This window comes from Pseudopodoces humilis, chromosome 22 (assembly GCF_049639895.1).
Source record: "Pseudopodoces humilis isolate 2021_Gansu_Grassland_sample_001 chromosome 22, ASM4963989v1, whole genome shotgun sequence".
In the NCBI taxonomy this organism is placed as follows: domain Eukaryota; kingdom Metazoa; phylum Chordata; class Aves; order Passeriformes; family Paridae; genus Pseudopodoces; species Pseudopodoces humilis.
Window position 1 is genome coordinate 1,205,303 of NC_142221.1, and position 72,089 is coordinate 1,277,391.

The 72,089-nt window shown below is 41.4% G+C and overlaps 2 protein-coding genes across 7 annotated transcripts in view; one reads left to right on the forward strand and one right to left on the reverse strand.

Annotated features, from left to right (window-relative positions):
• Positions 1-4,017: 4,017 nt before the first annotated feature.
• Positions 4,018-24,880, reverse strand: LHX2 (LIM homeobox 2). 2 transcript variants are annotated; one of them, XM_005529170.3, is made up of 5 exons: positions 24,025-24,880; positions 21,078-21,280; positions 20,059-20,441; positions 11,357-11,562; positions 4,018-4,816 (listed from the first exon to the last, which is right to left on the reverse strand). In XM_005529170.3, the coding sequence occupies exons 1-5, from the start codon at positions 24,250-24,252 to the stop codon at positions 4,529-4,531; spliced, it is 1,308 nt and encodes a 435-aa protein (XP_005529227.2). In that variant the 5' UTR covers positions 24,253-24,880; the 3' UTR covers positions 4,018-4,528. The 2 variants fall into 2 exon arrangements, with proteins under 2 accessions (XP_005529227.2, XP_005529226.3); XM_005529169.3 differs by having other exon boundaries at positions 21,078-21,283.
• A 27,677-nt stretch (positions 24,881-52,557) lies between these two features.
• Positions 52,558-72,089, forward strand: part of DENND1A (DENN domain containing 1A) — a 153,587-nt gene continuing 134,055 nt past the window's right edge. For all 5 annotated transcript variants that reach the window (XM_005529246.3, XM_088065948.1, XM_014257980.2 and 2 more), the window contains exons 1-2: positions 52,558-52,691; positions 58,475-58,545. In XM_005529246.3, the coding sequence (XP_005529303.2) occupies positions 52,675-52,691; positions 58,475-58,545 (88 nt within the window). In that variant the 5' untranslated portion in view covers positions 52,558-52,674. The remainder of the gene's footprint in view (positions 52,692-58,474; positions 58,546-72,089) is intronic.

Below are 72,089 nucleotides of genomic sequence, written 5' to 3' on the forward strand. Positions count from 1 at the left end.
TTTTAAGTACTATGTTTTGCTCAAATTAAAACACCAAAAATATTTACTGGCTTTAGTTGCTACAAAAATCCAGTTATTAGGCCAGAAAGAGCCGCTAACATCATACTAATCTGAGCAGAAATCCATTAAATGCCCAGTGAATCTTTTCATCCAGTCCTTGAGAAAAGGAATTGTCAAATTGATGAATGCCACTCATGGCCCTGGTCCAGCTCAGCTCTGATTTTCCTGGGTGGAATGGTGGTATGGAGCACTTCTTTAATGAGTCTGAAAGGTTGTGGGGAGAGCACAATTGCAGCAAAAATGGCAGTAATATAAATTTCTATCTATTAGGTCTGTCAGTATTTGCTGCTTCAGTGGAAATAATTTTGGGGCTGGGCTCTGTCTCTGGGCAGCTCTGCTGCTGGCAGGGATTTGTTCAGCGTGTGCTCCCCCGCTGTTTCACCTGCAGCCCGTGCAAAAGCAGGTGAGAGGGACCTCAGAAAGGCACAGACCACTCCATCTACAGACTGCTCTCAGCTGAGCACAGATCAGTTGCTAGCAGGGACGGTACAAATCCTCCTTGCTCAGAAGGGTGAGTCCCTGTGGGAGCAGGAGAAGCTGCACCCGAGTGTTGGGGTGAGGAGGGTGATGGTGCTGCCGTGGGAGGCACGAAGGGCTGGCCCGTGGCAGTGTGGAGGGAGCAGGGGACACCAGCTCAGCTGCTGCCTGCAGCCCTTGGCACAGCCTGAGAAGAACCAGGGTTAAAGACATGGGAAGCAGAGAAAAGCAGAAAAAAGTCCTCCCAAACTCTGGGCTTACCTCTTCACACTGATGTTATGGCCCTTCCTAATCGTAATTTACGTCGAATTGCTTGGTTTCAAAAAGCAGTGACAGAGTGATGTAATTAGCTCTGGCTTGCTGAGTTTAGAAACAAAAGAAACCATGAATCACCTACTTTCAATTAAAAGCCCTCTTTCCAAGTATTATTGAGTCCCTGAAGACCACAAGCATGTACACACACAACTTTTCCGTCACCTGGGCGTTGTTGCCATCATCACACCCAAGTACAAAACCTGATTCTTGTTTTGTGTCTTTTTCTCCTTTTCCTTTAGATGAAGATTGTTCTTACAGGTGCCTAAGCTTCCTTCCAACGGACAAAAAATAGCAAACACTTATAGTAAAGCAGCCTAATTACGTGGGGTTTTTAAACAGCCAGGAGGAAAAGATAGTCTGAAAACCAAAATATCTTGGAGGCCCCTTCTGCATCCACAGTATATTTGATAAATTGACTTTAGCTTCCAGGGCACACATTCAGCTTCTTCATTAGTATAATGATCCCCAGTCTTCCCAAATTTAGGTAATTTGAATAAAAAATAAGTTTTATGAAATGTAGTCATTAATAGAGTCAATACATTTTAAGCTGTGATTACATATCACTTGCAGCAATCTCACCCCTCTCTGCTGTAGATCAAAATATATTCAGCATTCTTAAAATTCATTGTCCTTTCTCTGTCTGACAAGAATAATCCAGTGTGCTGGTGAGTACCAAGGTGACCTGAAAGTTTTTCTAGTACATAATCCCCTCTTACATTCTGTATTATGTATGAACTCAGAGTCAGAATATCTGCATTATCTTAAATAAACTAGGTAAAATGTATTTCAAAAAGCTTCTTGAGTCAAAAAGTAGCAAATCATTGTATGTATTTCCATATTTGTATAGTTTCATTATATTCTTGTTCTAAGTTACTATTAAGTCTCTTTCATATTTAAAAAATGAACTACACACCTATCATGCAAAATGTAAAGAAGTATGTTCAACTAGTTCAACTTAGATATACAGTAAAAATACACTTCCAAAGAAATATCATTTCCATTTTTGTTCATGTTTTTAACAGAATTTCAGACTAATACATCAAATGTGGAACTGTACAAGAATGTGAAGAAACATCAGGATTGCAGTAGTAAAAAAATGTACAGCATTCAAAACCAACAAGCTCTAAACAACCAAACAATACCACAGGATTGAAACAGTCATGGGGACAACATAGGTCATTGGAGCCAGAGTGAATCCTAATGCACCTACATAAAGACCCTACATAGAATATTGTCTCTTATTTATATGCAAAATCCCTGATTTGATTAAACCAGACAATTTCTCTAATTGTCTCGTATAAGTTTCAGATAAGTTTAACATGAGAGTATTCCCCTCCATGAAGGTCAGGTGTTTGAAAAGGCAATATTGAGAATTGATTTGAAAGGTATTTCCATCCACATGGATTCAGGTAGTTAAGATACAAGATCACAAATAATAGCAGTACAATTTTAAAGAACCGTTGGAATTGTTCTCCGCTACATTTGCCGTAACACTTCAGATTTCAGGATTCAGAATCTTTAAACTGTTCACAGGTTAATACACAGAGTTTTAATTATGGGCTGTAACCATTTAACAGTGGACCAGAATTGCCTTTTAAGTCAAGAAAAGATCCAGCTTAGCATGTAAAAAAAAAATAAAATCTCCAAAGTGATTGACAATGAACAAAATGTTACAAACAGCAGAATCTCAGTGTCAAAACAGCTTTGAAAGGCAGATATGTATCTGTTACAGTCCACCAACCAGCACAACATCCTTATCAGACATTTGGATTACGAGGAAAAATGTCCTGGAAAAACCTGTAATGTTTATAAATTCAACACAAATTATCTTTTTTAATGTCTCATCACTCAATGGACCCTGCCACCCCTGGGTTCGGTGACCAGACCCCAATCCCTCTCACAGATCTCACCTAGTTCCCATCTTGGATGACTGTCTTGCTTTACTCATAGCTCACCTGTGGGTTTTTTTAAGCTGAAGTGTAAAAATGGTTAATAAATGACCTAATTATGTCAGCCTTTCTATCCCATAGTCCTCATGCTCTGAAATCTCTCCCTGATCTCGATAGGAATTTGGCTTGCACAAGAATAGTGAATTTGTAGCTCAGAAAGCTGAATAAATGCAGCACTTGTAAAACCAAAACACTGTTAGGAAAGAGTCCAACCTACAGAATCATCTTCAATGCCCTGAGAAGGGCAGAGAACACAAATCTTGGCATCTATCTTGCTGTTTATTTGGAATAATCTTTTAGTAATTCTGATCAAATGGGAATGAGGGATTAATTTTATGGAGCTGGCCAGTACAACCTAACATCTGACTGAAAGAACTGATTGGAACAGGTTTGAAAAGGAGCAACCATCTGCATCTTATGTAGCACTCCAAACTCTAAACCTACTGGGCAAACAGCATAGTGTAGACTCGTTCTTATACATATTTAAACTTTGCTGAGGTATTTCTTTTATTACAGAAAAGCAACTTTAAAAACAATAGGAAAAGACCTCAAAATATGAGTTATATTCTGCAGAGATTTTTGGGGAGAAGGAATTCCATTGTATTGAAAGGTCCATAATCATTAAAGGAATAACCACTTTCAGTGCCAATAATATATTCTTCCTTGGCTTTTTATTCCTTCAAAGCATTACAAAAAATTTAAGACTTTAAGTTTATAAAACATAATTTTGCCTTAACTTTGCCCACCAGTGTTCTAAAATAGCCTGAAATACTTCTGCCTTTTTTCTAGGGCAAGCCTTTTGCAGTGTCCACCTCTGTGATGGACCAACTGTGGCCACCCAACTGTGGGAGCCCCACTGGCCTCCTCCAGGACATGGGACAAGCCACACCTTGCACAAAAGCAAGATTCTGACCAAAGTCAGGTTTCCTTCACGCAGCAAAATGAAATGTAGTTCTTCTATTTGAGTTTTAACATTATCTGATAACTTCTACCTGCAACTAACATTATTTCTCTACAATGAAGATACCTAGACTGTTGTACAAGCTGGATTTCTCACCCATATATGCTTTGGGAACCAGAGGAATGTGTACATCATATTTAGGGTTTTTCCTAGGCAGACACTGTGTTGGAAGTGCATTTTTCTAACCCTTTTAGATCCAGTCAGCCTACCTCGATTGTGACACTAATGTTAAATGTAACTGCAGCCATTACCAAGTAGTTTCCATAAGTGGTTTTATTACTGGTTAGATTTTACAAATTCTGGTATTCGAACAGACTTCGACCTTAAAATTCTAAAACAACAAAGCAACCAATGAAAGGCTTAGGACTATTCAAAGTAACAAACTCTTTAACATTTTTGCCCTGGTCATAAATATACAGAGAGAAAAAGAGAGAAGTGGACATGGAATCCAAAGAATGTAGATAAAACAGTATATAAGGCACATGGCAGTCTTTGAAAATACAGAAGCTTTAGCCAACTTAAATTAATTGCTGTTTCCCTTGCTCAGTCCACAAAACTGTACAGTTACACAAATGTTGTGTTGCAATAGATCTTCCAAGTTATTCTTCAGTCCATACTCCGTAATACCAGAACACTACATTTCCTTCTGTTTTTTAGGAGAGATCCTAATTGTGGTTAGTCAGTTGCTCAAAGCCTCTATTAAAATACACTTGGAATTTCAGCTAAGAATAATTTCTTTTTTAAAGAAATTATTAAGAAAGAGTCATCAGAAAAGATTTGTAAGAGTTGTCTGTGAAGGACTTCGAGATTCATGAACCTCAAGACTTCCGGGCACTGATGTCAAGACCGACGTCACAGTTGGCATAGTGGGATTAGTCAAGTCTGTTAAAGTAGTGGGAGTGCTGGATGGACTCATGGAGGCATTGGATATTTCTGAGGCAGGACCTGAAGGGGTCCCTGCTTGGAGTGTTGAGTCTGAAGTCTTATCCACCCCTGTGTTTTCTTGACGTAAGAGGTTCCGTCTGAATTTGGCTCGAGCATTTTGAAACCAAACCTGAAATAGTTTAATATAACAGGGTAGCATTTAAAGACCTGCAGTGTTTAAAAATGCAAAAGCATATTCACAAATTCATCAATGCTGGAATTGGGAAAGATGTTTTTACTGGTAACATTAGAAAATAGTCCTAGCCATAAGAAGCAGACTCTGCCTGCAAAATATTCCTTCTTCCCTCTCCTTCGATCCCTGCAAACAGCCTGCCCGGGCCAGGAGCGGACTAGGGATGGAGGCTGGCAGTCTGGCTGCACAGGGAATGTAAAATGATGCTTGGAAATTTGGCAGCGTGCAGAATCCTCAACAGCCCTCGATCCCAGCAGCATTGGTCTGAGTGTGGCAAACACCATGCACCTGATGAGCACAAAATCAGGAGCTTCCCCCCATGGACCTCATGTCCCTCTCCCACCAAAGCTCTCCTGGCACAGCCCAGGGCACCCTGCCCTCCCACGGGCTCCTGCTCCCCCTGGAGCTCCCTCACATGCCAGTGCCTGCAGCGCTCCCCTCTTTGGAAGGGACTGCCCATCTTTCTTGCTCTTCTTTTATTCTTTCTCAAATGCTTCAGCTTGCTTCATCTATTCCTGATTTTCTTTATCAAATGTTTTCAGTACTGGAATAACACTGGGAAAAGGGTTTGGAAAGGTATTAAAGACCTACTTTACATCAGAAACTGTGATTTCAGTAGGAATAGCATCCACACAGATTTTTTTCCCAGGGTTTCTACTTCTTGCGTTCTTTGCTTCTCCGAGTGAGGGACAGGGAAGGTGAGTGTGTGGGACTCCTGAGGACACAGCAGCCCATGTAGAAGTTCTGCTCTTGGCTCTGGAGCTGCCTGGACCTGTGCGGGATGGGCTCTGAGGGGAGGAGGGAGAGGAGGGAGGGGAGGGAGGGGAGGAGGGAGAGGAGGGAGGGGAGGGAGGGGAGGCGGGCAGAGCTGGGGGTTCTCCCACTGCAGTCCCCGCTGATGGACCTGCCTCGGCTGCTTCACCCTTCTCCACCCTCCTTCACATCTAGGGATGCTCCAGCTGCATATTCCCCCTGTTGAACACTCTTCCTTCCCTGGAAAGCTTTCTGCCCCAGCCAAAGGTCTTTAATGTGCACACCCTGTCTCTCACACACTCTCCAGGGAATGCCACAAGGAAATAATCCTCAAGCACAAATTCCAGGGCCATGCATAAATCACATCCCTACAGGTCCTTCCTTCTGAAAGCTCCGAATTTTAAACCAGTTTATACTGGCATTCATTTCATTAAAATACTTCATTTAAAGGCTATTTATCGGTTTCATATACAAAAGTTCTCTTAAACCAGCACAGGTAAAAATATTCCCATGACTTTATAAGAGCCCAGTATGTCAGTGACCCCGCTACAGACCAGCAATGTGGTCAAAAAGGTGCAAACCCCAAAGTGATGTTTTTGCTGACATGTTCCCAAGCGGTGTCCTCTGGTGGGACTGCTCAGAGCCCCTTGTGTGCAGGGGCTGGGAGTGAAGCCAATCACTTTGTTCTGCTCATTTAAACCACAAAGGCTCAAGCGCCAACTGCTCAGGAACAGCAAAAACAGCAATTGGAACTTTTATAGGATTTTTTTATCTTTCAGGTAGAGATCATTTCTATTTGTTCCATAAAATAATTTAATAATTTAATAAAATAAAATAATGTATGAAGGATAACAGCCATGAAATGGACTTTGGAGCTGGCCGCTGTCACTATGTGTGTTCATGTAGCCATGGCATAATTAAAACAGAACAGACAAACCAGTTGGCCAGCTGTAGATACACCTACTTCTGCACAATTTCACATTTATGTTCATTAAAATATCTATATTTTTATATTCAGTAGTCCCAAATATGAGAAACACGACACTGTTCCTAAATGTCCAGCTGCTCCTAACCTTACCAGGGCAAGAGGCTCCATGGTATTTTTTTTGAAACATGTAATATGTAAAGTGAGCAAGATTCCTGGTGTTTATGGATTTCCCTTCATCTTCCACTAATACAAAAACCTGAGCACAGCTGCCCTTACCAATGACTACCCACACTGCTTTCAGGAGCTGCACATGTAACATGGTTCATCGTCTCTTTATTAGTGGTAATTCATGTTAGACATTGAAAATATCATATAATCCTGCAAGTATTATCTGAAAATAGAGATTATATGACTGCTTTCCTTCCTTCCTTATTGGAATATTGTCAAGGTTAATCAGTTAATGGTTACAAGGCCCTTTAAAATTGTGTAATAATAAATATTCATATTATTACTGAAAATACATCTAATTATTTGCCTTCTGAAAACAGCTTGTCTTATGATAGAAGGGATAACATTCTTTCCACCATAGTGACATTCTGGCATGTACTTTAGATCTGACATCCTCAGCAAGGTGTTTGTGTTAGAAAGTGGTGAGAGAGGAGTAGTGCTGTTCTCTGGGGCTGTTCCCTGTCCCTGGGGGCTGTTCCCTGTCCCTGGGGGCTGTTCCCTGTCCCTGGGGGCTGTTCCCATTATCCCAGAAGGGACAGTGGCTTGCAGGGCTGGAGCTGGGGCTGCCCTGCCGCTCCCATGGGCAGCTCAGGCCGTGCACCTGGAAGGGCATGGCAGAAATAACCACCCAGACACACGGAACTGAAAGAATCCTTCCAGAAGGACTTTGCTCACATCAATTACACAATTCCTTCAGGACTGAGCAATAAACAAAATCACTGGGAAGTATTTAGTGGGTTTCTGTCCAACTGTATCAGTACAAGGCTGAGCTATTTCAAATCAAAGGGGAAAATGCAGACCAAAACTCCCAGTGAAAAATAAGAAGCAGCTGCGAGACCCAGCACTGCTGCTCCCACACTCCGGTGAGCGGGGCTGCATGCGTGGAGCTGGGCACTCAGCAGTTAGGCAGAATAATATTTACTGAGGTGAAAATATTGCACTCTCTCTTCAGTGATCTGTGGAGCAAATTCTTTGTCTCCACCAAGTCAAATAGGAATAAAAGAACATCTCCATATGATAGGGGGGTATTGAAAATAAACACATTAAGAGTTGTGAGGGATGTGGATACTGAAGTTAATGGGATCGTCACCTTAGATAACTTTATTTCCTGGTTTGTAACACCTCCATTGCTGCATCTGTTACATATTAGCTGTGTGAACAGCTTCTTCTAAAAACAAAAATTTAAACCAAATTTTGCTGATTCACACAGCTACCTGGAGACATTTAGGTTCTCTGAATTTCACTAACCAGTAAGTGGAGAAACAAAATATAGGCAATGTAATACCACAAAGCAGACTGTGTTCACTCATTGCACACACATTGTGATGACTCTGCTGTAATTAGTAACTGTACAGTCAAAGAGATGTTTAATGAATGGGGGTTCAGGAAGAGCCTGCAGCCTAAAGCAAACCTTCACCAAAGGGCAGCACAGGTCCCCCCGTGGGATGGAAATATTGTAGGCTTGTTGACTACTGGAAACTGGATCAGGAAAGTCCAAATGCATACAGTGATCCCTGTAGGGTTTCGGTAGCAACTTTACTGGGGCCTGATTCAAGAAAAAATAAGTGATGTCCAAGACACACACTGAAAAATGATGCTTTATGTTCCTAAAATGTTTAAGCTGTGGATAATCTTATTCTAGACCCCTGGAGAGAGAAGAGGTACATACCTATAGCTAACACACTACACCTCCTCAGGGGTATCTACTTTCACCTTCCTTTTCTAAACTCACAGAAAGAAAGATCAGTTCCCCAAAGAGCAGCATTTATGCCCGTTAGGTTAGTTAGCCCACAATTAGCTGGGGCCATTAATAACAAATGATAGCTTACAATAAAGGGTTTGTGTTCCCCAGCTGTAGTACAAGAGATATATGAATTAAATTGCAAATGTAAAGTTAAATTTGAAGGAAACAAAATAAAAATAGGTGTTAAATATATAAAATATAAATAAGTTTGCTATGTGTATAAGTTCTAATGTGGCTGCCTCGGGAGAACAGTGTGCATTACAAAGGTGTTGAAGGAAATGCATTCTGAGAAGCAGAGTGTTACATTTCCAGGCCATCCCACCACTGCACACATGCAGCTGCTGACAAATTGTATATAAAGCAAAGACATCAGTCAGGGCTTCCAACTCCAGTATCATAAAGCATTTAGAAAATCCTCAAATCCTCTGCTCCTCTACCAAGTCCCCTCATTACATGTCATGTAGGGCTGTCTTTACAGCAAAGGCACTACAGCTGTTCCCTAGATCACCAGGAGCTCTGCTCTGTGTGTTTAGGAAGTACACCTTTCTCCTGATCCCTGATCTGCTGCCCTGCATTTCCCCTTAAAATAAATTCTATGAAATGTGCCCAGAGAGCCTGGATCCTTCACCAGCTGAATGGAGATGTGAACACACAGAAAACCCCAGAGCTCACAAACACCTCTTAGGGAGCGTGGCAGAGTTCTGGCTCCTGGCAAGTGTGCACATACACCTGCGAGTGCAAACACCTCTGCAGCGTGGGACAGGCTGCTGCTGGTGATGCCTGTTTCCACCCACAGCGTCAGTGAATCACTTTGTGCTCAGTAAGTGACACACATGGAATGCCAGTCTTTCTGGCTCCAAGGAATTAAAAAATGATACTGTCCCAGTAACCAACATCGTGACGAGTTCTCCCAGCAAAGAGTAATCCTAAAACTCATATATGTGAACTTAATTGTCACTCACAGGTAGAGATAAACCAACCGGGCAGAAAGGTTCTAAAATATACGAAATACAAGTTTGTGTTTCAAGGCCCAAATTAATTTTCAAACAAAACATCCATGACTAGAGAGTGCTCATAAGAGGCGGGAAAACTCAAGTGATACTAGACAAAGCATCTGGAATTGCCTCCTCAGGGAACATCCTCATCACCAACTACTGTCTTCCACCACTGCAGCTAAAGGAGCGTGGACATAAAAGAGCTTTTAACTCTGAAATTAAAAGAAGTGAAACACCAAATACCAAAATGATAACAAAACTCTGGTGGAATTGTAAAGTTCTGCAACAAACAAAAGAAGAACCAGAAAGCATATTAAAACTGCAAACTGTGACATGTTTAAGACAAAATGAAGAAGCAATGAAGAAACTGAAAGAGGAACAGATGAGTAATGGGGTGAAGTCCAATCTGGAATATGTTCTGAATAGGAAGAAACAGAGACAACGGAACTTGGAAAAAGATGCAAGGGAAGACCCATTCAGTGAAAAGAGAGATGGAAGTCAAAGTTGGTGTGGAGTGACAAGAGAGAACAGAAAGATGACTGAGAGACAGGCACTTCCTAGACACTGGTGTGCAGTTTCTCAGGTAATTCAGGTGTAAATGGCAGACCTGGTATTACCAAAGTGTCTAAATTCTGAGGGTAAAATAGAGGAGAAGGGTCAATCTAAGGATAGACCAATGCAGTAGATTATTTCAGCCATGTGTGTGGTTTAAGGCCAGTTGCTGTGAGACACCACATCAGGTGCTGGGATGTTCACTCTCTGTCAGAGGAATCTGTTCCTCTACAGCAAATCAGCCTCAGAAAAACAAACCAGCTATGAGAACATAGCCAAGAAATCATTACATACTGTTTGTCATTTTACTGGGAAGCCTACAAAACTTTTTTTTCCTTCTTCTGGTAGGTGTTAGCTCTGTAAGATCCAGGATCCCTCCAGTGAGTTCAGTTTTCCTCAGTAGCTGTTTCCTGCCCTCCACTTGCCTGTGACTTGTGAGCTGTCCACGATGCTTCCCAGGATGGAGCTCACAGCCTTACCTGTCTCTAGGAAGGTCACTAATCCTTTTTCTACAATTAAGACCCATTTAAAACTTTCAGCAATAAATCCTGGAATGCCATGGCTCCTATATGCAAGTTTATCTTCTATCAAGTCTATCCCAAGTTTATCTCTAGGTATAGGCATTTGGGTAAGTGCTCATTAAAATTGACTTCTTGAGTCAGAACTATAAATTAAAATGCAGCTGAACCAATGAATACTGTTCCCTTTTCTTCACATAATAGCTCAAATGGAGTGTGTTCCCATGAGCAAGAAAAAAATATTTTTAAAATGCAATTTCATTTCATTCTAAGTTACTAAACTATGAGTGAAAGTTTTTGAAAAATTTCATTTACATCCACTTCAGTTATGAACGAAAAGCCCTCCTCCTTGTCCTGATAAAATGAGTTCAAACTGTTGATTAATTTCTTACAAAGGTAAACATTGACATGTTTTCTGAATTTCTAAACTAAAAGCTCTCTATTTACAGTGAGCACACTAACTAAAATAAGTCACTTTTTTTTTACAGCAGCCTGGAAGCTAAAACATGCATCAGAATTAAAGAACTCCAGGAAAACAAGCAGGGCCCCAAACCTTCACAACTCTCATAAAATTTAGAACCCAAGCAGTCTGCTTTAGAGAAACTGAAAAGAAATAGCTCTTCTCATACTTTTTGGGAATTAAATTAGTCTCAGAGAAGGTATAAATAGTTAAGAATATCTTGAAAAACAGCAAATCCATGGCTTTTTAAATATAAAATTGGTATTTTGATTACTTTTCAAGGCAAAATCGGCTCTTACCTGAAGAACTCTTTTGGTGAGGCCGGTTTTCTGAGCTAGCTGTTTCAAGTCCTTGGCATCAGGATTGTGGTTAATAGCAAAGTATGACTTCATTGTCCGCAGCTGGTGGTGCTTGAAGGACGTCCTCATGCGCTTTGTTTTTTGATTGCTGGGGTATTGCTGGTCTCTGTCCAGGTGGTCACCATCGTTTTCATTGCAACTTAAAGCTTAAGGCAACAAGAGGAAGAGGCCTGTAAATCTCTTGCTCTACAACCAATATTATTTGCAATTTTCCTGAGTGTAGCAATTAAAATAACACACCACCGCATGTACTGGCACAAGCCCTACCTGTCTTTGCTCTATTTCATGGATTTGTAGAGCAGTTTAGATTGGAAAAGCCCTCTGAGGTCATCGAGTCCTACCATTAACAGCGCTGCCAAGGCCACCACTAATCCGTGTCCCCAAGTGCCACATCCACATGGCTCTGAAGTCCCTCCAAGGATAGGGGCTTCACCTCTGCTTTTGGGGAAGTTTCCTAATATCCAATATGAGCCTCCCCTGGCCCAGCCTGAGGTTGTTTCCCCTTGTCCTGTCCCTGGCAGCAGAGCCCGACCCCCCTGGCCGTCCCCTCCTGTCAGGGAGTTGTGCAGAGCCAAAAGGGCCCCCCTGAGCCTCCTTTTCTCCAGGCTGAGCCCCTTTCCCAGCTCCTTCAGCTGCTCCAGCCCCTTCCCCAGCCCCACTCCTTCCCTGGACACACTCCAGCCCCTCAGTGTCACTGCTGCCATGAGTGGCCCAGAGCTGCCCCAGCAGTGCCAGCACTGGGCCGAGCACAGCCCAGGGGCCGTTGGCCTCTTGCCCACCTGGGCACAGCTGGATCATATTTCTGCACCTTCCAGCCATTCCCTTACAACAACCAGCCTGCAAGGACCCTGGCCTCCCCCTCTGTGGCCTTTAAAATGTCAGCTCTGTTTCCTTTTTCCTCTGCTCCACCTCCACAGAACTTTTCTTCCACTTTCTGTGGGAGGACAGTAGCTGTCCTCAACTCCGTAAAGCGTTTTACTGTACTTGGTATCGCCATAAATTGCACTGTAACACACAAAGAGAGCTGCACAATACACCCCACTTAAATCTCAATGGAACAGACTAGTTAAAATCATAATTATTTCCTCCATCAAACTAAACCCTGTAGAGTGCAAGGGAGACCATTAAATGAAACACTATAAAAGAAATAAAGTTTGTGGCTACCAGACAGCAAATTATGACTATAATCTGACTAGCTAAAGAAATAAAGCTGTTAATACAACATATTCACTGGCATGCCAAATGAAAAACCTTTTTAATTATTTATATGTTTATATTTCCATTTAAAAAAAAGCATTTGCAAATACTAGTTTGAATGATCACTTCTGCCATATCCTTTTGAAATCAAGGAATGACACTGGTTGATACACTTGCAGAAATCAAGCTCAGGAAGAAGGTCTGTGAGAAACAAACACTGTAAAAATGATCAATTAGTATTAAATGTTGAATGCCAAGCAAAATAACCTTGTAGACCAAAAGTAGTTTTTCATTTATTTGTGCATACATTAAACCATAGAAACCCTCTTAAAATAACACTAAAGGCTGAGCTTATATCCAGTAAAAATTAGGAATATAACTGAATATTAGCTCTGAGAAACTGTTGTTAATTAGCTTTTCCTGTCCAAATATCTACAAGTTCCTCTTAATTTCCTAAAAGTTTTATGCTAAAAGTAATGAAAAATCACTATATCTGTTCTACATGGCATGTGAAAATTGACCAAAAAATTCTTTTAAAATGTGAATTGTTGGAAAGTTTCTTAAACACATGAACATGCTTGTTTTCAATTGTCCACTATTGCAGTTTAATTATAAGTGAGAACATGTACCTATCTTTATACTCTTACTTGAATTCACGCTGTCCATCAATGGGTCTCAGCCCTAGTGAAAACACACACATTCTGACAGGCATGTATTAAAAAGAGATTTAAAAAACACACATAAGATGCTGGGATTCCTAAGTAAAGATGCATACAGGTTCCCTAAGCAGGTTTGCAGCAGCTACGGTAGCTGCTTTAACACCCTCAGCTTTTCAAAACCTGCTAAAAAGCTGTGGCACAAAACAGAGCAAGGCCTGCAAAAATTCAGCTCTAAGCCCAAAAAGCATGTTTGTTTAACAAATATGCCCAAAGTGTCCAAAGCCTCAAACTTTTCTGTGTGTTTCTGTACTCCTGTAATTTAAAAAGCACCTAAAAAATGGTACTGTCTACAGAAATGTGTCTGTGTGCGTGTGTGCGTGCATGTGCATATATTTGTATAAATCCTTTCCAGACCTCCGGATCTTGTGCCAAATTTTGGCCATAAGAAGCATTTCTGTTTGTTTTCCTGCAGCATGGAAAACTGCAAGCACCTGAATTAAAAGGTGTAAGGTAGTTGAAGAGAGAGAGTAACAATGGAGTAGTAATGGAGCTGTTTGGGACGTGGCCAAATCTTTTTGGGTTAAAATCTGAGACCTGGTTGCCCATCTGGAGTCATTGCATGTGCTCCAGTCTCCTTCATAGCCACAATTCCTGAGATAAAGAGCGCTGGGATAAATAATATAATAATGCTCGAAGAAAATTCTGTTACGGATATGTAAAACCAAGTCATACTTGTTTTTAAAACGTACCCAAAGAATTTTAGATATTAGTAATGGAAAAGACCTTTGTGTGTCATCTTAGAGGCTTTTGAACCCTCCAAGAAATAACAAGACAGACATAGGAGGAAATGCATCAGAATATCTGTCTGCAGGACTGAGGTCTGGTTCCTGTTAATATGCAACAAAACAAAGCCTAGGGCTGCAGAGCTGGGTTTTAACGTGTCCCGTAGAGAATGAGATACATCCAGAGTCCGAGGATTCTAAACCCTCCCAGAAGGGAATGAGGGTGTCAGCTTTTCATCAAGTCCTGATAGGAAAAGGAACAACTTACTCTTGGAATTTCTCATAATTTTACCTCATTATCTACTAAGTAAAAATAATATTAAAATGACAGTAAACATGTACCATTTGAGAGTGGCAAAATGTCCTTGTCTACGCTGGAAGTTGTAGAACAGATTTTGAAAGTGCATGAGGGCGTGTGCCGTTCGCTGTCGGGTGCAAGTGGTTTGGCTACTCTCAGGCATCACCCAATATGACATAAATAGCCCTAGCTGGTGCCAGTTCCCCTCTTGTATTTGGTTGTGGTGCCTGGCACCATCCTCAACAGGCTGTTTTATTCAGTCTAATATTATCTGCATCTCTCACAGAATCTGCAATGTCCATGGGTGTTGCAGGCACAGACACTCAGAACAGGCCAAGGGTGTAAGTGGAGATTTTAAGAGCTGAGGAGTTTCTGCAAAAGGCATCGGGGTGTAAAACTAACACTGTACATGCTCCTCACGCAACCCTCTGTTTTTCAGGCACTGTCTTCCCTGTTCTTTTGTGGTGTCCTGTGTATCTCCCAAAGGAATTGCTGAACTATCCATATGTAACATTTCCATTCCGTTGCAGTATCTCAGGCTCCTGCTGGGATTTCAGAAATACTATTGGTAGAATTCCAGTCGAATAGAGGAGCCTTAAATTAATGAGTGTTTCACTTCTATTTTTTGATAAAACAAATTCTGAAGCAGCGCCAAGTGTCTTTTTTGACCCTAGAACATTTCTAAGGCCCCGTGCCTTTCCCCAGACCCCACACCCTCCATGGTGCAGCAGTGGGAGCACACGCACCCTCAGCCCCGTGTGGGCCACCTGGTCACAGGATGGTGATGTCCATGAGCAGCATCACTTCATCCCTACAGATTAAGAGGAAAATGTTATGATATTGGTAGCCAACATACCCTTTGCAGATTAATGCATAACATCCCCCTAAACCCAGCAACAAGAGCGTAAAGCAGGCTGAGTCAGTGCTTTTGTAACAAAGTCTTTTAGAGGAGAACTTGGGAACATTGCTTCACCCTCAGAGCCCCCCATGGCTTGGGATTCGGGGCAAAGTGTGTGCTTAGTTGTTAGTAGGTTGCTAAGGATATAGCACGTGAAGATGAGAAAGAGAAATTTCCTTTGGGGGAAATTTTGCTCTTAGTAGCTTGTGCTTGACATGTTAGATTATGCCAAAAGAAAGAAAACTAATCCTGATTCTGAAGGAGTGATGAAACAAGAGACATGTGTGTGCATTATCTCTCGATAGTGGCTCAGGAACTTACACCCCTTTCCTCCTGTAATCGGAGTCAAGGGGGTGTTTTAACCTCCTGCTGCCTGGAGAGGGAACTTGTGATTAACTAGACCGGGCAGGGGTGCAGCCGCATTTGGAGTTTGGTCGGAGGGTGTAGAGGGCTTTGTGGCACCCATATCCTCAAAGGGGACAGAAGTGAGACAGAGCCCTCTGAGTGGTACTTGGGACAGGAACAGCCATAGTCTTTCTATTTGGAGGAGGGAGAAGACACTTAAGAGAAGGCAGATTCCTGAACTTCTCACCACAGGAATTACAAGGGGTGAAGCTGTGGCACCGGGAGCAGTCAAGGGACCCCTGGCTGCTTCCGAGGTGCCTGGCGGCACTAAAAGGAGCCAAGCCATGGAGCAACAGACACGGCAGCGCTGCCTCAAACCTTGACATTTCAAGAGGTGTTTCTGAGGAGATAAAGGCAGTCTGTCTTAAGGAGCCCAGGCCCGAGCATCACAAGGCCAGGACGGACGAGAGCAGGATTAGAAGCCCTCTTCCTCCGGCCTTTCCCGGCCGCCTGGGACAAAGGGGCTGCGCTTCCCGGTGCCCCCCGGGGCTGCCTGAGGCCCGGCCCCCCCGGCCGCGGTGGCCCCCGGGGGGAGCGCGGCCGGGCTGGGGCCGCGGGGCGGGAGAACAAAGGGGCCGCAGAGGGGCGGCGGGGCCCGGGCCCCGCGGGAGGAACCGCCGCCAGGGTTTTTCCCCTCAATTAAGCCAATTGAATGGCACTGAATGGCCGGTGCGAGTGCGCGGTCAGTCCCTGAGCGCCGCGATTAACCCGGGCAGCCCCGGCCGGGCCGGGCTCCTCGCTGCCCGCCCCGCCGGGGGAAGGGGCTCCGCTGCCCGCCCTGCCCCACGGACCCGGCCCTCAGGCGCCTGGGGAGCGGGGGGCGCTGCCGGGGAACGGGGAGGGCTCCCGGGGAACGGGGGGCGCTGCCGGGGAACGGGGAGGGCTCCCGGGGAACGGGGGGCGCTGCCGGGGAGCGAGGGGGGCTCCCGAGGCCCCGCTCGCCCTGCGGGACGGGAGCGATGCCGGCGCCCTGCCCCAGCCCCGACCCCAGCCCCTGCTCCTGCCCCGGCCCCGACCCCAGCCCCAGCCCCCTGGGAGGGGCCAGATGCGCCCCGGGACCCGAGAGGTGACCACGGCCCGGGAGGAGGGGGAAAAGGGGGAGAAGCAAGAGGACGGGGGGAAAGGGGTAAACCCTAATTTTTCCTAGGAAATCTCTGCAAGACATCCGATTTTAAGCTGCGATTCCCGTCTGCTCGCTCTGTCACAGTCACAGGGAAGCTTCTTGTGAGCTTTTAGTCCCAAGGGAAACGAGGAGGAAAGAGAGATTCGCTCTTCAAAACTTTCCAGACTTTTCGCATTTTTGTCAGGAAAAAACTCAAACCACTTTTGACACAGCCACTTGAGAGGGTCAGCTCCAGGCGTCCCCGGCGCTGCCCCGAGCCTGCCGGGAGCTGGATCGGCGCCTTGGCAGCCTCTCCTCCCCTCCCCCGGCAAAAAGCCGCCCCCAGCCCCAGTCCCCATCGGCCGAGGATGTCTATCCAGCCTGGATATTCCGTCACCCTCGCAGCGAAGCATGAGACATCTTCCTGCTAGCAAAGGAAGGAAGCGTTTCTTAATATCTTGGCTGTTTGCACAGATTATGGGTATTTTATCAGCGCGTCGTGCCCCAAGTTTGCGCAATACATCTGTCATTATCCAGGATATTTTAGTGTCTTAAAGCCAGACTAGATACAAATGAATAAAACATAGCAGACTGTGGGAGGTTTGGGGTCTAATTCACAAAGGGAGTATTCAAAATTCTTTACAGGTGCTTCTGTGTTCAGCAAGCTTTCAGCCATTGATTTACTGACCTAAAAAACCCATCAAACTCCATTCCAACAAGTGAAGGAGGAAATTATGATCACAGGAACACACTTTAAAAAAAAAAAAAAAAAAGAAAGGAAGAAAAGAAAGAAAATCTTTTTGAAGTTTCAGCATCCTTCTAAGCTATTTTCCACTTGTCAGGCTCTATCCACATCTAAACCCATCATCCCCCTGCAAAAGGAGCCTCGTTTAAGTAGGAAAAAAAAAAAAAGTCAATATAATTCGTGTTGGAGATGAATATTTGCTGCAATTTACAAAATTATTTCAGTCTCGACTTTGCCAAGTTTATGGGTCCCCCTTTCCCCACCACCTCTGGGTGTAGATTTATTTACACAAAGTATTCTACACAAATCACCAGGAACAGATCCCCTCAGAGGACAATATTGTGCATTTCTTGTGCATTTCTGAGAAGGAAATGACAAGTTCTACTAAAAGTAAAAAGAGAAACTATAACGTTTTTTAATGGTTTCTCTTTAAAAGGCACAAAATCGAAGGCTTTGCAGTAATTTACTCGTTCGTGGAATTTTACATCAACGAGCAACCCAGTCTGATTTCCAAGATCAATGGCACTTATTACCGCATAAATTAGTCGATTATAGGTCTAGTAAACAGTTAAGTAGATAAATAGCTTAAGCAAAGAAGCCAAAGGTTACTCAAAGAAGATAGCTAAAGTTTCAGTTGCACGCTCTAAACAACGATTAAAAGACAAAAAAAAAAATCGGACGGCAATTATTTTGTAAACGAATTTTTCAAAATGCAGTTAAAGGAGCTTTCTTTAGGAAGCCAGGGAGCAGTGAGACTTTCTCAGGCTGTGCTCCCATCCAGGACAGATGCCGCTGATTCGGTTTACAGGTCCTTTGAATCTGAACATCTGCCCTGCACAGGGAGACAGCGGAAGGACAATTAAAAGCTAATCCCCCCGAAAAGGAGTCCTTTTTAACGGGAAAGATGCATATTTGATGACTGTTTTAAAGCTGAACTGTTACTCGCGAGAACACTACATCCACCTTCACCACTGGGACTACTACTGCTTTTTGCACTACTTCCAAATTATTCAGCAATTAGTTCAACCAATAATAGCTGGCAATTTTGTTCCCGAGGTGCGTTTGCCGGTTAGAGATGCGCCTTTTCTCCCTGCCATTTTCAGTGCAAACCACCCCATTTCGTCGCTATTACTCTCTTTAGGCGCAAAACACCAGTAACCTCCCGTTCCCGGGCTGCCTCCCCCGGCCCGAAGCCCGAGCCCCTCGCCACCCCTGAACTTCTCGGTGTCCCCCCCGCGCCTTCCTCTCCCCGTTCCTCCTCCTCCTCCTCCCGGCGCAGGAGGAGCTGCAGCCGCCCGACGCAGCCCGCAGCTGTCGGGGCACGCAGAGATGCGGCTCGGAACAAACCGCAGCAAACTTGGCCTTTACCGAACGATCTCTCCAGGAGAGAAGAACATGTTAAAGGCAAATCTGCGCCCTATGGGACGCGTCCGAACCAGGTAGGTTAAAAGAGAAAACAGGCTGGGACGAGCGGAGAAGCTCAGAGGGCACCGAGGCACAGAAGGACCCAGAGAAACGAGTTCGGTGCCCAAGGTCTGGCGGGACCGCCCGAGCGCCCTGCTCGGGAAACGCCGGACTGGGGGTAAGCCTACCTCTGCCTCCAAATCCTCAAATAAAACCAACATCTAAGAATTTTGTTTTGTCCAAGCATTTTTTTCCCGTTGCAGCGCAGGAAGCCCCCGGGATGGCAGCCATTCTGGTGGCAGCTACATGGACAAGTGGAGCGGGGGGAAGAGGAGAACGGGGATGGGGGGGGGGGGGGGGGCAGGAGATTGCTCGAATTCCTTTGCCTGTAAAATTACAGTGCTGCGGCGGTGGGGAGGTTAAACGAGGAAACACGTCGGAAAGTTTGCTGCTGGATACAGAGAGCCCCGGCTGCTGCCAGGGTCGCTGCCGTTCCTCCTGATGCTGGGCTCGGTTCAGCGGCAGGAGCTGTGCCGCGGGGCAGCCATGGGCTGCAAAGGGGATGCTGAGAGTTTCCCGACTCTTCTCCGAGTCACGTCTCATGAACAAAACTCCAGCGGAACTTGCCCCCGTGTGAGCGGGCTCTGCGCTGCCCGCAGACACCTGCTGCCCACGGCCCCTGCCCGGGCACACCCAGCCCTGCACCCCCGGCCGCCTCCCACTCCAGGGCCTCGGGAAACGGCCACTTCCTTTCTCTCTTTCCTTCCAAAACTTTGGGGCGCGAGAGCTCAGGACAGGGCTGAACAATTCAGCCATCAGCAGCTTTAGAGTGTAGCCACTAAAGAAAATTCACCGGTCTCTGAAGTGCTAACTTAAAATCTCTGGTTTCCAGATTTTATTTCAGGCTGCACTCCCCCCTCTTCCCCCCCTTAACCAGATGACCTTGCTTCAAAACATTTTATTTCCAGCTGAAGTGAAAAATGCTAACATATTAGCTTCTGTAATTGCAGTTTGACAGCACTTGATCTCAATAATTATGCTGCAGCTAAACTATTATTAACAGTTTAAGCTAAAATAAACGGAAATCCCCCTTTAGAAGTGAACAGAAACAAGCCATTTGAACTGTTCTGGGGGAAGGTGGGGGTCTCTTACCTGCATTGTAGGCTGCCAGATCTGCTCCAGGCCCCGGGCTTTTTCTTTTCCTGGGTCTCCCCTTCTGGACAGTCCCCACGCCATTGTAATAAGGCAGTCCCAAAGTGTTGGCAGAGCCCGCTCCCAAAGCCGGGCCCTTCCCAGCGGCTACATCCGAGTGATTGAAATGCACCTGGTACTCCCCCTGGATGAGAGTCTCGAAATGGAGGCGGCAGTACACCAGATTGTCCTTCATGCCAAAGTGATCGCCAGTGGTCAGCATCTTGTTGCAAGTGGTGCAAGTGAAGCAATTTAAGTGATATACCAAATCCCTGGCCCTCATGACCATCTCGGAGGCAGAAATCCCCAGGTGACATCTCGCACATCTCTGCACCGAAAACCTCCTGCAAAACAGAAAGGCCAGAGGAGACGGTGAGAGGTGCACTCCCCCCCACCCCGTCCTTCATGGGTTCTGCCCGGAGGGCTGCAAAGGGCTGCGAGTCCCGGGGCCGGCCAGCTCGGCCGGGGCAGCGGCACAAAGCCGGGACGTTTGCGGAGCCCAGCCGGGCGGGCATCCCTGGACGGGAGCGCGGGGAGATTCTGTCCCGTTTCCCAGCTCGCAGCGCAGCTCCCGCCCCTCCAGACCCCACCAGAAAAAGGCACCGACCCCCGGGCCACGAATGTGCCCGCAGCCCCGGGCCGCAGGAGGCACCGGCGGCGGGCGAGGAGCGGCCCCGCTGTCGGCCCCGGCCCCGCAGCCAACGCAGGAGGCCGGGCAGGGGACGCCTGGTGAAGGCCCCAGTGGCCAAAGCAGGCTGGGGGGAGGCTGTGCCCAGGCCGTGCCTCCCTCCCGGCAACACGGGACTCATCCTCACCACGAGCGTCCCTCCCCAGGGGGAGGTTTTAGGAGCTCACAGCCTGCCCCACGCGAGCCCACGGATCCCCTCCGCAGCCTCGTCAGGACGGGGGAGTCTCTGCTCAGCGGGGGGAGAGGCGGGCAGTGTCCCCGTCCCCGGCTGGCGGCCGAGGGCAGGCTGTACCTGTAATAGTCCTCCTTGCAGTAGATGCTGCCGTCCTTGCTGAAGCAGGTGAGCTCGGACTCCAGGTTGAGTTTACATTCACAGCACTTCAGGCAGCGCATGTGCCACTGCTTGTCCACAGCCAGGAGGTAATAACGGTCGGAGATTTTACCCCCGCAGCCGGCGCACAGGGCAGCCCTGTCACTGCTGATGGAAGGCATGGTCTGCTGGGGGAAAACAATTACAGACCGTTATCGAGGGAGAAACTCTTGAGCACGGCTGGGCTCCCCCCCTCCCCCTGCCCGGCCGGGGCCGGGCTGCTGCTTTCCTGGCAGAGGAGCGGGCGCTCCGAGCCGCCACCCGGATCGGCCCCCGCGCCCGGTCCCCAGGGTCCCGGCGCATCCCACCTTCCCAGGAGGAGGCGGGGAAGCGGGCGAGACAAACAGAAAAACACCCTGGCTTTTAGAAGAGGCTTCCAGGCCAGACCTAGAACTTTTTTTTTCTGGTGGATTTTCCAGTCTCGAACCAAGAAAAGATGCTGTTTAATAAACACGCGCAATAATAACAGAGTAGGGCAAATCGCAGATAGTTCATTTGAAAATTTATTACTATGGATGTACTGAGAATGCCTGCATAGTTAATGGTCTGTGAGTGCATATATGTGGAGCGTGTCTCTGTGTGGATTTTCCCAGCTATAAAATTCCGAATGAATTACAATCAAACCCCCAATAGTCACAGTGCTGCAGACACAGCTCTCTGCAAGCTGGTTCCAAACAACACGGATCGCGATCTGCTGTGACCCAAAGCGCTAAAGGGATCAGTAAATAAAGCTGCGGAGGAGATGAGCGTTACTAAACTAAATCCGAGGTGCAGAATGTTTTATCGGGAAAACGAAATAGTGGGAAATGTGTAGGAATAAGAGTGGGTAAAAACCAACAAAGCACGTTAGATTATGCTGGGATAAACTTGGAAGCAATAAAACTAAATATAAGCCCTATATAATTTAATAGTTTAGTGTCAAATCGCAATCCAATCGAAACCTTCGAAAAACCCCGAATTCATACATATCCTGTCAACTTCTACCGAACAAGAAAGAGGGAGAAATATCGGAACCGTTTAAGCATGCTTATTTATTTCAGTAGACACCTTAAAACAGCATTCGGGAGAGGAGGCTCGGTGGAGCAGCGTCTGGGGCAGACCTTGCAATATGCTGCTTTCCACTTCGGTCCCAACTTACTCTTACCCGCTTTGCACAAAAGCCCACGGAGGATCTGTTCTTGTGCACGGGAACCCGAAACATTTCCTTACAGCTGTGCCCAACACGCAGTTTGTTTTGGTTCGGGGCGGGGGAGAAGTTGTTTGTTTGCTTTTACCTCCTCTAGAGCCTTAAATCCTCGCGCAAAGCAAAAGAAAAGACAGCTAATCGGAGGAAATCGAAAGGAACCGAGGCTGATTTTCCAGCACATGCCAAACCCATTGCTTTCATTCTGTGCTTGCGGGGATCACAAATTCCCATCTCTGTGAGCACTCCCGTTTGCACCGCATCATTCCCACTAGGAGAACTCCACACAAACAAAACCCTGGCACTCCACTGGTGTTAGTCACAGGAACCCACCGGTAGCTTGTTTCTTTAAGGCATTAACTGAACTCCGAGTCGGGATCGTTTTATAACAGAAGTAGTTTCTTGTAAATCCACTTTAAATAAAATAACGATTTTTTTCTACTTTGCTTTTCCAGTAACAAAAATATTCTGAGATCTAGAAACGGTATTCAAGGGTCCAGTATTCCAAGCCACTATTTGTTATATACACACGTGTATCCATATAGGCAATATATAGTTATATAAAACTATCACGCCACTATATTTATTTCAGCATAGGTCATTGGATGTTGTTTAACTGTTACGGAGAAATATTCACTTTTTAAAAGAAAACCAAAACCATTTATATTAGAAATTGCATCCCACCCTTTTAGTACAAAGGCCGTTTTCCAGCCGGTGTTTCAAGATTAAATAGACTCACTGTCACCTTTAAGCAAATTTCACATAACATTATAAGAAAGAACACATACTGATGAAGTTTGAAAACCTGAGAACGGATCTTCCTTGCATATGCCTGTATCAGTTTACAAGACAGCATTTAACCAACGTATGAGATAATTTCACTTCAGAATTGTAATTTCGTAACAAAAAAAAAAAGTATACAGAAATTGTTCAATCACTTAAGACATTTGGGAAATTTCTTCCACTTCGCCAGCTTAATTCTAGTTAGACGGATGCATCTTTTTATTATCTAAGTGTATTAATATACAAGGACTACGCATCAGCAGACAAGATAAAATGTGGTAAAGTTATAAAAATTCGTATCCATCCGTCTCTTGAGGCATATCTTCTAGTTCTGCTTGCCATGTTTACAAACCTACATATTTTAATTACTTTTTAAAACCCATAACTTAAAGACACTCGTGTTTGGCTTTTTTCTTCTTAAATAAATGCTATAAAGACTATCTCCAGGAAGGCATCCTACCTGAAAAATAACACAGAATTGGATTCTTTGGTGTTTGTGCTTCCATTCTGCAGACAAAAAAAATCACTGTGCCAAAATGTTATCGGTATAAAACCACACTTTGCCTCTTCCTAAAAACTTTGGAAGGCCGGACAGGCTGGGGGAAGGGAAGGAGTTCTTGGACGCTACCAAAAGGCTGGTCTATCTGTTTTCTCACTAGAGCAGTTCCGTTCATTTCACCCAAGCGTTACTATTACTATGCATATTATTAATAATTAACAGTTTCATGCCTTTCCCCACGGTTTCATTTAATCTTTTGGGGTGCCTTTATGCTTAATTTTCTTCTGATTTAGTATTTCGCAAACGTTTCCCCCCGATCTGTTATTTTAGGGGAAAAGCTGTATCTGTGAGGGGTTTGGTATGTTTAGGGGTGTGCATGACTCTCCCATTCCTTCGGCTCCTACCGTTTCCGTTTCTCCCCTGTCTATAGCCGAGCTGATGGCCGGTGCTTCGCTTTTGGTTCTCCGATCCATCTCGTCGATGACCCCGTGCATCTCCGAGCCGGAAAGACTGTGGAAAAGCATCGCTGAGGAAGCAGAGGAGGAGGGCCCGCGTTGCTGTTGCTGTTGACAGTTGTCGGGGTCCCTGCAGGAGCCCAGAACTTGCATTAACCGGAGCCCTCCCCCATGCATCTAGCACGGCCGCCCCGTCTCTCCTTGGGCACCGGGTTTTTCCCCCGGCAGAGCTCTTCGGAGCGCGGCGCAGGCAGTGATCCGAGGTTTCAAGGGACGGGGTGCAGAAAAGGCAGGAGGAGGGGATGCGGGAGAGGGGATAACTGGTGGTGTAAGCTTCGGGGCTTGGATCTAGTCTGTTGCGCGGCCCCGGCACATCTCTCTAGGAGGCTTCTTCAGTGCAGGGCTCATTGCCCCAGGTGCAGTCCCAGGCTTTATGCTCTGGCCCAGCTGGCAGAAGGCTGGGCACGCTTACAGTTGGGAGGGATTAATAAATAGTAGAAATATAAAAAAAAATCAAACCATCTTCGGTGAGAAATAAATAAGAACTAGAAAAAAAATTACGACAAGCCCCTTACATCGTACTGTGCGAAATTTAGAGGAGGAAAGCAAGGGAGAGGGAGGCTGCAGCAGGCGGTGAGCAGGCTCTTGCTGCAGGGCTGCTGGGGCGGATGCCCACCGTACGCACTCACAGTCCAGAGGGCTGGCAGCGGCGGCAGCTCAGGGGCAAAGTTTGCTCCTTCCCCCGCTCCTCCCCCAGCCCGCTGGAGCTCATTGGGAAAAGAAAAAGCCAAGGGGAAGGAGGAAGAGTTGGACGGGCACCAGATGGGACGGGCACTCGCGGCCCCCCTCTGTCCTTAAAGCGGCGCGGCCCGCGGGGCCCGGGGAGGGAGCGCAGCCGGAGCCGCCGCGGAGCTGCGAGCGGCGCTTCTGCAGCGCGGGGACCGCGCGGGGCTCCGCGCCTTTTCTACAGCCCCTCTGACATCATGTCCTGCCCCGCCGCCATTGGCTGCGCCGCGCCCGGGCCGCCGGCATGTGCTCGGGGCCGGCCGCTGTCCCTCGCTGTCCCCTCGCTGTACCCGCGCTATTCCCGCACTGTCCCTACACTATACCCGGCCGCTGTCCCTCGCTGTCCCTGCGCTGTGCCCGGCCGCTGTCCCTCGCTGTCCCTGCGCTGTGCCCGGCCGCTGTCCCTCTCTGTCCCTGCGCTGTGCCCGGCCGCTGTCCCTCTCTGTCCCCGCCGCCCGGGCACCGCGAGCGCTGCCGCGTCCTGCTCGCTCCGCGGCCTCGGGAGCGGCCCGGCCCCGCGCGGAGCTCGCTGTTTGTCGCCCGGTGACCGTCCGCGACGTGTCGGGCCGTGGCGAGCCGAACAGGCTGCGGGGCACAACTCCCCCATCGCGAGAGAAGGAGGCCTTCAGGAGCTTGTTTGCACTCCGAGATCGCGGATACCCCAAATATTTATGACTAGTTGAATGTGCCCAATAACCCTCGTTACGAAAAATATCCACTGCTAGAATATAATAACTTGAGTCACTCCAGTTTGTGGATCCTTCCACAAACCAAGGCCTCTCGCATCTCTCATTTCCAAGAAGACCATAAGAAAACCAGGCCAGGAAGGTCTCTGAACTTCAGGAGAAGCTTCAGAAAGTCTCCAGGAAAGACAAAGAGTGCACAGGGAGACTGTTCACAATGTCTAAATATTTATCCAGGAGATGGGTAGTGAGGAAGGACTAATTAGTATTAAAGATGTCAAATATCACACTTCTAATTATGTTAGCAAAGGTAGCACAACGGAAGGTAGATCTGAATGCACATCTGAGATCATGAGACTTGCCGCCTCATCCGTGACTGTGAATTATTACATCACTCTGCTCATTCCCATCAGGTGCTGTTTTCTGACAGAGCGATTTGCCTCTTACAGGTGTAGTGCAGTTAAGATTATCCTTGCTAAAACTGGATTTTTTCTGTTTACAGCCGAACTTTGCTGGGTTTATGCATTCCATTCTTACAATAATTAAGGCTTTTTATCATCTTTCTGTTGGGATTGCTCTGAGTAGTTAAAGACATTTGCATGTCACACAGGAGAACAAAGTGTCTCTTGTAGAAATGCATATGAAATAGCCACAAGGCCCCTCCAGAAACCATACAGAATGCAAGCTAATTTGGCATCTGTGGGAAGTATCCAAAGTCTGTCCTAAAATCAGACCTTGGAAACAATGGAAGCTCATGTTTGAATTCAGATTAGGATCCTACAGCACCATTCAGCTCGGTATAGTATTTATCTTGATAAAATCATCTTTCCCTTCCTCCGTACAGTTGTGAGACATTTCCAAGCCCCGTCTGTGCTGGGAGCTTTGCCTCCAGGAGCAGCTGTGGATCACTGCTCACCAGATACCACGGACCCCGTGTGGGACAGCACTGGCTCACCTTTGCTCAAGCAATGCTGCAGATATCCTTACCCACAGCTGTGTACCGTACTATCCTCAGATGTTTTCATACCGGATTAATTCCCTATCACTGAATTGATTACAGACTTTTTGCAGTTAAGAAAGGTCATGAATTTGTACACCCTATATGACACTGATAATTATCAAAAAGATTTTAGGTATTTAACAGAATTAAACTACAGTATTTTATGTTACAGAATTGCCTCAGTGGATGGAACCAATAATACCAAGAGCACGCTGAAAAAGTATGGCATGGCCTCCAGTTCACAGGGTATCTCTGATTTTCTTCTAATGGATATACAAACACAAGAAGACATCCAACCCTTGCTACCAAAACACAAGGAGAGTAACAGAATGTAAACATAAAGCTGCTAATGTACACACTGACACATGAATGACATTTACATTGTTCAGAATAAAATCAAGGATACTTTCAAATAATGAGCCACAGAAAAATTGCTGGAGCAAAATTGTCTTCAGAATGAAACACAGGCTCATTTGAAATGAGAGTTTTTTCATTAAAAAAATGGTGCAGCTAATAATAAAGTCTTTTAACCTGTATTTTGTTATAGGTGACAGGTGAACAAATCACAGGTCTTGAGTTTCTCTACCCTGCCTCTCTTGGTAACGTCATCTCCAGTACCATCTGCTACCTACCAGACAAACAGACCAACCACATAATGAGGTACCAGCTTCCACCCAGCTACCGTGACTAAATCAGAACAAAAGATTCAACGCCTCCTTCAACAAAGGAACACAAGTCTAAGCTGTCTTTGCTAATTGCTGGGTTTCAGGTTGTCTGTTACAGATTTTAAGTGAGCTACAAACTTCCATCAAATACTTATAGCTGTTGGATAAAGATACTAAGAATAAAAAGATAAATGGAAGCAAAAGGTAAGAGAGAAGAGAAGAAAGCTTAGAAAATAAGTAACTACTTATGGTAATTTAAAGACTGTGGAATAATATAAACATGAAAGACCAGGGGGCAGAGTGATTGATATCTCATATGTTTTCGATGCCCCTACGGTTATTAGACTGCAATATATGGGAACATACAATAAACTATGAATTAAAATGTAATTGTAGCTTCAGGCATCTTCTTCATTGTCTGCTGTGGTGTTATGTCTTCATGCACCGTGATTGACAAGGTGTAATTAATCATCTTACTCAGTTGTAAATATGGGCACCCTTCACAGTAGGCATCAGGAAGTGTGTACCAGCAAAGGAAGCAATAGTTGACGCTGAGATACCATTAAATCAAAATCAGAATGCGTATATGTTCAGAAATGTGTGTTTGGTGTGATGCTGTTATCGTTTATTTCTAAAATACTGTACCAACAGATTTACTTGATTTGCAAGTTAACTACAACATTAACTGGTTTTATTTATTTTGTCTCTTCTTCATTTTTATAGGCAATGATGTTGTTCTCCTAAAATGTGAGCCAGTTTGCTTCCTGTCAGCAAGTGGAGCTCAGCTCAGCTCTTCCTCTCCCCGAGTTGCTGCAGACAGACCAGCAGCTCTGTGGACTGACTTGAAATGGTTCAGGCAAATTATTACTCCATTCATGGATCACCTTCTGAACTTCTTGTATACTGAGTTAGACACTTTGGTCATTTTAAAGTGAAGGAGAATAACGAAATTATCTTCACAAGGAACACTCTTCCATCTAAAAATAGGACATTTCTTGTCACCAATGCTGTCCCCAAATTGTAAATTAACGTATTTTAAAATATTTTTTTCAGTATTCCAGGGTAGGAAATACGTTATATCTGTTTCTTTTTGCAAATGATTGCTATCCTTATCTAGTTAGTACAGAAATGGTGTCTGAGTCATGGGAAATTTAAGTGGTTTGTCTCAGGAAAATTTGGTGGTATGCATGTTCATGATGCACATAGAGCTGCTGAATGAATAATTGGCCCCCATTTAATGTCCTCTGCTTTAAAGCTGTCTAGTACATTTGCTGTTTAAAAAAATGTCTTTCAAAGCTGTTAAATATGTAACAAAAAGAGGTTGCTCTCCCCATTCTGACATGAACAAAGCCATACAGTGAGCTGCCCGAGGTACTTCCAGCATGGGATTAATTACAAACACAATCATAAATGGAAATTTTCAAAGTTTTCCAATTCTTTTTCTTTGCAATACCAGCTGATGAGTATTTGATAAAAGAATGCAGTAAAAATATTAGTCCAGGAATTAGCTATTAAATATTAAGCTAAGCATTTTTCAGAGTATGGGATCTGTTGGATCCCATAATTCCACCATTTACCCCTGATGGAGTGAGATCTCTGTCTGTCTTCAGAAGCAAACCGAGCTTAAAACAGAGCGCACTCTCAAGAAGATGATCGACTAAGAATGTGTTTTATTTTGATTTGAAAAACTGTCAATCACAAATAAAAATGACCAAATACTGTTATTATATATACTAGCTAACTGTATTTGTCTGGTAAACCAAGCATATGCAGGAAAGAGAAATAATACAGTTTAAAAGGAAAATATTCCAAAGGTTTTGCCCAGATGTTGTGCTGGAATTGTTGTTCCCTGGTACAAGCAATTGATTTCAGATGAAAACACAAGCACGTATCTATAGATGTGAGAGAGAAATAAGATGTCCAATGTCTCACATATTTCAGTTTATATAGCCACAGCTATTTAAACAATTCCAAAACTGCCTCTACGGGTGTCAAAGAGGGAGGGAAATCTTCAACCACATGATCTTCTCTCCAGAGTCCTGTTAAATCCACTGAACTTAAAACAGAACAAGAAGTGTGAAATATGGGTTTGAACATGTTATGTCAGAAATGTAAAGGTTGGAAGCCTTTTTAGTAACCGATATTAATATTGTATTAAATGTTATGAAAAGGTAGGTGTTGGAGAGAAGGGCTGGGCTCATGTGCAATTTTGTCAAGGTTTTTATCTGTGATTATGATTCCAGATGTATCTATTCCCTGAGGAGAAAAATGAAGTAAAGTTGGCATGTGACATGTGTTTTAAGGTGTTTGGCACAGTTTCCCAAAGTGATGACAAAATGTTCATTTTTATTACAGTGAATTGGTAAAGAAAACACGATTCTGAAGGTCAGTAGCTGTATATTTAAGATAGCTTTGGAGTTTTATTTTAAGGAATATACAGTTCTGGTGATGTGCTTAGATCTGATTGCCTGACAAGCATCTACTATAATAAATAATGTAAATAGAATAACTTTTACCAAATATGAAATGGTAATTACTAGAAATTCAGTAAATTCATGCACAAAACATGGCAAAGACTGCAAAAATGTCTCTTTTTTGCATCTAGAAGTGTAGCTGCTTCTTATTAATTTTTTTTAAATCTGTTCACTGCAGACTAATCTTATTGCTCTACAGTTAGAGCTCAAATAATTGTAACGAGGTCTTTTGTAGGAACACGTTTTTTAACGCAAATGGATGGATTTTTATTTTTGTAACAAACCAGGGGAGGGTTTTTTTTGGGGTGAAGACTCTTTTGCCCAAACACACGCAAGAGTTGAGCTGAGAGCTGCCGGTGGCCGCGCAGCTCCCCCCGTGCTGTCGCTGCAGCCCCTGCGTGTGCAGCAGCCCGGCAGCTCCACGCTGCCAGCGGGGTACCCCGGCCTGCAGCACCAGGCAAACACTCCCTCATAAACATTTTACAAGTTCAGCATCCACCAATCCGAGAGGTTTGGGAGCCTGCCCCGATTGGGTGTATCGGGGATTTGGTAAACACGGCTACATAAGAAAAACAAGGCTTGGGGAGAAAAGACTCCAATAGTATTGCCTCCTTTGAATATTCAGAGCCTAAGAGTATGATTAATTCCATACTTTATAAGTAAACTTCCCCAGCTCTGTATCCATCTGCAAATATTCAGAGTGATGTGCTCAATACATTCCTTTCTGTTCTACAACCACATTTCTTTGTGAATTTAACCACATCAGAAAGCACTTCAGATTTCTAACACAAATATTCGATGCATTTAATGTAAGGAAGCTTCCTTTATTGGAGGTGATTGGGAACATTTTGTATTTTATAGGTATATTTAAAAGGTTAGCAGTAGGGGGGACTCGTCTGTGGAAAATCTGTCTACAGCTGACATTCTTAGATTCAGGAGTGTTGCTGAAATGCCTAATACATTTACATTCTTTTGTTAAGTAGCTTACAGGACTATCCTCTTAGCTACCAGATACCCTGTTTGGTTTTTGTTTTTTTTTTTTTAAGCCAAATGACATTTCTTCTCTTTCTTCTTATTTGTTATTTTCAGGAGTATATACTTGGTTTGAGGTTTTGTGTGCCATTAGAAGATTTTCATTTTCATGGGCTTTTTTACTTTTTTAATTTACAATTTTGTTGTTCTTTTCAATAATCTTCTGCAACTTTACTTCATCTTTAGTGCATACAAAGAAGCCTCTCATTGGCTAGTACATTACTGATAATGATTTACAAGTTTTCCCAGATTAATTTTCCATGGGGTGATTTTTTCCCCAATATAACATAGTTCCCCAGTATAACATAGTAAAAAAAAAAAAAGAATGCCAAAGGTTAAGACATTTTATAATACAATTTAGAAATTAATTTTTGAAGCTGTTGTGTTTGTATTTCAGATTTAGAATCTGTTTATATTTCAGTATCAGAAAAAAAAAATGTGTAGAGTTTAAAAATTAGCAGTCTGGTATTTTCCAGATATTGCAATGCGCCTGCCTAATGAAGGCAGAAGACTTGCTCAGTAGATTTATTTTAAAGCAGCGCTTTTAGATAGTCATAAATTAAAATGGCAGTTTTCAACTGGATACTTATTACTATTTTATTTGATATTTGCAAGATACCTGACCATTTAATATTTATCCTTTATTTCTCTGAGCTGATCTAATTGCACCTCTCTATTTTGCATTTATTTCTCTTTGCAAACACTACATTATTCACTCTCTCCTGTGCTTATTAAACAGTGCCACCTGCACCAAATGAAACAAAGCTTCTCCATCAATCTATCCCAGCTAAAGAACCCTGACTATATATTATAATTAATTGAAGCTCAATTGAACACTTGAGTCTGAACTAGATACAGTAACCTGAAAAAACATTAAAAAAATTAGGATGTACTTTAAAGAAATCTTTTAAATGAAAATGTTCACTCAAAACTGAGAAGCTAACCTTGCACCAAGCACTCTTCATCAGCTCTGCACAGTACCTCAAGTAGCAATTAGCAGGTCCTTTAATTAATTAACTATTCCCTGTACATCACAGGGATTTTTGTGGCACTAACGTCATCCTTCATAAGTGAATACCAAATGCAGTCAATATTTTGTCACTCCAAACCCTTCTCTGGACTACCTGAATGCCACCGCCTGGCTCTGCAGCACCATTTCCCAGCCCTGGAGCAGGTATGGACTGAGAGAAACTTTGTGCTCCAGCGGGGAGCAGGCACAGACGGAGCTGCCACGGACGGGGACACGCGGGGCACCTTGTGTGCAAATCCTGGCAGCAGCAAGAAGTCAGATAAGATGCAGATTGCAACAGTGGCAGTGAAATCTTATAAATGTACTTGTGTGAGATGAGTTTCTTTAAAAGCTGAATGTGCTGTGAACTTTGCAAGTGCTGGAGGCTCTGCTGCTGGGCTGCCTCTCGCTCCCACTGCCCGCTCCAGACAAGAGCAGATTAATTAAGTGGCAGGTCAGACACGAGAAGGTGAGAGGGCATTTCCCACCAATCCGGGACATTTTGCCCATTTTATACTTTGCAAACTTTTTATATAAGCGTGGCTGATTCTTTTCAACGTAATTATAATTTGGAAAATATTCAGTAATTTTAAGGGAATTACCACCTGAGGATGATGCACAAAATATCTATTGCCGATTTTAAGATTTCCAAAGATGCAGTATGTAAATTTGTTTATATAAATATGTATAAGATATATCACAGTGTGAGGCTGTGTGTGTGTGGCTGAACATATGTGTGTGTAACCATCTATCTATTTGCAGATTCAGACACAGACATATGTTATAATTTCTTAGAGGCAAATATCTGCAGAAATAATTGTGTTCAGTAGTTTTCTTTAGTGTGCAGTAAGTTTCTCTTCAGAGATTTCTGTGTTCAGGAAAGATCTTATGAATTTATGTAATGTATAGTATTATGAAATCAAATAAAGTATGCCTTATATGATTTTGCAGGAATTATACATTAGCATTCTCTTTCAACATGTGTAATATTTTGAATTATGAATTACTATCTATAACTTTATAGATAATTTTAAAAATAAACAATATATATTATGAACTTGTAGAAATACACACTGTAGAAATCTCAAGAAAGAATTATTATTCAAATATTTTGAGATGTTAGCCAAATGACATTATAATTTAAAAAACCCACCACATTTAATTTGAACTCTTCATGAGGAGTAATATGTATTCAATTACTAAAAGATAGTAAAAGATAGAGACTTACTGATCCCAGAAAGATTTGCTATTTTCTAAGAGTAACAGAAATTTCCATTCTCACCTTATGGATTCATCTGCATCACTGTTATTGCAACTTCAGTAAAAAAAATTTTGGCATGAGAAAAATGTAAAGTAAAATGTAAAGGTCAGCTGATAAGTTCTGATTGTATCTCTGTTTTTGCTGTGTAAATCTGCTCTTATCAATAATTCACCATTCGTGTTCTACAAAGACTCTGTCTTTACATTTTTAATTAGCACTTAAAATTTTACAAAGATAATTAAAAAATGGGAAATACTCTGTGCTTGGAGCCCTTATGTCATAATTTATAACACATTTTTTCCAATAGATTTGGGCAAATGAATACTCTGTTTTGATACATCAATCTCAAACAAAGGTGGACTCTGATGCAATTTTTCACTGTTCATTTCCCTGAACCTTTTGGGAGATAAAGAATCGTGAACAAATACTTAACAGCCTGATCAATAGCCATTGACCATTTGGAGCCCCTCATACCCTAACAAGCACAGCTTGATCATGTATATTTGATCATGTAAAATTTCAAAGCACCTTGATATAGAAGAGCTAGGCTTTCTATGACATCTTTGTGTTATTTCCTAAAGTACACATTTCCCATGATTTAGCCTTACCATTAATGGAAACTTATTGCACATATATTTGATGAAACTCAAGACCATGAATTTCGGTGTTACATATCCACAGTATTTCATATGAATGGCAAATATAAAACACCATCCTAACATTTTAGGATAGGGAACTGTGGATGTGCCTATGGATTCAATGGACCCCAGAGTACAAATCTAAAAAGCCCTATCGTTATAAATCTTCCATTCCTGTTAAGTGTTGGCATGCACATTACACTGAGATGTCTTAAGTTTATTTTAGCGGAAAAATTGCAGTAAGAATCTTTCCCTTGATATCCTTTTAAATATATGTTCACATATGTATAAAATGAAAAATATTCATGTTCGCAGCTGTGTTAGCTCTCAGCCTTAATAATATCATGGAAAGAGATAAAGATCTCAGAAAAAAATATTTACTGTAAAAAATTTCTTTGCAGAACTTTATTATTGCTCATAATTCCACATCCAATGTTTTTCATGCAGGAATTCTAGTTTATCATTAAAATATAACACTCATGCTACATTTGTATAGCTGCCTTTTCTGCTTATAATCATAATGTTTATTCTAACTTTCTAGGCTTATTATTTTAGACAGATATCAGTTTAATTAGCTTAAGCTGTCATATCCTAAAAAATACAGACGGGTTGCCTGGTTTGGGAGGAGGAAGGTGGCTGCAGATTTCAGAAGCAGAGACAGTTAATGCCTTGTACATTATCATGTAAACAGCAAAAGGACAAAAATAATTACCTGATAAACTTCCAATTTCTGACTCTCCCCTATATGCTTTCTGACCAATTTTTCTATAGAAAATCCATTCAAATTAGGCAAGTCCTCTAAATATCTGCAGCATCTGCTGGTTCAGACACCTTCCTTTATGCAGAGTACCATTTTCATATGATAATACATGTAATATGATATAGAATGACAGAATGCATGACAGTTGCCCATAATACATAGAAAGTCACTCAAAGGACAGAAGCGACATTTGGATAATTAGCATCCATTGGGCAGTCAATCATGCGAATAGAAAAAACTGAACAAAACCCACAATGGAGTTAGAAAACAAAAGGGACCCTAGCCAGTCTCAGGATTAACTGCTCTAAAGCGATCTAAATGCTTTTGTATCTAAAGAACTGAGGCTCCCAGGGCTGCCCTGTTCCCCTCTAGATACCCAGGGAACTAATTGTGGCGATCAAAGTTAAAGCATTCTCTCTTCTTTATAGACTGCTAAATACATAGAAAAATTATTTCTCCATTCGTGTTCACTAAACTATTTTAAAGTTAAAAAACTGATGCCACGTTCTTTTGCCAAGTGAAAAGAGCTAGAGTATTGAGATTGTCCTGCTTTTATGACAACACAACAGACCTTTTAATTTAAACTCTGCCTTTGTTTGATTAATATTATTTTGCTGTTGTCCAGTCTGCTATCTCTTTCTTTTTGGATAATGAAGGCAATTGTCATTAGAAACTCCTGTGTGAGAAAAACCTGAAAACAGGAATAGGAATAATAATGACAATAACAAAGCCCATTAACAAAATTAAGCAGGAAAGGTCCCACAATTTCTTAGTAGCTTCCACTTCATAAAATAAATAAAATATTTTGTCACTCAATATATGCAGCTCAAAATATTTCCTTTCCCCAGATTAGGTGGAAGATGAGGGCAGCCTCCTTTAAAGCTCCAACAGAAGAGAAAGAGAGAGAGAAGAGATACAGAGAGAGCCCCAGGATGTGGAAAGTCATGAAAATACCTACCCTGGAGACAGTATTCCCATAGGATCCTTTTCATATAAATTCCAACTTGCCTAATGCCCTTAATGAATGAAATAAAAAGAGAATTCAGAAAGGCCCATGCTGATGGCTCCTGCTGGAAAGTGTGTGGTTTAAGGCATAGCTGCAGCAGTTCTGGGAGGAATCAGCTCCGGTCCCCATCAGCCAAGCAGACAGGAATCATTGGGGCGAAATCTTCCCCCTCACACATTTGCAATTGACTTGAAATAACATCACGACACCTTTGGATAATTGATGCCTTCTTACCTTTCGTTGTCCTTTGTAATTAATATTTGTAGATCTAGAGGTTTCTGCCAGCCACAGATAACAGGAAGGTGGAAGGGGTGGGGAGACAGAGCGCGTGTGTGTGCGTGAGTGTGTGTGTGAGTGTGTGCGAGAGAGACAGAGGCAGAGGGAAGGAGAGAGGCAGAGAGAGGCTTTGGTTGTGTCTCTGCTTGGGGAATGAAGTGCTGGTGTATTTGTGTGGATGTGTACTGGGGGCTTTGCAAACCTCTGGAGTTCTAAAGGCAAGACAGAAAGTGAGAAGTAGGATGAGCTGGATGTCCCCTGTCAGTCCTTACAGAGTTTCAGCAGCCGTGACCTTCAACCCTTGTGCTGTGTGTCAGCCCCAACTGGAGCCCCCTTGCCCAGCTGCTGTGCCAGCCTCCCAACGCGGAGAAGGGAGAGGGGACAGCAGAGGAAAGGAGGCTGAGAGAGATTGAGATCAGAAGGGCTTTTCGCCCAGTCAAATGGGCCTCTGGTGACAAATCAATCACGGCCCTTTCAAACCAATGATGCTGCCAGTCTCCAGCTCACCAAGCCCTCACAGCCTCCCCCGGCTCCTCGGGCTCTCCTACATGACACTCAGCTGATGACAGGGGCTCCAGTCAGAGCAGGGCTGCTTTTTACAGGTTGATTTGGTCATTAGCATCATTTCTTCTCTATCTCTCCCTCTTGCTCTGTCTTTACCCACCATCTATTTATTTATTAAATATTGAAAACTAATATTAGAAGAGGGATTTAGATAACCAGAAATATTTTCAAATAAGTTGGTATACTGCCTTGCTAAAGGAACCCAGTTTTATCTATTTATTTGATTTTGTACCCTTAGGAAGAGCTACCTATTTTAATGTAATGAGTTGATCTGATCAGTATAATCAGGGACAAAGAAAGGAGGCCTTACAAGATGCTCACTTCACCTTCTCCTTCCCTTTATTTATTTTACACTAATAAAAAACTGGCTTCAGTGATTTTTCCTACTACGCTCATAGGACAGGAATTATTTTTCAATCTTCTTTTTTTGCAGACATTTATTAAAATACAATATCAGATCCCTTTTAAAGCTATGAGGATGTTCCTTATCTGGAACAAATTTGCATTGCCACTGAAATTCTTGTATTTCAAGGAGAGTACACTAATAAAGCTCTAGATGAGGTAGGAAAAAACACTAAAAAATTCTTACTAAATCCTAACAAGTACTTCTTTCAATGCTGACTTTCTTCTGAGTATCTGAAAAAAAGTGTTTTAAAGCTATTATGAGAGAAAGAGTAATAGAAGTAGAGGGTTTAAAAGTTTAGGAGGAACAAAGTACTCTTTTGCAGATTTTGTGATTGTAGGAATTGTGTTCTCTGTTTCCTCCTCTCTTCTCTCCTTGCCGCCCTCCTGTTCCAGCAAATTCTTAATACATAGGGGGGAAAAAAGTCAAAAGAAAGTATTAACAGAGTATATCTTGCTCTAAGTGTTATTTAACTTCAATCCCCAGAATAAAATCTTCCTATACCCCCCCATAAAAAGGAATATTGCATGTTAAGGAAAAGGAAGCAGTCCCTTCTCATCCTCGCTCATCTCCAGTGCCAAGGTCTTAGCTCGGAACGACCCCGTCCCTGCAGCCAGGGATGGCGGTGCATGTTTTAACTCCAAATTTACATGTTGGCCATCTGAGAGCAACTGGCCAGTGTGGGGTGGGAAAGAGGGATGACGGAAATGTGCAGAACAGAGCCCAGCCATTCTAGGCTCTGTAAAGAGAGCCTGGGCCAGACACAGTGGCATCAAAAATATAGTACAATATAGGCAAAAATGTCTCCCCTGTCTCCTTTCTACCATGAGTGAACTGTGCGAAACTGAAGTGAAGTGTGTTGCAGACAGCAGTGTGGGGTGCTGAACAGCCTGTAGCTGGAGAGTGCTTCCGTCTTTATCTTCAAAGCTGTCCTGTCAAATACAAGGTCTTTTAAACATCAGAGGGATAAAGTTTCTGATTCTGAAGGGTTCGTTTTCCTCTTGGTTTTCCTCAATCAGAAGTTAAGCCCATATGACCCCCACAGTAAGCTGGCTCTGGGATTGCTGCCCTGCTACTTGCCCCATGATTTGGGGATGCTTGGATAGAGCAATCTTGATTTGCTCACTATTTGTTGAGTTCAGTTTTCTTCATGTTAGTTCTTTCTTCCATCTTATGTGTCTTGAGGCTGTTGCTGTGTGGCAGTGAATTGAATCTTATGAACTTAAAAGGAAATTGTGGCTGGGACCTGGAGAATATTCATCTGTTGCAGAAAATGCTGAAGTCTGAACATGTGAGAATTGAACTAATGAATTTTCCCCTCATTTCAGCCCTTCAGTCTCTTTTTTCACCATACTTTAATTGCAGTGTTTTCTGATAAAATAATCCTAGCTCATAAAAAAATTTAAATGTGCATCTTCATTTCATTCCTTGTACTTCCTTCTACCAATATAATAAAATAAATTAAGATGATTTACAAAATAATGCACCTTTCTGTCATCTTACTGTCAATACATAAGTACTACACTGAAATCTAGTTGATTTCTAAAATGAAAATTCATTACATTTCTGGAAACTTGAACAATCAGCTCCATGCATTTTAATTAGATTGTCTGTTTTTTCATTTATTACTAATACAGTGCTCTTAACTATGATTTATTTGTTAAACAAAGTGCCATAATCCGTCACTTATTCATCTTAATTTCAGCAAAATTAAAGTAGTCGCTGTTATATTACACCTAATTGCACTTGCAATGAAAAGAACGGAGATGTTAATCAAAATAAATTGAAGATAAACAATAAAATCATTAAATCTTTGCTGCAGTAAGTGTAACTAATCAGTTTTGACTTGAAGCGACCGAACACAAATAATGAATCTGTCAGTGAAGACGCGCTCATTAAATCCAGCCTGGTCCGCCCGGGTCCTGCAGGCAGTCCCGGCCCCGCAGGCTCGGCGCTGCTCCGAGGGGAGCTCCAGGCGCGGGGACAGCGCATCCCGGGCAGGGCAGGGCAGGGCAGGGCAGGGCAGGGCAGGGCAGGGCAGGGCAGGGCAGGGCGCTCACCGACTGCCCTGGGACCAGGCGAGGATGCGAATGCCACAGGTACGCAGGAACTCCTGGAAGCACCGCGCCAGCAACAGGGAAACGGTCTTTGTTTTATTCGGCCACCAGCAGGGCAGAGATTAGAAAAAGGGGGAAAGGGAAATGAAACCCAGAAACTCACAGGTAGGAAGCACTTGGTTTTAAAACTTATTAGAAGTATCAGTTTCATAGCAGATCGATGTAGTTGGCATTGTGTTAAACAATATATGCTAAATAATATGTTTTGCACTAGTATGAGATACTGATTATAGTCCTCTGCTATCCCCACGGAGTAGGGACAATGCCTGGATTAGCAACAGAAGCTGTTCATGTCCTCATTGTCTTTCCACCAGTTACCACTTCTGGCCTCACTACCTCATTACAAGGGACAAAATGGGCACTCCAGTTATTTCCAAATATGTTGTTCCACTGGCAAGGAGTCCCGTATCTGAGCAGCCTAGTGAGCTGAGCTAGAGCAATCAGCACTTTCTACTTCAGCTTTTAAATTGTTTACTTAATGATTTCAGTTTCCCCAGTGGAGTATTTGTGAGTAATCACTGGTTAGCAGGAATCTACATGGCAAGGAGCAATTTCTCTTAAAGTAGTTTTGCGCGACAAGCCTTTGTCTGATCTGAGCCAGCAACTCAGAGCAAATATAAAATATAAAATACAGGCAGTGGTCCTTGCCTTTAGTCACACTGAACAAAGTCATTATTTGCTTGAATAGTTATCAGTTCCTAAACAGAAGATACTGTTTTGTATTTTTATGTTTCCCCTCCTTGTATTTTATCAATCATCTTACTTATTTACAAATCTTACTGTGCTTTGTCCTAATCATTTACTTAAGCAATAGAATTCAGCTTTAAGTGTTGATCAGCACAAAGGATGTCTGTCTGGCTCCTGGAATCAGCATTAACAATTAACATTTTACAATACTAATGCTTTCTCCTGCATTTTAAACAGTGGTCAGTACAAATAAGTGATAGTTTAACAGTTAATATGCTCTAGCTCAAGTATATTTGAAAATTACACACATTTTAAAGCTTATTTTTTACTATCTCTGCATACGAAAAGGACAAGAAAACCCAGTGCCCTCTGAGCAGGAGGCTAATTTCAGCATGCTTTCTTCTTTCTTGCTTTCTTGCTTTCTCTTTCTTGCTTTCCTGCTTTCTTGCTTTATATTTCCTTCTTTCTGTCCTTCTTTCTTTTCTTCTTTCTTGCTTTCTTTTTTCTTTTTCTCTCTCTCTTTCTCTCTCTATAGTTCATATTTGAGTCACACCAAAAGACAACCATCATGGGACAACAACACCTCAGATTTTGGGTTGGATAACTACTAAGCAATTTTTTCCTTCTGTTTTGCTCATACTAGTGTGATTTGAGATCTGTGAATAATTACCCTTTCTTTTTTTAATAAAAAGTCTAGCTGATGGACCTTTTAGTTTCTGTTCTGCATTTTTCCAGCATTCATAATGCTTAACTTGGGACTTGACATCTCTCAAGGTGCTCATTTGAAATGATTTATATGGGCTTTGTTAGTTCAGTAGCAGGCGGGTAATTCTAGAAATTAAATATTACCTGGTTTTCATTGATATAACAATAAGCACTTAACAGAAGTAGTAAACATTACTATTGCTAATTTCTAGGAAAGGTAATAAAGGAAAGGAGAAGTGGCTAGCAGGATAGGAACCCGGTAATGATAAAAAATTACCAAAAGGATGGACCCAATCCTTCATTAGCCAAAAACTCCTACAGACTGCAGTCAAAATCTGCCTTGAATGAAAATGATCAAGGGCTCTGGAGCTATGGCTTGTGTAAAGTTAATCTAAGAATCTTATTCCAGTTGCTTTCAGCAGGTCTCTAAAAAATATTCCCCAATACAAGTGGCACTAATTGGACCCCATGTTGGGAGGCTTCGCAGAGGAGCTCACGATTGAATGGGCCCTGGCAAGGGAACTCCCTCTCCTGTCTGGATGCAGCTCCTCCAGGTCACAGCCACAGCCCCCAGGGGACAATGCACAAGGTTGCTATTCCTTTACTGCTGCTCTACCTTTGCTCCAGTGAGAATACTGCCATATTCAGGCTTCTCAATGTATTACCTTCTGCTTGCTCGATATTTCAACTACCCTTTGTGGGCTTTTGGGGTTTTTTTTTGTTACTGTAAAGTGTTTTGGACGTTTTTCAAGTTAAATACATTTTCAAACCAGAAGCATTGACCATACATGGTGAGAAGCTGAATGACATGCAGCATGTATATAGTGATTAAGGAATGAGTGGGGGAAGACTGAGGAGCAGGAAAGAGGGAAGGAATTCTGTTTAGTCCCATTCTGAACAGCAGATGATGGTGAGGTATCTATGAAGACATTTCAAGAAGACAAAGTGAGATTTCACTTCAAACAGGAGAAGACAGGTTCAGAATAAATAAGCGGATCTGACAATCGGGAACATAGAGATGATAGCTGAATCTGTTTGACTGTGAGATTACACCAAAATAAGACTGGATTGGAAGGGGGAGAAGGCAATTCTGCTAAATATCTTCAGAGAGTTGGAGACGTGATGTCAGGATGAAGGATAAGTGTAGAAATTATTATAGAGGCAACTGAAGAACCATGAAAAGACAAGGTCAGGGAAATCAAGAAAGACAAGATGTCAAAATCAGGAATTCAGTCAAAAATTCTGAATGATGAAATATAAAGGCAGACAAGATTGGAATAGTATTTCTCAGCTTTCACAGAGATGTCTGTGCTGTACACAGATCAGCCTACCTTAGGTATTCACCTCCCAGAGAGGTTTGTGTGTGTGTAAGACAATTCTCATTCTAGATCTCTAACCCCCCTCGCACAGCACCTTGTGATTATGCCTGTGTGCAGCACCCCAGATTGAGGGACTGCACGTGACTTCAGAGGGCAGGCAACTACTGCATCAACTCTGACACAAGGTAGCAAAGGATGGGAAATAGGAGAGATTCTCTAGAAATAGAAGCCCATTCAACTGTATCAGAATGTAATTTTGAACATAACAATGTACCGTTATCATCTTGACAAAGAAATAGAATTAATTTGAATGTCAGGACCTCTCAGTTATGGAGAATAAATTACACAAACTTGAGTAACATATACTCTTCCAAAAAACACTGCAGGTTCCTTTTCCCCAAATGTTTTTTGGAATTTGGTATGCTTTATTTTGATAAACTATCAGACTTACTACTTATCAGACAACTACTGCTTTTCCATTTCCTGTTTCTTTGCTGGTCACTTTATAACAAACATCTTTAGGTTTCTTTCCAACAGTTTTTGGTTATCTAATAGACAGCCAAGTTCATACAAAAACATCAATCTCCTAAAGATTCACTTTACAAACCACAGAATTTTGCCAGCTACTTTGTTTATTCTGGAAACAGTCTAGAAGGACAAGTTCAATAATGTTCAAACTGCAATCTTTTTAATTGTGAAAAAGTGTCTTCTACAGCAACCCAGGAGAATATAAAATGCTCCACGCTATCAGTAGCCTATCTAACCCAGTGGCCTGTTCCCAGAAATGATAAGTCCTATCAGAATCCTCAAAATGTTTCCCAGGGAAAACCCTCCTTTACTCCAGGTAGTTGGGACATGGCTCATTTCTCCTCACATGTGTAGGAGTTAGCAGTAGTTAATATCCCACAACTACACTGAGCTCCCAACCCCATAGAGAGAAAAAGGCACTTGCAGAGCAGGATTAATCCCCCATTTTGGGTAAGATCCCAGGACATGAGGGCTGTTTGTTTCTCCTAATAACAGGCCGGCCAGTGAGCCCAGACTGCCCTGGCTCTTTACTACTGCACACCCCAAGTCAGGCGAGACCACCCCTACACCTCTAGCACAAACATGCCTTACATTTTCTTCTTATTCTACTGCTAGCTTCCCGTGAGACCATTTTAGTTGGAAATGAGTACATTTTAAAACACTGAAGCAGCTTTGTAGATTTGTTGAAGATCACTATACTGGAGGGCTGGAGAAGCATGTCCTTTCAGAACAGGCCTCTGAATTTTGATCACATCATTCTAACTTAAGGGATGGGCAATTTTGTTTTAACTAGTTTATATTCCTTATGTATAGAGATCTCTGTGTTGACATTTCCAGAACTACCCTTTACACCTTTTAGGGGATAAATGCTTTCTATTTTTCTATGTGTACTGATTTAAATCAGATTGTATGTTCTTTTTGGTAGTTCAGAAATTTCTGTTTGAAATCCCCTTAGAATTTATTTATTTATTTACTTACCAGTCTTAGGAGCCTGTTTTTAATTTATGAATTTGTTCCAGCACATCTTTTAATTCCTGTGTTTGACAAAACCTCTTCTATATTACATAAGAGGAGAAAATTTGATATGTCTATTTTACCCCAAATTCTGTGTGGAAATGCTAATGCAAACAAGTCATTTGCCTTCATTTCAGTGTCACTGTATTCTCATTAATTTTCTTACTTTTCTACCAAATAGCCCACTGGACTTAAAAAATGTCTTGCAGGCTTGCTGCTTCTTAATACTTGAAAAAAATCTTATTTTCACGTCAGGCTATCTGCTCCTCAAATCCTCTGTCATCCTTCTAATCTCCACTGGGTATCTTAGCCACTGTGTTTTATCCCTATTGACTTCACAAGTTATAATTCTACCTTCAGAAAAAGACATGTTTGACTGTACAATCTTGGTGAACCTTCCTGCAGCCCTATGGCTTGTTTTTGCTTGTCAGCATCCGTGTTTGTTTGGGATTATGCGTGCCTTCTGCTACCCTGTTATGGTTGCTCAAGTAGCCTCCATGCTGAGTCGAAGGATTTTAATTTCCTCGCTTCTGACTTTAGGGTCTTTTTAACTAGCTTCCTCATTTTTTGTACAATCTCTCCCCTGAGGATGTTGAAGTTAATTATATTGTGGTCACTATTACTTAGTGGTTCAGCTTTACTTACTTTATAAACTAACTCCTGTGTATTACTTGAGAGGCTTTTCTTGACTTAGTTCTTTATAGCTCTACGATTAAAACAACTAACATATGTATCAAAACATTTTTTAACATTCTAGAGGACTAACTGGAAAGTCTAGAAAAAGGTGAGTACTTACAGGGGAATTAATAACAACGACCAAGAGCATTAACCCTGGTGAAATACCACCCAGTCTTCATTAACTGTAAGGGCAGGACAAATCAAACCACATTTAACGACGGCTCCACTTAGAGGCAGCAGGACAGGAGCATACCAGTGTCCCACCTTATAATTTTAAATTATACCACAAAAGTGTCAGAACTAGACCCAAAAGAGCATTTCCAGCAGGATGTTATCCCCATTTTAGAGAAAGGGAGAATATTTGCTGGCTTGCAGTACTGCCTATTTAAAGTTTCTCTATTGAATTCAGAGGAGGTTGGTATTTGCTAGCTCATGGCATCACCTCGTTATATCTTGATCATGTATAGTTACAGTAATTACACAAATAAAATTGACTTTTTTGTGAAGTATAAAGTGTCAGTGCTTAGGTAAGTGGACTTTGGGTTGTGTTTGGTTTTTACCCCCCAAAATGTAATGGGATCATTAGTGTCAAAAAACTAATTAAAGTAACATCTAGAAATAAAGCACCGTTCTTTATTTTCTTAAGCAATGCCTACAGGTTCAGAAGGAAGCTCTCCTGTACTGTGACACTGAAGAATAATGCTACATGTTTTGAAAATTAAGTAAACTACAGACGCCAACAATGACAATACAAAGACAACCCCCAAGTTAGTCAAGAGTCCCTGAATTCTTAATATGACCAGACTTCTTCCCCCACCAGGTACAGGACATCAGACACATCTTATTTGAACTTCTTGGACAAAAGGGGAATACAAACAAGAAAGGACAGATCTGGAACTGTCTTACCCTAATATCAACCAGGGGTAACCTTACTGATGTCTTCTGAATGTTAAAGCAGGAAAATCAGTAAAAGAAATTTGAAGGCCATCAACTCCATATTATATATTTAAGTTCAGAACTGCTACTGCCTGCCTAGCACTAGCTGTTGCCAGAAAGGAAAGTTGGAATGTCATGCTTCAGTAATCATATGGAATTATATTTATACAAAATGAGTATAAATTACATAAGACTCAGACCCCTACTATTCAATCACTGTTATGATTTTGAAGATTGTAGAAATGTGAATATTTGATTAATTTTCTACATAGCAACATGAACTAAATCTTGATTTTTACATTATATAGTTCAATTTTGATATCAACACATACCTTCCCATTGTTCAAACAACCAGCTTACATTACAGAAGTGCCACTTGATGTTTTCTTAATAACAATTTAAAAATAATAGCTTATGACAACATGTTGTCTGATGACAACTTAATAAGTAGTGAGCTATCAATAGTTATCATGTTCCCCCATCCTGTGGCAGAAAGGATAAGCGATTCCTCCTTAGAAGAGTAGTGTAGCCGACACTGCTAGTTGTGTTTTGATTTATGGTGATTGTAGTGATTACATTTGAAACCTGGCTCAAAATATGCTTTAATTTTATATTAAAAAGTTATTTTAATTGCTACTAGAAACTCTGGAATTAGGATCCCATCAACTCTGTGAGATGGGGAAAACACAAAGAAAATAACACCTATACCGATGCTTCATACCAAGGTTTTATTATTTGTATTTCTAGAATGAGTGCAACAAAATATAACATCATGTTTCAAATAATAAACATCACCAAGTTAGAAACACTGCATTTTATAAATTCCTTGTTCTTTTGATCATTCATTCATTTGTTCACACCTTCCTTTCTTCTTCTTTTATCTCTTTCTTTTTCCTTCCCTCCCTTTCATTCTCCTACCAGCTTAAGCCAGGCACTACTGTACAAGAGTTTAGTATCATCTGAAGTAAGTACTTCCCTCTGCTCCAACAACTTATGTCTTGCTGTTCTGGATTTCTCCTAAGAATCCTTGTTCTTCCAGGCTCATTAGTAACTTAGAGGGACTTGAATGTAGCAGTCTGATTTACATCAGTGATCTTATTCCTTTCAGCTCAGGAGGGTTGTCTTTTCTGTGACAAAGGCTATCACAGATATGAATAACTATTTTCATACTGGGCTTTTTTTCGTCTAGCTGGAATCACACCATCATAGATTTTGTCTCATAAATCTGACTTCACTTTATAGAGCAATAACGGTACAGTCAGCACTCTGCCATCACAGCAAGGTGAACAGAGAAGAGTAACTTAGGTCAGTTGCTTCTTTATTATTGGCAGATGAAATAGTGTCTTCAACAGCTTCAGAGCAAGAACCAGGCAGGCAGTGTTTGTGCTGGGGAGGCAGAGCTGTTCCAAGAAGCCAGAGCCAGAGCCAGAGGACTTCTGCGACATGCAAGGAGGGGTCTATAAAGACCAGAGTAAAGCAAACCACTGAGTAGGCAACCTACTGTTATTACCTACCTGGTGACAATTTAAAGCTGCTTGGGTGAAAATCTGAAGAATGAAATATGTGTGAGACAGTATCAGGTAGCAAAAACACAGGAGTTTTGCTGACTCTGGTAGACTGCAGGAAGAGAAGGGCACACACTGAAAAGCCTGTTCCATCTAGTTAGAACTGCTTTAGAAGAAAATTTGGGACCAATGCTGCAGAACTTCGTCTGTCCCTTGGAAAGATGGGCATTTCCTGCTTTTCAAAATATTTGAGTGTTTCATCATAGTTTTCTTTACCTTTCCTATGTTTTTTTTCTTTAGTCCACCTCCTGCTGTCTTTGGTAACACACAGAGGTATGTTCATGGTGAGCTGGATATATTTTGGGTGCAAAACTGCTGTTCCTGGCTGGAGAGTGATCTGAGGTGAAGGTAAAGGTAAAAGCCTAACATGTTTATAACAGGAAGAATTTCTGGAATTAGAGAAGGGCTGTGTTAGATGATACAGGCAAACAGATTCAGCAGGTGAGAATGAAAGTGATTATGGGGAAGATGCTGGCAGATGTCTGCTATGCAGACAGCATAAATACGGTCTCTGCACACACCAAACGTGAAACAATCAACAAAAGGTGCCCACTTTTTTACCATAATACTTTTCTACGCACTGACTTCCTGATGCCAAATTGGCCACTTCTCTCTTAGGCAAGCAATGGAATCAGTAAAGGGAAAAATCCCCATTTTTCTGACAGAAAAATTGTTGCACAGTTAAAGACAAAACCCAGATAGTTCTCATAGACATTTTGCTAGTTTTGCCCTAAAATTAAATAACCAATTCTTGCAAATCGTAAGAGATTCTGATGAGGAAGATGCCTGTTGAGAGACAGTAGCACAGGGAAATGTTTGCCATATTTAGATCTCTTTTCATTAAAAAATGAAGAGGCCATTTCAGGTCAATCATCTTGAGCTCTTTTCTTTAGGGGAATGACTCTTCAGCACGGCTCATTACATTAAAGGATTTCATGGGCCTGAGATATAGCTATTGGTATAATCACAGGTATCAGAAATAAGAATAGTTATTTCTTATTTCTTTGTGAATGGAAAATGAAAAGGTCATTCAGTGTATGGTACTTCAAACACTTGAAAGGGAAGGTATTTTACTGCTTGCTTAGCTTTTAAGAGGAAGCCTACAGAGGATAGAAGCAAGGACAGGTAGACTGAGAGGAATACAGAGAAATTGTCTTAGCAGCCAGCTATCAGGTTAGGAAAGCTAAACCCTGATCTGGCCAGGGATGTCAGGGGAATCAAGAAAAGCATCTATGGGTACACTGGTAACAGGAAGACCAGGGAAAACATGGATCCTTTCAGGAAGGGGATGGGGGACCTGGTTACCCAGGTCATGGAGAAGGCTGAGATACTCAGTGATGGTTTTGCCTCGATCTTCACTTGCACAGGTCCCAGCCACATTGCCCACACTGCAGAGGCAAAGGCAGGGACTGGGAGAATGAAGAACCACAAGCTGTGGGAAGAGGTCAGGGTTGAGACCATCTAAAGAACCTGAAGATGCACAAGCTCATGGAAACTGAGATAAATCCACAGGTCCTGAGAGAACTGGTGGATGATGTTGCTGAGCCACAATCCATTGTATTTCAGGAGTTAGGGCAATCTGGTGATGTTCCCACTGGTGGGAAGGCAGGATGATCAGTCTCACCTCTGTGCTGGGCAACATCATGGAGCAGAGCCCTTGGAAACAATGCTGAGGCACATGGAAAATAAGGTGACAATTGGTGATGGTCAACACAGAGAGTCATGGTCAATGGCACAGCTCAATATCCAAGTGGAGCCCAGTGTCACATCCCACAAAAGCTGTTATTTAGAAGCAGCATCTGTGGCTGAGAAAACACACAATTTATTGGAGGCTGTGAGAGAATTCTACAAACTTTCACATTCTTACAGTCTTCCTTAAACATCTCCTAGTGTCCAGTTTTGGAGACAGTATGCTTTTGATATAACTCTTTGGTTATGTTCTTATAACTGAATTTTGGTGGGGATTTCCCCCCTTTTTATTGTTCTTTATGTTTTCTTCTGTATTTTCTAAAGATCCATTTTTACTCTGTTTTTTACTCCATTTTAATTACGGATTATTGTTTCTTAACTTACAATGGAAAACTAGTCAATGTAACCTATTTCCATCCATACAAATAGGTACATAGGCTGATTTAAACATCTCTCTTGTTTCAGGGCATAAGTGAATGTCTCTGAGGGTAACCAGCTATCCTAACAATGCCTGATGAATCCCAGTCTGGGAGCATTAAGAACAGGCTTTTTTCTCAAGTAACATATGTGAACACTTCTGGAAGCTGTTTGCAATGACCTGATCCATAACTCATGAGGCTCATTGTTTGATAACAAGAATTACAAAATTAAGGTTGATGAAATAACTTCTGCTTCACATCTAAAAAATATCTTAATAAGCTTTTCATTAGTTTCTAAAGGTGGCTAGAGATTTTCTTAATATTCATCCACTGAGAAATTAGGAAAAACATACATTTTATTCAATTATGATATTCATTATAATCAATATTAGTCAGATAGCAGGATATTCTCTTCCAAGGCATAACCTTTTAGATGAAGCTTTACTATTGATCTCTAAAGTCAGCATTTTTTCACTTGCCCTTCTCATTGGCTGAAATGTAGCAGGGAGACTCTCCCCAGTAAATTCAGGTTACATTGTGCTTCAGCAGGATTGTCACTGGCAGAGCAGAAACAGTAACTGTGTTCTCATGTACATTTGTTGCTGTGGGAGTGTTACATATTAAAATACAGTCTCAGCCACATGCACCAAATCCATCCTAGAGTATCAGACCTCTATTTCTATGGTATTGAACTTGCACTCTCAGGTCAATCTGGAAGCATCCTAATGCTTTCACCAAGCTTTTAATTCCTGGATTATTTTCTTCTGCCTGAAGTTTCCCTTCTGCTTCCCTTTTGTTTGCTATTAATGCTCCATCTCTTCTGGGAGGGTGATTCACAGTTAATCAGCTCATCTATTCTGAGCCACTCACACCCAGAGCTCCGTGGCCAGGCCAGCAGGCATTGCTGGAACCCCTCGCTCTCCTCGGGGGCTTCACTGTCCCTGCTGCCCTGTCACTGGGACACAATTACATCAACCATTGGGCCAGCTGCAGACGTGGGGGCCACCGACAATTGCAGAAAATGGGATTTGGGGTATCTAATGAGCAGCTTATTTACATAAATACACCAGGTAAAGCAGCATACAGCTTGGAACGTAAATTATTATTAGGCAGATAGAGAAAAAAATTTCCTGCACTTGAACAGGAAAATATACATCATGTTTAACATTTTTTTCCACTTTACACAGAAAATACAGTTTTCACAATTTGGACAAATATTTAAATATTCAGTGTCTGGTCAATTAAGATTTTGAATTAATTATCCCTTTTTATTATCAACATTTGGGGAGTACAAGCATGTTTTGTATTCTGAATTCTGGAATATATCTAACTTTGCTTGCTTCATATATACAAAATACAGTTAGAAAGCACAGTACATAAAATTGCATATTAGTGTCTGTTTTATCCTTTAAGTAGAAGAAATTCTGGACACTCAGCCTGTCCTCACCTTTCTGGTTTCCTCTGACTTAGCATTACCAGATTTACAAGCTCACACCTGTTTTATTAGGCAGTCTTTTAAACCAGAGCTTCCACAGACTGAATTTGCATGTTGCCAGACCCATTAAGTGTGTCTTCTTTAGCAAGGAGAGAACATCACAATTCTCCATACACATGCCCAATTTATTTTTATTAATTAAACTCAGCTTTATTAACTGTGAACTTGGGGTTGGTAATCCTCCTCTTGAAATACACTATAATATTGTTTTTCAAAGGTATTATCTGATGCTTATCACACAACCCATGTGAATGTAACATCTCCTGCTCAAGAGTTCGGGCATATACCTGCACAAGATCCCAGTTGAGCAACTGTTGATGAACAGATACCAACATGAGGTTGCCACTATTATTCTTCCCTGGGGCAGGAAAATATGCTCATTACAAATCAGTCACCTACAAAATAGATATTTCACCAAGACATACTTAAATGAAGTTCCCAACACTATTTTTCCTGACGTGTGATAGTTACCGGCCACTACCAGTTCATGCACCACCTCAGTTATCCAGTCCAGTTCATGGAATCCACCTTTATATCTTGTTTTCCCCAAACTGGACTGAATGTATACTTCCCAACCACGCACTTTCTCTGGGAGAGGGTTTAAATTGCTCATTTGAATCACCCAGGCTTTTATTCCATAGTATGTCCAGTCTAAAAACGATTAAATATAAACCAGTTTACTACTCTTGCATACATGTCCCCATTAAATATTTACTACATTTGTTCATATTAATAAGTTTACCTTTAAATCTTTAAAAAACTCATTACACAAAACAAACCAAAACTAAAATTACGAGTCTGTAGCTCTACCTCTTAAATTTAATGTCAATCCATATTCCAAAAAAGGAACATGTGATGAAATGTAACAGTGATGAAATGTAAGAAATTCTGCTAGCAACTCCTAAAATGCTGGGGGTTTTCCACATTGTTATTTTTCACTGCATCAGCAATTTACCAGCTTCCTTATTTTTTAACTCATTACTGACCATAGGGTTTTTTTGCTTTTGCAACCAATTTTAACAATATTTCTATAAACTCACCACCATTTGATGGTTATATGCGCAACCCTTAGTGCACCGTTTAAAGGGTTAGAATACCCTGTCTGAACACAGTAATTTTGGTTACAAAGCTACTTTATGTGGATATGGGAATGATTGAATGAGACAGGGAACAGCACTACAGCTCAGACAGTGACTCAGGGCTGGGGACAGGTGTATCCACAGCACAGAACAAGCCAGGGCTGAACACAGAGGTCTGAACTTACTCATGCTCCTGTGGCAGAGGCTGTGGGTGGAACCTGTGGTGGAAGCACCTCATCTCAAATACTCAAATTAGTACTAGAAACACTCCTCTTCATCTCCCCAAACACGTCTTTGACTTACTGTAACTGTGAATAAATATTCCAGGACTTTCTGCATAGTGTTTAACACGTTTTAAATTTATTACTTGAATGAGGGTGGTATGATTTTCCCTACCCAGGCTCTCTGGGGAGAAAATGGGATATTAAAGGATCTCAGATGGGATATACTCTCTCCCATTTTTCTAGCTGGCTAGGTTCTTCAGCGAAGCACTTGGTGTCCTCAATGATTTGCACTTCAGAGGCCTTTTAAAGGCAAATTTTCAATTCTTTCATTCCTCATTGTAGATCATCCTAAACTCTAAATATAGTTTAAAATTGCTACATTACACTAGAAATGCTCCAAACCTTCCTGGAAACTACCCATAAATCATGTTTAATGAAATAGTTGGGTACCTGTTTGCTCCTGTTCGTCAACTCCAACATGACATGTTTCAAAAGCCGTCTATCTGCAATTTTTGAGTCCATGTATGACATGTTTTCAGCTGATTGCATTCAATTTCTGAGAAATCTCCAGACACCTTTATGACCTTCCTTGGCCTTGAGATTCTCTCTAGTCATGTTTTACTGTCTTTTCAGCCGCTTTGGTCTGTCCCCACAGCGCTCAATGTTCTGTCACAGCTCTGCCAGGGGACTCCTCCCAGCCCCTCCCTCTGTCTCTCTCCTTTGACTTCTGCAGTCTCTGGACATCGAATACCTCTTCCTGCCTGAGACTCTGGCCTGTGCCCATGGGGATGGCTCCCCTCAGCACGGGGTTTTCCAAGAGGGGCAGTCCTGTTCCTCACCTGGCCTGGCTATCAGTGGATATCCAGAACTCGGGATCAAGCTGGTGATGCGGTTTTGCCCGGCCCTGGTGTTCTGTGTCACTTCAGGCTGCTCTTCAGCTGCTAAACGCGGCGGGTAGCTGAGGACGCCTGAAGGGAGCGCGGCCGGTCAGGGGATCTCCCTGAGGGGAGCGGGGCCCGTCCCGCCGCGGGGTTCCCGCCTAAATCTCCCTGAGGGGAGATTGCAACTCCGCATTGCCCTTGCCCCGCAGTCACAGAGACACCGGATAGGTCGGGTAGGAAGGGACCTTTTGGGGCATCTGATCCAACCTTCCCGCCCAGACAGTCATGAGAGCACATGGTACAGGATTGTATCCTGACGGTTCAGGAATATTCCCCGCGAGGGAGACTCCACACCCTCTCGGGATAATCTGTTCCAGTGCTCGGTCACTCGCACAGTGAAGAAATCCTCCCTCGTGTTTGGGTGGCATTTGCTGTGCATCAGTTTCTGCCCGTTGCCTGTTTTCCTGTGGCTCGGCACCACGAGCAGAGCCCAGTCCTTTCCCTGACGGCTCGCCCAGACAGGCACACACCGCCGGCTCCGGGCCCCGCCGCACTACAGCTCCCGGCAGCCCCCGCGCCGTGACTCGGCCGGGGCGCCGCGGCGCGGGCCGGGATGGAGTGAGGGGCGAGCGGCGGACAGAGCGCGGCCCTGAGGCCCCCGCCCGTGTCTCGCTCCGCCCCGGGTCTATGCGGCCCCCCGGAGACCATGGGATCCAGGATCAAGTGAGTGCCCTCCGCAGCTCTCCAGCCCCGCTTCAGGCCCTTGGGAGAGAGAAGGGGACTAGACTTCCCCGCCCTCCCTCCGCTCCGTGTGAGGCCGCGCGGGCGGGACCCCGGCCGAGCCCGCGGGCCTCGGGTTGCGCGAGGAGAGGGAGAAGGAAGGGAAGAGAGCGCTCCCTGCCCCGTGGGCCGGAGGGACGGGCAGGACGGGCCGTCCGAGCCCAACTCCCAGCTCCCAACTCCGGGACCCCGGCGGGACCCTCCGGCCCTGCCCCAGGAGAGGGGCGAGAGCCGACCCTGCCTCACACCAAGCCTGCTGCCCCTCCTGCTCTCAGGGCCAGGCGGGGAGGGCAGTGCAATGTTATCGGTGCAGGCCTGAGGGAGGGTGGGGGTGCTGTGTTGGGAACATCTTCATTGCCAGCACAGCCGACGCCTGTTTCAGGGGTGTGGACGGGTCGAAGGAGTGCAAATTTCTTCGCCCAGGGTAGAGTGTGCTGACGGAAGGACTACAGTCGGGCTGGGAGATAGTCAAAGTGCATTAGCTAAGGGGTTTGGGGGAAGGAGAAGAGTGATGCTAGTGATTGATGTGCTGGGCCTGCAAATCTATGCCTTCAATGTTGTTGTTTTTTTGAATTTTCATAAAATTGGTGGTTGATTTACCAGTAAGCATTGTTGGTATGTTAGTATAGTCACATTAAAAGTCTCCGTTTATTCATGTGCCATTCCAGGAAAATTCAGTTTCTCAGACACAGGTAGAGGTGTCATAAAGCTATTGCCAAGCAGGGAGTGCTGACATCTCTGTGTGTGAAAGAGTTATAGAGTGGAGAGACCCAGGTAGATCCTGTTTTATTCAGCAGGTGCTGTTGAGCAGTTGTTTTTCCTTCTTGAACACAGTGTTCTTCAGGATTACATTGGGCTTTAACTTTTCCCTTCTTGAACACAGTGTTCTTCAGGATTACATTGGGCTTTAACTTTTCCCTTCTTTCGTTTAACTTGAATACAAGACTGGAGGGGACATAGTTTGTGTGATGACACATCTTCATGTTCCCAAGTCCATAGGCTGGATAGATGAAAACGTGTCTTTTCAGGCATGTGTTTTAGGAAAATGTAAGCGGATAATGAGTGTTTGTAATGATAGCACTGTGGCAGTCAGTTTGTTCCAGAAAGGAATTAACGTTCCTTCACTCCTTCCTTCCTTATGCATACTGTGAGTATGAGTTTTCACCTTTTTGGAGTATGTGTTCTCAACTGTTGCTGCAGAGAAATTAAAGCCTGAGAAACCGGTTAAACTCTTACAGTCAATTACAAGTAGAATTGAAAACTGTAGGTATTTTGGCAGCAGAGAAGGCTGTATCTCTAACTTGCTCCTTCAGACCCTGCAGCAATCACCCTTGCTAGGATCACTTCAAGATTATGATCCAAAATTACTTTTTATGATGACCTTATCTTAAATCTATTAGAAGGTTGATGCTTACTTTAAATGCAGCTTCTTTTGTATGCACTCTGCATCTACAAGCTGTGTTTGCTATCTTTGGGTTTGTGATTGCTGATTGGACTTCAGTTGCTTTGAGCAGACTTTGCCAAATGAGAACGTCATCAGGCAGGTGAGCTCCAGCTAGAAACTGGTGTCAGGAAGATGTAGTTTTTAGAAATACTTAGTGCAGCCAGTGGAGTTAAGGACTTTTTCTATGCAAAGTCTTTCAGTGTGAACTTGTCTTTCAGGACTGTAGATAAAACCCACGTCTTTCCCAATCACCAGAGTAACAGAGGTAATAAACCCACATAAACATTGCTTTTCATTCTTCTTGGACTTTGTGAGAAAGCATTTTGTCCACTGGGTGATTAAGCAACTTTGCCTTGAGCAACACTTAATAAACTGCTTTTTTCCACTTTGCACAGAGCACTGTGCCTGAGCAGTGCAAGGACAAAATTTCAAAACAGTCTTAAAATATATAGAGTGAGAGAGCCTGTCTGTGTAAGAGGCTTTTCTGGTCTGCCTTTCTGAGCTGGATGTTTATTCCAGCAAAGACTTTAATGTTGGTAAGTAACTTCCTTATAGGAACAGGTTGGAAGTGTGAATGAGAGAACTGTTTGGTGAGTGGGTAGGTTGAGGCACCTTTAGAGGTGTCACCAGTATGTGCTGGAGCTCCAGTAAACATCCAGCAGTCAGATCCCTTGCTTCTTGCAGTAGATTGATAACTATGAGGGGTATTAAACCGCTTGGCACAGGATCCCTTGCACACACTGTGATAGACTCTTCATGAAACCTGGGCATAGCTGTCAGTTAGATTTCTGATGGGTGTATAGTAATGAGTCATTTGAGTGAGAGATTGCTTAGAGAAAGGTATCAGTAGCTGCATCAGACTGAAGTGAAAGAAATCAAGGAATTGCCAGCAGTCCTGTGAGCTTTTGGCTCCTGTATAGCTGCAGGCAAAAAAAAAGCTAAATTGAGTGTTTGGTTACAGTGCTGGGTTAATCCTCTGTTGGGCATGGGCACGTCTCGTGTCAGGCACTCTGTGCCAGCCAGGTGAGGTAGGACAGGAGCCTGGTTAGCCTGCTGCTGTCACTGCTCAGGAACCTTTGTACTCCCTGTTACAGAAAGGATTTCTTATTTATTTATCTTCAATAATGTGTCAATATCAATTTGATCAGCAGAATGGCATTGCACTGGAAAAACAGTTGGCATGTCCCTTTCCAGAGGTGACACAATAGATGCCACGTGTACATCTGGGAAAGCTTTCAGAGATTTAACAGAATGTTTGTTATATACTAAGATGAAATATTATCTACCTAGGGAACACAAGGCAAAAAAAGTTAAATATATAGAAATTAATCAAGGCTTCAGCTGTAGTTTCTGAATTGAATTAGTGATTACAGGTTTCTGCTAATAATTTATTTTTTGCAAGAGTTGAGCAACTAAGTCTTATTACAAGACAGCTAATTATCAGTCAGTGTCAGACTCCTCTCTTATGCCTCAGTTTCTGTCATGAGTGCTATTGCATTTTCCTATGTGTACAAAAAGTGCTCCTACACAAAATTGAAATAGGCTGTAGATATGTAAAGTATGTACTTCCAGCCATCCAGCTTCAGAGAAGGGCTTGATTTAATTTTATTCTGAATAAATCTCTTACGGATTGGTAAAAATGATCATTTTTGATCATAAAATGTACATAAATATCTTATTTCAGTGTTAGATTGAATTTCATATTGATTGCTTTGAAACATGTTATTTCTACATCAGAGATTTGAAATAATTCATACAACTAGCATTTATCACATTTCTCATACAGCTCCTTCCTAAGTTTGTGTTTTTGAAGAAGTATTGCATTTCCTTCTGAAATTACCTAGTTCTCAAATAAATGAGGTACTATGTATTTTTGTACCTCTGTGTCCTATGTATTTTGTTTTAATTGCATCTTATTGTTCACTTGATAAGTGACCATGGGTCTGTAAGTGAATTTTGGGAAGAGGGAAAACTTGGTGTGTGTGTTTAAGGCTCTTGTGCTTTGGAGGATTGCAGGGGTTGGGGTTTCTGTGCAATGCACAGGTGATGTTTGACCACAGAATACACATTTCTGATCATGTTTATGCTGTATTTGCAAACTGTATGAAGTCTTATAGTAACTTGTTTCCTTAATGCCTCTGAAAAGTTTTAAAATATCCACAATCCAACAATGACTTCATTCTCATACTGAGGTGTTGGTTGAATGCAGCCTTTAATACTGAATTTCTCACTTGGGAAGCCTACTTTAATTTCATTGTTCATAGAAATAAATGGACATTTGTCATGGAAAATTAAAATACAAAATGTGATGTCTTTTTGTCTGAAAGTTTTGGAATATAGTCTGTGGTCCTGCCAGCTGTGTTAGACAGTGCTTTCACTTAAGAATTTGAACATGGGTTCTAACATAATACTAAAAAGGTGTTTGTTGTTTTAACCATTAGCTGTAAAAATAAAAAGTTTATTAACTTTTAATTAAGGAAACCTGGTGCTAAAAATAAAAACACAAACAAGGAGGGTATGATAAGGCTGCCCAACAATGAGTATGAAAGGAAAAATCCATTTCTGGTGCTCTGTGAGTATCATTCCATCCTCACCCCATACCAGGACTGTCGGAATGGAGCTAAACCCCAGTAGCTGCAGGTTATGTGGTGCAACTTGAGTAGCACAGCGAGAATTATGCAAGTTTGGTTTATATTGCACAATAATAGCTGACTTTGGATTTCTCATAACTTATGAATGTAGTTTTCTGAAAAAACAGCTACTTAAGACAAATCATTTGGGAACTGGTGGCAAATTAAATTAGCATTAATTGAGTTGTGAACCATTGTTGCTCCTGAGAGGTGCTCTGTAAAACTGAGGGGTGTGATCCTGTGCTACTGAAAGCAATGGGAACTTTTCTGTCAGTTTAAATAGGTGTGGGGTTTGGCTTAGAGCCACTTGAGTTAGGCTAAGTGGGCCTGTGGCATGGTTAGAAATGTTTTCCTTAATCCTTTTGGTGTTAAAGTAGGATTAAAAATAATAGAAATTCTCTGAAGAGTTAAGCTCAACTCCTTGACATGCTTATATGTTTGGTTTGAAATGTTGGGTAAGATGAGTTTAATTTTTTTAAATTATCATTCAGTTAGGAATTCTAGCATGTATATTTATGGGTTTTGTCATTATTTTTGTCCTTAGCTGTAAGGAAGTTACAAACTTCACAAGTAAATTATACCACAGAAATTTTCTAATGTTAGTTTGCATTAACACATAAGAGACAATATTATCACTATACAAGCAGCCATAAATTTGGAACAGTAATTATGCAATTTTGATTCTTGATTTTAACCAGAAAGTCTAAGAATAAAGTGTCACATAATTAGACCTGCAAAATTCTTATTTCATTATTACAGTGTCTTTAATCTTAGAAAAAAATATCTGGAGTAGCTAAAATTGTTAGTCAGGAGTTAACTGAAAATATTCTTTCTTTTATAATCACCTGCTGTTTTTACATGCTCATTATGACATGTAATTCCAGAGCATCACTTAGAGAGTTAAATTAGTAAGAATTGAAAATATACACTAAATGGTTTGTTTGTTTGTTTGTTTTGAAGTAGTATCATTAACTTTTTACTTTTACTACTGGTATATTTATAACTCTTGAGCAAAGTAAATCTCTTTCTTCAAGCATCATTTACATCTTGTAGCTCAATTTGGTATGGTTTTTGACTGTCACACTTATTTCTATGCATCTGGCAAATTTCTGGATTTAAGACACTGGAGTCTCATGAGACCAAACCTTGTGCATTTGTAATATTCACCAGCATGGCCTTTTTTGACAAAGAGGTAGAAATATTTTGACAGGTATTAAAAAGGGGCACTGTCTTCATCCTAAATACAGCCTCTTAAGTTTTTCAGTAGTGTGTGCAGAAAGTGATTTTGCCTCCTCTTGACTGCAGATACTTTTTTTTTTCCCCCTTTTCCTGGGCAAATAGATGTCATGAAGTTGAACTCAAGGGTCACAGTAATGAAAATGTGAATCTGGGTGCTGTTTGTTTAGTGTCGGGGCAATGTGACTTTTCAGTTTGGTGAAAAATTTCCAAGACTTTTTTTTTCCTGAAAAAATATCTGTATTTAGCACGTTACAAAGGTCTGATGAGAAATCATCCAAGGCTGTAAACCGAGAAATGGAGATTCTCTAGTTGTCATTGTACTGTGTGCATGCTGAAAACCCTTTCTAACTGCCTCATTGCAAATGCACTTCAACCAAATTCTCAGTGTGCTAAATACCTTCCTTTTGTTTCAGACAAAATCCAGAAACTACCTTTGAGGTGTATGCAGAAGTGACCCACTCAGGAATCAGTTGCATTGGGAAAGGTACTGTTTTGCACAATAGTCCTACCTATTTATTGGCTAAAACTATTATTAAGAACCATATTTTGTGAAAAATATTTAACATTATGCTGTTTTAGCTTTTAAAAGTATCTTAATTACTGGTTCTGTGGAATCTTTTACAGTTAGGACTAAAAATGAGAAATTTATGTTTCTGTACCTGATTGTGGACAATTTTAGGTTTCTTTGACTGTTTTGTCTTTTTGTCTTTTAAAATAGAAATAATTATTTTCTTGATTAGGTTGAAGAAGTGTTTTCTCAGATGGCTGCTCATGTAAAAAAAGGGTAGTTTTAAACCAAAAATACTCTTAAAACATCTTTTTTGGAATTTGTTTTTAGTTCCTCTTCCTTACTTTTCTACAGAAGTATTTTTATCTGCTCCCAGAATTCTTGCTTTGATCAAATGACTTTATCTGGAAACTAGGCATGGATGCAGTTTATGATTTGGTTAACTGTTTTTACCACTGTTATTAAGTCATAATTACACAAGTATTTTTCTGTAATATTATTTTTTGTAAGCGTTCCTATGTTTATGGTAGAGAAGTCCCATAACCACTGAAGCCAACATGTAAGTACATTTGGGAAGTTTTGATTGCAAGTCCCATAACCACTGAAACCAACATGTAAGTACATTTGGGAAGTTTTGATTGCACTTTTATCTCACCTGAGGAACTTGATCAAATAAGCAGGAAAAGCAAAGGTTGAAATTCATAATGCCAAAATTTAGCTCAAGATACTTTTATGAAAGTTCAGTCTCTAGAATGGTACAAAAAGGAAGTTTGGCAAAATGAAATAATTATGATTAGTCAGCATATACTGAAGTAGTGTTTTTTTGTCTTTTAATAAATAATCACGGGTGCATTGTAGATATGGTGTAATGAACCAATAGAAGGGATTTTTGTATTTTATTGACTGGAAAGCCACTTACTTCCTTTTATATCTGTATTTGTTACAGTCTGCGAAAGTCAAATAGCTGCAGCTCCCTCCTTCCCTGCCAAAGCCTCCATAGGAGTTGTAACTGGAATACAGTTTTGGCTTGTCCTACTGCTCTGTGCCATCACAACTATTTGATGGAACTGCAGGAGCCCTTTTAATAACTGGTCTTTGTTTCTGCACATCTGACCTGGATTCTAGTGCCAGAAAATCTGAACAAATTTAACCATAAACATTACATTGTACAGTACTAGTGTCTGGGTATAATCTTCTCTTTGAAGTTTGTTTGCATCCCCCTGCAGGGATTAATTCCCTGCTGTGGGAAGGTGGGTTAAAAAGCACGGAAACTACTTTACAGGTTTTTAATTGGAGAATTTAGTATACATTTTGTTCTATAAACCAACTGATTCTGTGGGAGTTTCACTTAGTTGTGTTTTTAGGATTGTTGTATGCACTTATAGGTGCAAAATCTTCAGAAATTCTTTTTAGGGAGTAAAAGAAGAGTTTTAATAATTGTTTTTACTAGTCATATATTTTGAAGTTACTCTCTCTGAAGAATCTTTTAAGAGATTTTTCCCAACCAATTTTTTTATACTATAGTGGTATACTTTATTTTCAGAAGCCTTAGATTTGTGTATACCCAAATATTTTGTCCTTCTGTTCTGAATGAAGGTTGTCTGGTTCTCTGCAGCGTCAGCTGTATTTAACAGTTGTATCCCAGGCCAATCATCATTCCAGAAATACACACCTAGAAACCTCCATGTAGTCTGTGTCCACTTTTTGGCTGTCTGTTCCATGCCAAAACCCTAAGACTCCAGATTAACTTTTCTTTTTCTTGCAGTCAGGGAATGTATGTTACATGGCAAGGAGCAGCTACTGTTGACAAAAGCAAAATGCATAAAAAATTGTGTAAGAAGCAAATTATCAGTCAGGTTTAGAACTATTACTCCCCATTTAATTGATCGCAAAATTAACTAAGGCAGCTGTTTCTATAATAGTGCTGTTGATACTTAAAATGCTCCTAATTCTGGTATCAATCTTCTGACTTGGTCTTGAGGAGAAAGAATTGCTCCAAATCTGTAAATGTCCTAGTGTGGGGGATTGTCTGGTTTGTGTGATGGTAAAACTTGCCTTTATTTTGTTATTCAAGAATTTGTGTAGCTGTCATGGATTAACCCCCACACAGCCACCCGCTCCCTCAGCCCTGGTGGGATGGGGGAGCAAATTGGAAAAGTGAGAAAGTAGCAAAGGATGTTAGGCATGTGACTGTGAAGTATCAACTGAAATTTTAAGTTTTAACGTGTTTCAAAGTTCACAGTCAACTGCAGAAGGGAAAAATCTGTTCTGGATTCCATGAAAGACACCAATAATCCAGGCCGAGTTCAATGGAGGGCCACAAAGATGGTGAGTGAGCTGAAGCACTTCAGTATGAGGAGACAGGAGTTCTGGGCTGGGTCAGCCTGGAGGAGGCTCCAGGGAACCTGAGCAGCAGCCTTCCATAGCTGAGGAGTTCCTTGGGATGAGGCATCCAGGCTTGCCAAGTGATGCACGGCAGGAGGACAAGGTGCAGCAACAGGCTGAATCAAGAGACATTCTTGTGAATGTGGGGAACCTGTTCACCATGAGGAGTCAAGAATCACACCAGGTCACTCAAGAGATGTTGTCCTTCTCCATCCTTGGAGGTTTTCAAGACTGAACTGCTTCAAAACCATGAAGAACCTGGTCTGACCTCACACCTGGCCTGTCTCTGAGCAGGAGGTTGAACTAGAGAACTCCCAAGTGTCACCCTGAAAACTCAGCTTCTGAGCTTGCTAACATAGTTTTCAAAAGACTTTCCCAGGACAGTAACTGTAAACATAGATATGTGTACATTCTTTCAGTTACACGTCTTGTGATGGGCATCTCTCACGGCCAGTGCAGTGAGAAAGTGTTATCCTGACCATCCAATCTCTGGCTGTGGTCAGAAGCCTATAAATCCTGGGAGGAAAAATAAACTCTCTCTTCTTTTCACCACACCTTGACCTATGTCCGTGTGATCTATTCAGCACCAGCAGCAACACCCAAGGTCCCTTCCTGCCTCAATTATCCTATCCAGATGCTAAGATTTGATTCATAGAAGTGTAAGCTTCAGGATCATCCGGGGAATATTTTGTACACTTAAGGTACAAAGAGAAAAATTTCATTGAAACCAAGGAAGTTGAAAAAGCAAACGATTTTAATTCCAGTCCAGGCAGAAGTTTGCCAAATCGCAGTGAAATGTGTGAACTGAGTGGAAATGATCACTGGATCAGCTTGCTGTGCTCTCACTGTCCTTTCCCCTCAAGATTGTTTAGAAAGAATGATTGTGCTCAGCACTGTGTATTTTTGGCACATGAAGTCTTTGGTACATTATACAATTCCAATATTCAGTTGTATTTGAAGGTGGTTTTTGTACTTTGTTGAATTCTTAGGTCTTACTTGGAAACTTATGGATTTTTATTACTTAAGTAAATGTGATGTCTTTTTTTTTGAGAACTGTGAAGTAGAAAGCAGGATAGCAACTCTGACCGGCTGCATGAAGATGAATATTTCTTATTAAAAATATATTTCCTTAGGAGAAGACCACACCAAACATTTTTTTTGCCTAATGATTGGTGTTTCAATGGAAGCTGGGAATTCCTCTTTCTGAGAGGACACATATTTTCCCCGTCTTTCTTTTATTGCCAGTGTACCTATAAAAGCTTTTCTTGTTGTCCTTGGTGTCCTTGGCCAAATTTACTTCTGCAGGGCTTTAGCTTTCCTAACCTGATGCTTGGCTGTTCATGCAGTTCCTCTGCATTCCTTCCAGGCCATGTTTCCCTGCTTCCACCCTCTGGAAGCTGTCTGTGTTTAGTTTGTCCAGGAGCTCCTTGTTCATCCTTAGAGGCCTCCTGTCCCCTGATTTCCTCTTTGTAGGGATGCAGCTTTGGAGCCTGAAGCCTCCTCACCAAAAGTGAGAAGCTGCAAACTAGAATAGAAAGAACAAGAGTCTGTGTTTTTACAGTGACAGTACATGGAATTTATCTAGTGAGAAATCTGTGTTGTGTGTGTCAGGTATAAGTATGTCAAGCACAGGAACTTTGCAAGTCTAATGCTTCTCACCAACTCCCACACATTTACTTTCAGAAAAAGAGGGAAAAATAACCATGGTTTTATTGTAAAAATGAAATATTTTAGGGAAAATACTGGCTCAAAGTAAAACTAGTAAGTTTTGTATCTCTGGTGCATGGTCTTCTCTCATGCAACGTAATTGTTACATGATGTGGATAATTAAAAGTTTTTTCTGAAATACTGCTGTTTTACTGGATTTCTCTTCCTATTTTTAATCTTTGTGTAAAGGAAGGAAAAAACCTTTTATAAGATTGTGATTTTTGTACTTATAGCATTTTGTAATTCTGAAACTTCATAGAAGCTGAGGTAGTAAATTACAATTAGATAGATTAGGTAGATTGTATTGTTTCTTTCACAGAAGAATAACTGCTTCAGCTCACTTTAGCACTCCTAGATAGCCAGTTTTATGCTATAGAGGCATTGTAGAGAAGTGCATTGCAACTGTTTCCTATGTTTTTAATTTCAGCCAGAAGGTTGTTTTGTGCGAGTTTTTTGAGATGCAGAAGTAGAAAGAATCTCCTAGCAAATTTAGTTTAAATGCCTTTATAAAGAAAGTGAAAGCTTACTACTTGTGAAATTTTTCTTTTCACTTTCAAAGCACTTTATGATCTTAAAACTGCTGCAGATCATTCATCAAAAATAGGATGTGACAAATTTAAGGCTGTTGCTGGACCTCAGCCAAAGATTTTCTCTTGTTAGAAAGGGCTGTGAGGAGAATTGTAGTCTGACTGTCAAACTGTTCATATAGCAAAAGAGAATTTGTTAGTCTAAAGTAACCGATCAAAATAGTCTCTGAAGTAAGAGCGTTTGAAAGTAAATGCTCACAAGAGTAAAACACCCCCTACACCCCTGTCTGGGAGGACGTACCATGCTTTTGTGTGGGGTTTTTGTGTTCTTGCCAAAGCAGACATTATAAAAGTATGTCAAATCTGTAGCTTTACCATGTAGTGTGCCAAAAGGCCTTTCTCTCCAAGGACCTCATCTTTCATCTTTTTGTGAGTGTAGCATAAATTCTTGCTGTGTGTTCAAGGAAAAGCTGAAATGGTTTAGTACAGCTAAAGGATTTCTTTCTGAGTGTTTTTTTAAAAAACCATGGTAAGTTAGAAGCCTAAACGCGACCGCATGGACAAAGTGTAAGTATGTTAAAGTTTAACAAATGTTCACTGGATTGGGAAAGGAAATGTAGTTTATGCTACTTCTTTTATGACAGAATTTAAAAGGTCTCGCTGTAAGACTCTCCATGTGCTTCTTTCTTTTCTGGAAAACATACCGCTAAGTTGAAAAGGGAGATGAATCTTAGAAGGAAACTATTAACTCTGAGGTAGTTTATCATTGTTTGAGTGAAAGGATGAAATTTGCATTTGAATTGGCTCCTAGAGTAGCACGTACTACTAATCTTGTTCCTACTAGAAGCTTGTGAGTAGTTTAAGTACTTCCTTCTTTACTTTTCATGTTCTAGCCTTGGGTTGTAATAGCTCTTTCCCTCCCTCCCCCCCTTCCCAGTAGATCACAAATGTATAACTTAAACTAATCGAAGTCCTTAGCTCTACTGGGAGAAGTCACGATGTACTTGGGCCTTAAAATTATTCTACAGTTGTCACTGTGGTTTCTGTGGTAGGACCTTCACAGGTAGAGAGAGCTAGCAGCTTTCTGTCTCTGTCAGGCACACTGCTGCCATTATCTTTTGTCATAGATTATAATATTACATAGCAGAGCAGTGCCTCCTGTACTGATGAGGGATTTTCTTGAACATAAGCAAAGTTACTGGACTAGGATTAAGTTAAGAGTTGGTTGTTCGAAGGTTTGCAAACCTTACCCGTGCACCTCTCAGAGCAGCCTTTATTTTTTTAAGATGAAAGCATTTTACTGGTTCTAATCTGCTCATTCAGTATTGAGAAATAGATAAAATGCTGAAGGTTTAGAAATATCAAAGGAAGTACAGAATTCAGGTCTCTTTCCATTAAATGCTTTCTGTTGAAGGGGCTGGAATTCCCATATCACAAGTTTTCCTATCCCATCTTTGCAGTGTTGTGTTGCTGCACCAAACTTTCTAAGGCAGGATTGGAAAAGTAACCAAACTAAGTAGATAGGTGGTATTTGGGAATTCTAATTCTCCTAAGCTGCTGCTTTGTTTTTCTGTTTCCATTTGATTGCTTTGCTTCTAAGTACAAACAAGGTGGAAGATTTTAACAAAGAGCTTGCTGGGACTGCAGTGTCCGGTTAAGTCAATAGCTCAGTTTGAGCTGTTTTCTGTGAAGACAGTTCACAGTTTGGTTTTTACAGTATAAATGAAATACAGAACTCAATTTGAAGAGAAACTCAGTTTATGAAAAAAATACTGGAATCTATCATTTTGCAAGTCATCATACATTTTATCTCACACATTTTTAGGCATGTTCTTATCTGATAGTACTAGATTGAATAAACCCCCAAACGAGTAATATCAAATCTAGCTGAGTGTTTCTCTGTTGCTGTGAGCTATTTTGTGGGAAGAGAGCTCTTTTTTAGCCTTTTTGCTTCATGCTTTAACTACTTCTGTCTACAGTCTTTCCTATGTCACAAGTATTTACTGATCTGCAGTATATTGCTATGCTGGCAATGTTTTAACTAGACAGAAAAATTCAGCTCAGAAAGTCTCACTCACAAGACTTTAAACTCTTTTGTTGATTTATATTTTTTTAAAGGAGCTTGACATCTTCATCAAGTTCACAGTGGGCCTGCTTTGTTTGCTTTCTCTTGAATGCTTGATAAGATTTTTCTTCTATTGTTTTGTGCAGCAAGGACAGAACTTGCCATGGCTGAGGTGGTTTTTTTGTAAATCCACAATATGGTCATTGTCTGCTGCTGAATAATTGTGACTGCTTTTTGTACAACCAGAACTAAGGCTTTGGCTGTGAACAGATTCCTTCTTAGCGTGAAAAGAGACTAATCCATGTAAATACAGCCCCAAAATAAAGCTTTACAGAAAAAGGGAAAGGCTGCTAAGCAGGAGGGCAGAGGTCAGCAATTTAACCTTTAACCTAACAAATAAGAAGCATGAAAGTTCCCGAATTGGTTTACAAAGGCAAGCTCCTGTGATCTGTCAGTTTTTCTTTTCATGATAGAGTTGGGTGAGAAAACTGAGTGACAGCTAGTGCCTTTTTAACTGCAGGTTGGAATTAACTGAAACTTTCTTACGGAGGGTTTTTCTAGTGATTCTAACAAATTATTTTCATTCACTGGCTAATACTTAGGGTTTTTCTTGAATTTATAGATGAATCTGAGTGGTTGTTCGTTTTAAAGAGTTCTTGAGAGACTCGATTTAGATACCCAATACTACTGAAACGTTTAAGATTTCAGCATTTGAAGCGTTTAAGAATTTGGTGAAGCACTTGTTGCAATTAACTCTCTCTTACTGTGCTGCTTTAAGAATATAGGGCTGGTATGCCAGTAACTGCGAAGAGATTGTACTTTGAGCAGAGTCCAAGCGTTGATGTTGAAGGGAGGTGTGTGTGTACGAGACTTTTTTTAAGGGAGTAGTTTTAACTCCCTTTAGTTCGTTCTCAGTCATAAGCATTTCCAAGGTAGTTTATTTTTTGGTTGTTCTCAATCACAACAGGTAATCTTGTTAATGAGTGTTAACTTCTGCACAAAGCTTAGTGCATCTGCAATCAGCAGTTAACCTAGATACAGACATTGCTGTAAAGAACTTTCAATGCGAGTGTCATTCAGGTGAAAAAGAAACAAAGTAGTAATGACTTTAAAGGAGACTCCCCGGAGATTTAAGAACAGCGACTTTGGGTGGTTCTTTTCCCTGAAGTTAACACGGTCCCGTAAGTGACTGACTGGTCTATCCACTGTTGGATGATGCTTTCTATGAACGTTTTCAATAGAAATACTGGAGTTTAGAATTTGTGTCTGTCTTTAGTCTGTTGTCATGTAGGTTGGTAGTTGTAGCAGAGCACTACAAAGTGCTTTAGAGGCACTTAACAGAGCGCTGCTTTAAGTGCGGCACTCAGGCAAAGCAAGTTTGGAGAAGTAAAAGTTGAACTAGATCTATTTTTATTGCTGGTTGTTTTTGTTACAGGAGTTCCTTGCAACAAGAGAATGTAAACTGGAATTCAAAGAGGCCTGTCAGAGTGCCCAAGGCAGTACTAGGCTGCCTGCCTTTGGTGTGGTATTTTTTGTCATGAACAAAAAGTGACATTGTTAGGTTTTCCTGTGGTTTTTTGTTGGTTTTGTTTTGTGTTGATTTTTTCTGTTTGTTTGCAGTTTGGGTGTTAGGTTTTTTATAAATTGAAATGGAGTTTAAAAGAGATGATTTGAGGTTAGATTATTGTCAAATAAGTATAAAATTAATGCAAGACTATTGTTTTACTTCAGCAGCAGTTGTCAAAACCCAAGGTCAAATCTAAAGAAATCCTAAACTCCACCTTCTGTGCTACCAGAGACAATTTGCACTTGGTCTTTCTGGGGCTAGCAAGTTTGGTAAACGATTCATCAGAATTCCACATGCTGACAGATTTTCGGCTCCTGGGAAGATGATTTTTTATGTCTTTTTTTAAGATGAAAACAGCTTTTTATATACTTTTTAATATTACTTATTTCATGGAAGAGTGAGATAGAAGCCAAGGAAGTTGGAACTTCCATGTTGAGGATGATAAGCTTGGATAGAGGGATGGGAAGAGACAAATGATACTGATAATCTGTTATCTGGAATGGATTATAGTCTGAAGAGTTTTTTCTGAACACTTTCCTGACTGGAATTTTCACCGTCAGAATTTGTGCTGGGATTTTACGTGGTGGTGAAAGGAATTAGATTCACAACTGCCATTACATTATACAGGTGTTAAGTCAATCCCATATTTGGGTCCCCTGAAGAATAATTTCCTTTGAAACTACACAGTTTCAAAATAAATATATAATATTTATAAATAGTGGTAATATATAAATAGTATAAATAGTGGTAATATGACCTCTTCATGAATTTATTCTTACATTGTTATACCCCTAAAGTAAATGGCTCTAATTTCTGTCTCTAAGATACTTTGGAGATCCTTGAGATCTTCTGTTCCAAAGATTCTAAAACCAGATTATCACTCTGTGGAGGAACACCTATCAAAAATACTTAATGCAGACTTGAAGCCGGGTGTGAGAACATGAAGGCAGAATGGCTGATTGAGCACCGCAGGATGGGCACAGGCAGTCAGGGTGCTGGTGTTTCCTGTTGGTAAACTGCATGTTTGGCTCGGTGTTATTTGGGTGATGTGCTTGTGTTTGTGTGAATCCGACAAGCAGGGAAGGGTCCCAGGAGGGGAGGAGCAGCTCAGGTGGAGCAGAAGCTGGCACATGCTGTAGGATGGGCTGTACGTCTGTAGAGCTACTCGGTGGGCAAGGGCAGAACAAATCCTAATAAACAAAACACGGCAGAGGAAAGGTAAAATGCAAAAATCCCCAAAACCAAAACACAACCCCCAGAACTTTCCTTGAAATGGGTATGAAATTTTCTTCTGGAGCTGTGTTTCACTTGCACCTAAAGTAGTTTCTGGTTTTATCTGATACTTGTCTGTTGGTCATTGACTCAGTTTAATTTGAGGAGTTTATCAAACACATAAAAAAGATTCATTAGAGTAAATAACCCTCTCTTAAAGCTGTAACCTCTGTCCACAAATGCATTAACATTCATACTTTTTTTAATGTTTGCTACAAAATAATATATTGATCTCCACTTATTCCATTTTATCTAGAGGTGATCTTGGCACACAGAAAAGTGTTATAAATATGCTTATTTTGCTCCATTGTGATTAAATTCTTTCTACACTACGGATCAGGTTATACTTGCCCTGTGTATTTGTGGCTTAAGGCCTTCTGTTTGTGATGATCCATCATCTTCTTTTGTACACAGTAGTGGTAAAAATTGTTTCTCATTTGTGTTTGGGAAAATTTACTTGGAAATTATTTGCTAAAAATATCTACCGCTACAGTGTATCACAGTTTGCATCAATATGGTGTAATTAAATATACCTCTTTAAGGTATTTTCTGCTGGAAGGAATTAGCATGATAAAACAGAAGTGGGCAGCTTTCTGTGTACCTTGGCAGTGTTCATAAACAAGAATAGATGTAGTGAGTAAATAGAATTATTTAACTTGTTCAGTATTTTATTCCTTAATGAACCATAGAGGTAAAGAGTAGTAAACCTCACAATTTGCCATCCCTCTTGCATGGATGGCAAAAGTGTGTTTTGTTGCACTTTGAAATACTAAATGTGGCATCCAGCAATAGTTACTACAGCTTTTCATTTTGATGTATTTCTTGATTGCTTTGCTCTACACCAGCCATGGGATTCTGTCCTTCACTAAGTCATCTTGAAACAATTCTCTATCTAAATCCTTAGAATACAGTGGGTATCAATCACATGGACAATTAAAATTAAGTATTGACATGTTTTTAAAATAGTCATACATCTCAATTTTGTTTATCTCAAAGTTTTAAAAACCTAATGACCTCATTGCAGCTCGACTATAATTACCATGTTTAAACTTCTATGCATTTTTTAGTTTAAACAGCCTTTGTGTTTTTTTAAACCAAAAGAAAATTAATGAGAAGAGACAAAGAGACATCAAAGAGGTTTTCCCTCTGATTGCAGTGTTAGAAGTTTTGCCTGAAAATAGGTTACATTTCTTCTGTTTTCAGCTGAATCCTCATTAACTTTACATTTTAATGATGTCCAGAGCAAATTATACGATTATGGTAGATGCCTTAAAGGGAAGCTTAAAGGACACCTTTTTAATGTTTGTTTCTTTAGTGGTGGCAGTATTTGCACCAATATTATAAACAGTGTTAGACTGCTGAAAGTAATTCCAAAACATATCAAAAATATATTCCATTTTTGCCATATATGTAGTATGAGTGTCTTAATTTAATATTTAACGCAAATGGAGCATGTTATGGGGAGATCTTCATCTTTGCAGAAGAAAAATGTAAATCAGATCCTTTGAAAGAGTTTACAAATTACTTGTGCATCTTCTATTCAGTTTTATTTATAATGATCAAGTAAAATGGAGACAGATGACTTAACAAAGTCTTGGAATTGTTTCGTTTTCTTGAACCTTCCATGGAAACAACAGTTGAAATGTTAATAAAGTGCTAGTTTGTATTTTTACAAAGACAAAAAGCATTATTGGGGGAGCTTGGTGGAATTTCAATTCATTCTGTTTGGAGGAACTTTAATAACGGCAGTTCTGTGTTCTAATGTACTTCTACTAAAAATTAAGATTTTATAACTTTCTAGATGAAGAATTGTGTTATATCAAATGCAGCAACAAAACCTTGTATTCAGTGCACCTTAAAAAAGGTTAACTGGAATTGGCAATGGCTGGAGTGGAATTTGGAGTTCAGAATGAAATACATCATTTCTGACTGTAGATCAATGGAAAGTTAAAGCAAAAGATCTTGTGAAAAGTGGGCTCTTCCCTTTCCCTGTCCTGATATGTGGTGACTGTGCTTTGTGAATAGAACCTTTAATTTTCCTGTGCTGGACTCCAGTCAACACATTTTTGGGAGTTGGGATTATGACAAGGGGATGGGAAGAAGTAGGAGTGTGCCAAAGTACAGGTGCAAGGTAGGACTCAAAAGCCAGCTGACATAGTGAAATGTTTCCATTTGTTTGGATTTTTCATCACTGATTATAGACTACTGTGTCTTGATGGAAGCATTTGATATTAATAATAATCATTGAATAAAGCAGGAGTTGTTAGACAAAAAAACCTAAGCTTAGCCTTTCCATTTCAGTATGATTTTACATCTTCTGTTTCATGTTAATTTTCTGTAGAAACTCTTCAGAAATCTAAATTGTTGTGATTGTCTGGGAGTTGTGACAGACCCAAACTGCACATCCAGCTTGGTGGACTTTAGGTGATATTGTGTTAGAAAATGGGTTTGGGTCTTTCAAAGGTTTGGCTCTCTGCAAGTGGGAAAACAGCTGTTGAAAGCCATGGTTTAAGTTCCTAGTTAATCTTATGTCTTCTAGCTTTGATACCTGCTAATGTAACTGTAGTTTGAAGATGGTGTCACTAAAGGAAATAAAAGTTGAGTGCAATTTCCTGCTTTTTCTAATTTTAATTTTATAATTCTCAGAGAATTTGCCATCTTCAGTTGAGATGCAAAATAAAAATACTGATTAATAAACTCAGGAAGATACAGATTACTAACTTCTGGCTGACAGAAAGATGTGCATGTTATTTTTGTTTCTTGGCAAGAAGGATCTTGTATGGAATCATATTAGCACTGAAAACATGCAATGTTCTTCCTGGTAACTTGTTCTCCAAGTATTTGCAGTGTGGCTGTTTCCAGCCAGTTATGTGTTAATGATAGTGCAAGGCTGAAGCATTCCAATCATTCATATGCCTGTCCTCCCTTTCTCATAAGGGTTTCTTTGCTCAGGGTTTTTGCCTTATTCCTTTTGCTTTGTTGTGGTCAATTCAGTCAGTATAATAGCAGAGACACTGGCTTTTTTCCCCCTTTTTTTTCTTTAATAAAGAGTTATAGTTATGTTAGAGATATACTATAACAGAGATAAGAGCTATTTATGTCCTAAGCTATTGATTTTTAATTAATGTTGCCTGGGCTCATGCATGTTGGCAGAATTGCTAACAGCTTGTGGCATTTTTTAATTCACATCTTCTTTTTTGGTATTTTGACAGTGTCATTCATATCTCATGAAAAAGTACCTCGTCAGGTTAAATGTGTTAAAACACCGAGCAAAAAAAAAAGAGGAGAGAATGGAACATAGGGCTGCCTAGAAACCTTGATCCATTGCCAAAGTATTTAAACAATTTAGTGTTTTGGTTTTCTAGCTCCAAGCTGCTTCTCAAATCCCTTGCTAATTAATCCAGTTAATTCTTTGTAGACTAACTGTATGCAGGGCTTTTTCTTGGGCCTCTATCGAGTGAGAACCCTGTTTTGTTTGAAGCAAATCTAAGCTCTGTTATAAAGGTTGTAGTAATAACGTGAGTACTTGCAGATGTAAATACAGTGTTTTGAGCCTTTTTCAAAGGAGTTGTGTTTGTGTGGGTAACTTCTAATTTAATCTTTCACGTTTGAAAATTAAACATATATACTTGTATAAAAAGATGGAGGGAACTTTATCATTAGTTTGGTCACTTAAGAAAAGGCTGTGGAGCCTCTATGGAACAATTATGGCATGGGACATTGTTATTGTGGTACTAGAGTTAGTGATATATGTTTATTTTTCAACAAGTAAATTGTGCTAAATGTCATTAATTTCTGTTCTCAAAAAAGGGTGTTTGAACATAACGCAAATAAGAGTTCAGCAAAAAGGAGAGTTTTTAGAAATGGCCTGTTGATGCTTCAGATTCTTCTGATGAGAGTACAGCAGTGGTATGAATACAAACCTGGAGAAAGCAGCTGGGAAGCAGAGAGCTTAGAAACCGGATTAGACATGGAATGAGATGAGGAGAACAGAGAA

What these genes read in the sequence shown, in the direction of transcription:
- LHX2 (XM_005529169.3), bottom strand. Translation starts at nt 24,252, where the DNA reads ATGCATGGGGGAGGGCTCCGGTTAATGCAAGTTCTGGGCTCCTGCAGG. An exon ending in ACAGGGGAGAAACGGAAACG is followed by an intron (nt 21,284 to 24,024) that starts GTAGGAGCCGAA and finishes GTTTTCCCCCAG; the next exon opens with CAGACCATGCCTTCCATCAG. An exon ending in TCTGGCAGCCTACAATGCAG is followed by an intron (nt 11,563 to 20,058) that starts GTAAGAGACCCC and finishes TGTTGCCTTAAG; the next exon opens with CTTTAAGTTGCAATGAAAAC.